The sequence below is a fragment of the Adelges cooleyi genome, unplaced genomic scaffold (genome assembly GCF_023614345.1).
Source record: "Adelges cooleyi isolate 19-005CV unplaced genomic scaffold, UGA_ACOO_1.1 ACOO_flye_CR_arks_rails_tigmint_CR_PRNA_247, whole genome shotgun sequence".
Classification (NCBI taxonomy): domain Eukaryota; kingdom Metazoa; phylum Arthropoda; class Insecta; order Hemiptera; family Adelgidae; genus Adelges; species Adelges cooleyi.
In genome coordinates this window covers 9,245,514-9,306,461 of record NW_026095912.1, presented here as the reverse complement: position 1 = coordinate 9,306,461, position 60,948 = coordinate 9,245,514, and the positions used below count along the sequence as shown (strand labels likewise).

The window sequence follows — 60,948 nt, the reverse complement described above, 5'->3', positions numbered from 1 at the left end:
AAAGCTTAACATTAACCTAATTTTTTTTTATTAAAAATATATGTAAGTATTTTATTTCTTGGCCGTTACTAATCAACAAAATGATGTAAAAATTAAGGTTTTACTTTTGGGGATTGCTAAACTTTTTACTGTAATTCGACAAAACAATATGCTAATCCCTACGTCTAAAAAATATAATAAATATTTTTTATTTTTTCTTATTTAATTGTACGGGCGAGTAATGTATCAGCTCTGCATATTATAAACCTTGGTAAATGGGTACCATAGTCCATATCTATTAATTTAACAAATTCCAAATCAGGCAGTGAGTCATCCGAATATTAGTCGATTGACTACCGTATGGGCCTTATATTATAAATGAACACTGTTTAAATTAGCGAGTGGGTAACAGGTTATCTGACAGGGTCACTTGAGGTGTAATTGCATTTAAATAAGCGTTCGAAATGTATTCGATAGTTCACTTAACCGGTTTTATGATAGCGTTGTAGTCAGCATTGTAGTAGTTAACCATATCGGCGATATGGTCAGGAAAAACAAGACTGGTACAATCAAATTTTAATACCTATATGAATTTCCTAAATTCACACCGGTCACCGGTTTTAACTACCGAATTTCCCGAATATTAATGTGACGTAAGGGGTATTTCTTTGTGCAAATTAATACTGTACGTATTTCCCGTAAATTATAGGCAAGGTCCTTGCCTGAACACAGAACACTGTGGCCGTATTAAGTAATTGCAATGCATTATTTAATATCTTTATTGCTGCGAGTCAATTACGACTGTTATACATTTAGTCGAAGTAGTTTTAAATTCGTTTAATGAGAAACGATTACATTTAAAAATTCTCAATTTAGTGGTGAAAACTGATAACGAATTCTGATAATGTCAAGCCCTCGAAAGCAATCATATGTGTGATAATGGATCGTTGCGCCGCCGATTAGTGATTACCTAACAGGCCAGCAGATACGACTGTCGGTCGTCCCATTTGTGGTGGTTCGACTTTCGTACGGGCCGTACCACAGATATCCTTGTACGAGCGACGGACAGGTACGCATAATATTAGGTTGTGAAATTTTTCGCTTGACACAACACCATTAGTTATTACTAACGTGACGTCAACGGTTGTGCGATTGTGTTACCGAAGAGCGGGAAACAGCACACGGCCGCCTACGCCACATCCCATTCTTGGGTGAAATCCGTTTGCCAGCCACACTTGGGTCCAAATCATTTAAATCAAACTGATTTAACTTGTAAGTCTGTCGTATCACTCATTGCACGCTAACATTATCGGCTTATGCGACTAATGCACAGGCTGCGAAAGTTGTCGATTTTGATTCCCTATTGACTTGTCCCAAGGTTTTTTTTAAAAAAAAATTGTATTTTAATTTTATTGTTATTTTAATCCTTATATTTTGATAGGATCCCATTCTCTCATTTTATATATTTACTCAAAGTGAATGTTATATTTTAATTTTTGTGACTAACTCGCGCTAGAAATCTAATTCTGTGAAAGGTGACCCAGTTAACCTTGTCCTCCGTTTATGTTGATGGTTACCTATTGAATTCAAATAAACATTTGACGTTATGTAAATCATGACCTAGTCTTTACCTTTTGGTTACAAAAAATATATTCAGTTGTGTTTCGTTCTCTCAGCTTGATAGACTGCCTATGAAAAGTAAGATTTATTTTACTTTTACATAAATCAAAATTTGTTTTAAAATAAAAAACTTCAATTGTGTTTTCACAAGAATATATTATTTTAGTCTTAAGTACAAACTATTAATATGATGTGTAATACAATAAATCTTGCATATTTTGATTTATTATTTTTGAATAGTGACATATATTTTATTTAATCACATGTTTTTTTTACTGTTTTGCGCAAATAAATGATATTAAATAATACTTAATTTCAGTGGCATACGTAAAATTTATACCTGTATTGCACATGACATTGAAATCATAATTTTTTTAAACAAATATTTATTCATAAGGTTTTTATTTATTTAAGATATTTATTCATAACTATTGTAATTTTTTTTACAAATTCAGTTTCATGAATAAAATTTTATTTTTTATTTTCACTTGAAAATTTCTTCTCAACTATAAAATGTTATTTAAAAATACTTCTTAATTACAATATTTAATTTGTTTTTCTAAGGTGGATCTAACATGTAAACAATTTTTTTTTAGTTTATGGCTAAAAAGTATTAACTTTTGCAATAATTTATAAGCTATGATCAGTGCATAGCTAATACTACTTCCTGAATTAGTATTAGCAATTACTTGAAGGTTTTATCTATTAATTATTGGTTCTTTTTTATTTTACCATAACATTTTTTTATGCTTTTGCATTTAATCATGTTCAACAGTTCAAAATAGTTTAACACTTATGTTTATCTTTTTTTTTTCAAGATATATTTAATTTTGTAATGGCTTCCCAATAGTAATTAACTTGACAACAGTTAAGCATATTAGTTATATAACATTTGATTATTGTGTTAATTATGTTAAATCTTTCCAATTTATTTGCAATTAAAAACCTATATTATAATAAACAGTAACAACTATAATAAGTAGTTTTTTTTCTAAAGGTCATGGCTTTTGTATAAATTATTAGTTGATAATAAATGACAAATGCATAATTTTAGCTATTATTTGTTTTAGAATATATTACATTACTTGTTTTAAGACTATCAATGAACTGATAAACGTTTGGTTCTTTTAAATGAAAATCTAATACTTTTAAAGTTCTGTGTTTTTGACTTTTGTAACTGTATTAATTTGTATATAATTGTTTAATACAATTAAGTAGGTGCATACATAATATATATATTTTTTGACTAATTCAGGTAACTTATTTTTAATTACTCTATATAATCCTATTTTAAACAACATGCATCTTGTATTGAGGTATTTTAAACAATATACACGTGTTTGTATTTAAGTTATTTCATTGTTGCGTAATACTCCCCACTATTAAATTAGAAATTTGTTTAAAAATATTATATTCGCATACTAATAGGTACTCTCTCTTTTCTAACCATTGCACTCTTCACATAGAACATTCTATTTGTATTATTCCAGACAATTGTGGCCGACCACTTTAATTCTATTTGTCTACCCTATAGTCATTGTTTCTTCAATCGGTTCAATTACCCCTCAGCAGTATAAAACTTAAGATTGATACTTAAAAATAAAATATTAATTTTATTCTATATTTTTTTTTTTGTTCTTTAGAAGTTATGGCGTGTCCATTTTTGTCAAAGTTACCAACAAATTTTGTCAAAAACTATGTTTCGGGGCTACTCAAAAACTACGGTCAATCTTGTCCTGTGGCATCCAGATTTTTAAATATAGGGTCTTCCGTTAATGTTGCTGAGGAAGCAAACCAAGTATCTGATGTCGCAACAAAATGTCCATTTTTAGAAGATGTAAATACAAAGGTGGTAAAGGAAGTTAGCAATGAAATGAAAGAAGATATTATAGAGCCCAAAAACGAAACAGGTAATTTTTTATTGCAAGGTAATTTTGTTGAACTAAATAGAAAAAGAGTTAAGTCAATTAGTTAGGTATTAATAATTTAATGCAATTGTGTTTAGGGAATGTGTATAACTATGAGAAATTTTTCCACGAACAAATCATGCGTAAAAAGATGGACCACTCATACAGGGTCTTCAAAAAAGTGAATAGGTCAGCACTGAATTTTCCTTTTGCCGTGGAATACACTGGGAAAGAGAAGCCAGTTACAGTTTGGTGTTCGAATGATTATTTAGGCATGTCATGTCATCCAAAAGTTAAAAAATCTGTGCAGTAAGTTCCAACAAATTTATAGTAAAATGAATTTTTTGTGTAGATTGATATTTATATATGTTTGTATTATATAGAGAAACTTTGGAAAAGTATGGTTCAGGGGCAGGAGGAACTCGTAATATTTCTGGCAATTCCATGTTCCATGAAAATTTAGAAAAAGATTTAGCGGCCTTGCATAAAAAAGATGCAGCGTTGTTATTCACTTCTTGTTTTGTTGCTAATGACTCAACGTTATTTACTTTAGGGAAAATGTTACCAGGTCATTATGGCTTTTGTCATCACAATATTTGTTAATTAACGATTAATGATTATAAAACTATAAGTCTACTTTTCACTGTAAACCAAATATAGGTGTTCATATATTTTCTGATTCCGGAAATCATGCGTCTATGATCCAAGGAATTCGCAATTGTGGGGCTCCAAAACATATATTCCGTCATAATGACCCGCAGCATTTGGAAGAACTTTTGAAATCGGTTGATCCATCTATACCCAAGATTGTCGCGTTTGAAACTGTTCATTCTATGACTGGTGCAATATGTCCTCTCAAAGAACTTTGTGAGGTAAGTACGGAAAACCAAATGTTGATTTATTTTTTAATAAACAACTATATGTATTTTGAAAATTTGTTAAAAAAAAATTGCTGTTATGTGATTATGTATTGTATGTCCTCTAGATATCGCATAAGTATGGAGCGTTAACATTTGTGGACGAAGTTCATGCAGTGGGCTTGTACGGAGATCATGGAGCCGGTATTGGTGAAATGCGTAATCTAATGCACGACATGGATATTATTTCTGGAACATTAGGTAAGAATAATAAAAATATTTTTTTATTAATACATAATAATATCTTTTACAATTTGTTTTTTAGGAAAGGCATTTGGTAATGTTGGCGGGTATGTTGCAAGTACAAGTAATTTCATTGATATGATACGTAGTTACGCTGCCGGTTTTATCTTTACCACGTCTTTACCACCAATGGTATTGGCTGGTGCTCGTGCAGCAATTGATGTATTGGGTTCGGAAGAAGGAAAATTACTTCGAAAAAAACACCAGGACAATGTCAATTACCTTAGACGAAAATTGTACTCTGTTGGCTTACCTGTAGAGTCTACGCCTTCTCATATTATTCCCATTAAAGTATGTAGGGAGATTTATATTGCACATTGGTATTTTTAGTATATAATAATTAAAACGTTAAATATTATTATCTATAGATCGGAAACGCCAGTTTGTGTTCAAAAATTTCTGATCTGTTAATTCAAGAAAAAGGACATTATGTACAAGCTATTAATTATCCGACTGTGCCGATCGGACAAGAAAAGCTTCGATTAGCGCCCACACCACACCACACTGTCGAGATGATTGATGTGCTTGTAAACGATATGCTTGAAGTCTGGATGAAATTGGGAATCCCAATTAAAGCTGTAAGATATATATTATATACTTATTTTTATATATTATTTTTTTGTATTATAACTAGTGATAAAAAATTAATAATTTTTGCGTTTTTAGACTTGCAACGTGTGCAAGAAAGAACCTATGTGTTCAAGGATTAGCAATAGCATACAAAACAACTGCCGAATTACCATCGATTCATGCTTGGTTCCTAATTGTTACCAGCTGATTAGTGCTTCAGCCTAATTATTATTTTAAACAAAGTATTCCTATCCATCAATCTTCTTTAAAATGTAACATATAATTTATAGTTATAATAATTCTTCATCAATATCTTTTCAAATGTGGTGATTGGGAAAAATGGATCTTAGGTCAGAAAAACTACTCTTTAATTAGCTATAAAAATACATTCTATTGTTATTATTTTCGACCATTATTATTTAATAATTAACAATTGTTATAAAATAGAGAAAAACATTTTTGTTTTCAAATTAAAGTTCATTACTATTTAATGTATAATTATGTTTTGTTCTTTCTAAAACAATAAGTTACCAGGGAATCGTTTTAAGCATAAATCTTGTTTGTTGAATTTTTTTTTACCATTTATTGTTTTTGACTTCTTTTCCATTATAATTTATATTACTTCAATAATCGAATTACTTAATGTATAAAAGATAGAAAATAGAAAATGGATTGTTAGTTAATTAAAAAATGTTTTTAAAAATATAATAGCTTACCTCAATAAAATATATATCATCATGAACCGTTAACTATTGTATTTTATTTTCTTTAAAAGTCAATTTCAAAGTTGACAGGTGACCTAACTTAGGAGGTCTAATATGCTTATGAAATTATAATATTAGCATATCTGTTGTCATAACTGCACTTTTTATACATCTTTCGGTAATAATAATATTAGGTAGCTTATAGAATTTAACTAAAATAACAAACCTGTATTAGCCTTCGAGTGCCAATTTTATTTATATTTATTTTCACTGTAGGTAAAGTGTAATGAATAGTTAATTTGTACGTATTTATATTGTATATACAAATACACTAAAAATATATTTTATTACAATATTGGTACAATTTTTTCTTTTTTTTTATAACCATTCAACCAAACGTCTAGGGGGCAAATTTTTTTTAAGGTAATTTTTGCACTTTAGGTCTACAAATTGACTATTTTAGATTTACTGTGAATAGTGTACCTTTTAAGTTATGACAACATTATACTTACAGTATTTTATTTACTTAGAGAAAAAACCCTTCAGCTCTAGCATACTGCTACAGTCGTGACACGTTTAAGTGGTCCGTGAGCACCGGACGTATGGGTTCACATTCACAAATTAATTATTGTCCTCTACGCCTATATTTTTTTAACATCATGATAATTACAGACATTTTTTTGTGTTAATAAGGTAAGGTTTTGTCTAGGTATAATCTTAACGCGGTAAAAAATGTACTACCTATATCGTGTCCTCAACATGGGGTAAATACTAAACTGAAACGAATTTTGTTGGACAGGTAATTTTGAAGTTCGGTAAAAAAAAAATATTAAAAAATAGAGTTCTGTACTTGGAACTAAAATAAATTGTAGTTTTGTTTTAAAAAATAGTCAAAATAGTTCCAAATTTGTATGGAATATCCTTTTGACATAGTAGGTACTAACGATAAACGTTTAAATATAAAATAAACCCTTTAATTTTAGAAGGGGTGGAAACTATTTAACTACTAGGTTTGTACTTTTACAACAAGTATTATAAAGTATAATTAGTAAATTGTTGCATTTTTATGCAAAGAATTATACAAAACAACTAGGTAATTGTTTTCTAGGTTGGTCGATAATATGTAACTATATCTTAAGGCTACATTGTTGGCAATTATATAAAAATACTAATTTAAATTTGTTTTGTTTATAACCAGTATAACTTCCTGGTGATATTAGAGTATAATTTGTTTTTATTAACAATATCACAAATTGAAATATTAGATAAAATATAATAAATAGATAATACTTGTCTGTGTCTTGACGGTTTTTTTAAATTTTAAGTTAAACTAAATATTTAGTTTGTAGATTATTATCCCAATAAGTATGACTTATTTCCCAAATAGTCACAGGACAAAATAAAAACAAAAATCGAATTTTATAACGATTCAATTTTTATTGTTTAGTTTATAATAAGTAATAACACATCGACTCGATTAAGTTGTGTATTTTCTACATGATTTAATAGTATTTATTATAATTTATATTATAAACTTTTATTCGTTTGTTTGGTTATAGGTAGATATAATATGTTTATTGTCTGTATGCTCAAACACAGTACATTGTACTAGCAAAAAAAGTGTAAGAATAGTATAACGAGTTATAAATTGAGGTCTAAAAACACGATATAATAATAAAACTTGTTAGGAGAGAAAACCTTATTGGTTACTAATATCCCTTACTTTATTGGTAAGGGATATTTTTATGTGCCATGAGCCGTTATACTATGCTAGTATAATACGGTAGCATGATTAAATAATAATATACCTATTAGGTACCTAAATATAACGTTAACAATAAAACATATCGGTAATATAATGCATTCAACGAGTTTTTTAAATTTAATTCTAACATAAATTATAATATTTATCTTTAGTCAACCGTAAAATCATTTTTTAGGTAACTTTTTTTTTTTTAAAACCAAAAAAAGCAAAAATAATTACCTGGTAGTAATTATTAATTAACAAATTATTATTATTTTTACGGTGGTATAGAACAATAGTGCCTGGGGTCGAATTTGATTATTGTTTGAACATCATTAAACATATTAGCTGATTATTTGCATATAAATGAAACATTGATACATTTAATTACTAAATACAATTTTAAAAATTGACAGATATTATAAAGGCGCGGTGACATAATATTATTTAGATACGACGGCTGTGTTTTTCAAAAGTAATTTACTAGAATTGTATTACAATTTGCGTGTTACACTTAAGTATATTTGTTTTATTCAAATACGCCAATCTCGAATTCAAAATATAAACACAAATGCTAATTTATTTATAATAATAGTAAATAGTTTTATTATAATTAAATAAATGCGTTAACGCGCCCGAGTTAATGAGTCGGTTTCCAAGTACAGATTTTGTTTTATTTTACATTTTCTGTCATAATATGCCTTTGATCTATTTCTATGTACTTTCATACTATGCATCTTCTCCTGAACATTTTTCTAGTTCTTAAAAAATAAATTTGACGATACCATACATACTACGGAATTTGTTTTTATATCATTAAAATGACTCTTTAACTCGCGCACATTATTCTTTTTTGCCAAAAAGCACGTAGACGCTCTCTTATGAAACGCGCCCACACGTTACGCATTTACTGACAGTGTAATATTACTTATTGGATAATAACGACAACATAATATGATAATAATAAAAAACATCTCCGTTTGACTAGAAAACACATGGTAATAAATCATAATGTCCTAGACACTACAGTGAAAGAGTAAACATAAAGATAGGTTGTGTCAACTCGCGCCGTGCAGATTCAATGGCGGGCAGATGATGTGAAAAACGGTTTTAGCAGTTTATAGTTGTTTCCTTAAGAGAACGGTCCAAAGGCTTTCGGACAGATTAATCTGTGTTTGTACCCAGAGGATACTTATATTTACTGTGTAATTGAAAAAGTCTTTGCTAACAATACCGTTGAATGCAAAACAAATCGTTGCCGTTTAGTCGAATTAAAAATGCACAAACTATTCGTTTTGACACATGACACCAGACCCCAGACCGTTCTCAGATTTCAAATATAAAACTATTAATGGATGACACCTTTTTTTGTAAGTACAAGAAGTTTAACAATTAATAATCCACCCAATCCTTTATGATGTTGTATAATTATATTTTCTACTGTATATTCATCAAGAATTGTGCGGTTTGGTCTGAGTTAAACTGTTATATGCCACTGAATGATTTAATGTTTTTTTATTTCGGAAAAACGGACTTCTACAGAATGTAAAAAAAAAAAAAATGTAATAAATATTTGATTATAATATGTAATAGTGCAATTGTGTAAGGGTGCAATAATGTAATAGTGCAATTGTGTAAAAGTGCAATAATGTAATAGTGCAATAGTGCAATAGTGTAGTAGTGCAATTGTTTAATAGTGCAGTTGTGCAAAAGTGCAATAGTGTAATAGTGCAAGATGTGCAATAGTGTAATAATAGTGCATTAGTGCAAGATGTAAAATAGTGTAATAATAGTGTAAGTGCAATAATATGTGTTCAACATAATGTGTTCGATTAATATTAATTTCTAGCTAATATTTATTTGATAACCTCTGGGCCGCACAAATTAATGCTAAACAATTAATATGCATTATTAGCGTTATGTATTGTAGACTTATCTTTGAAATGATACTGTATTCACTGTAGTGACAGGAAAACACATTGCGGCTTATATTTTCTACTTTTTGGTTATACCTGATATATTAAACATATATATATATTATTATATATTCATAAATCATAATCATAAATATTATACTTCATTCTGCCTTTTCCGCGTTATCGACGGTACATCAGTCGAAAATGGCGAACGATAACATTATAATAATCATATTATTACTAAAAAGAGTTAAACACTTTTCACTATATAAACTGGTATTCGAACAAATGCTAAACATAACTAACGATAATTGAGTTAATGGTAATCATAATAATAATAATAATTTTAGACCAGAGGGTAAACCGATGTTAGATATTATATCAACTAAACGGTGTACAGCGTACATGGTTTTATCTCACTGCGGTTTAACTTCTGTCTGGTAGTATAGGTATAGCAAATAGGTAAATATAGTATTCTACTTTTTTAACAATAATAACACCCGACAGGGGGTAATACATAGTAATAGTATAGCGCTACAAGTGTTACGAATTTTAGGTAATGTAGAGTTTAAAAAGTAATCTAAATGAGGCAAACGGATAGTGGGTGGACGACTGTCGAGTGGACTGGCAGCTTACAAGTCTTGTCCCAACCGGTCGAGTTCGGACAGCAAAAAGTCTATGTCACCCTTGGTGACTGCAGCGCTGGATATGATGTTCCTGAAGAAGTTGGGAAGCTCGTTAAGAGGCTGGTAACCAACCATCAGTGTGCCGGCTTCCATCATCTTGCCTTTCAACACTGGAGTGATCTGCAATCACAACGTGAACGATTGAGTATGACATCCCTTTAGATCACACGGTCCAAATAAACTAGCTAAGTCTTAAACAGATACCCAAAGTATACTGTTAAATATGAAAGATATAATTTAGATTGAAATAAAAATAGTGGGTTTGTTCCATGAGTTGATTGGTAGTATATAATAATTGACTGTACTTAAGATCAGAGATAACAATGTGGCACTTCAGACCAATTCGATCCTGGTTAGGACCAGAGAAGATTATGTGCTCATCAGTTACAAGAGCAACCTAAGATTTAAGTGTTTACATAGATAATTTATTTACTGATTTAGAATCTCTACCAGTAAATATAAAATACTAATAACTGTGTTTAATAATAATAAATACCTACTAAGCGTGCGGTATTTTATTGAAATAATTAATTTTAATTTTTAAATAATCCTGCGCCTCCCTAGCTATCTGTTGATGGCTGGGGTTGGATGATAATAATGTTAAGGGTGTGCAAGGGAACACAAAGGGACGAAAGGGAATCTCTGCGGGCGTTGTATGCATAATATTATAATAATAAAATATGTTTAAACTCGCTTATCCGAATCATTGTTTAAACAGTCTGTACAAACTAATAATAACAACAACCACGATGAAGGGAATGTGTGTTTTTGACCGACATAATGCGATTCCGGATGTTAATGCGATGTAGCGTCTTGCATCTGATGTTGTTTTAATCGGCCGACGTGAAAAAGCTAAACAGCTTTGCAGTTAAATCGCATTAAAGGAACACAAAAAATAACAAACGGCGGGACGTCTATTCGTGTACTTAGCACAGACTTTCGTGAGACTTCATCAGACTACCTCGAAATTGGTTTACGAACACCGTGCGCAGATTATATTGGGGAGAAAATTACTAAAGTGGGTACGAGCAGGTAAAATGACAAAAAAGTCGGCTTTTACTTTCCGAACCGCCCTAAACCTGTAAGACTCTTTGGCGACGAACACGGTAATAATAAAGCATTACCTGGCCGAGGATTTCCGCTCGTTTAGGCGAATGAGCCACGTTCCGCAAACGTTTGGGCACGTACCAAAAGCTAACGTTCACCATTTCGGGTTCCAGAATCAGATAGAATTTGTCCGGTGAAGCCTTGATCTTCTCCACCATGTACTCGCTGAGTTCCATCAAGTGGTTCATGTGATTTTCGAATCCTTCAGTTCCCTGGAAACACATACACACACGCAAAATGTATAAATCGGTATACAGAGGCGGTGACTTGACTTGGAAACGAGCCTATTCAAATCGACATGTATACCTTTGCACGCCATTGAAGCCAAAGTTTAAAAATATCGTTGTGGCGACCGCACTGTATCACCTTGTCGCCGGTGTCGTACCTGACGTCGTACAGTTTGTCCTGCATGAACAAGTACTCAGCGCTCATTTGATTGCAGCTGATCAACAGACCCTTAAAAACCAATAGAACAAATACTTTAGAATTATTCTCAGTAACGGTGAAAGTTTGGTGTAAGCGTTGGCTGGAACAACTGCGCTATTGAATAGCATTTGTTGAGTTCAGAAAAAATGCTGGGTGGGTTAGACAATTATTGCATTTAATCATGCAAAAATCTCTGTAAAACCTGACATGTTGTCACTTTAAAACCTCTGGGAACTTCTGAGACTTTCTGTGAACCTATTACCGAGTTTCAAATGACCTATACGCGGTCTATCTGCAAGAAAGTGTTTTGAACGCTGATCTTTATTTGCTAGTTTTACAATAACGATATTAATTCTATATTAAAAATTGTCACGATAAAAAACCTTGTACTTACGTTGTCTTTGAAGTGAATGGTAGAACATTGCAAAAGAGTGCCCATAAGTTTGTGCGGATTCCACGTGACTGAGTTTGCACTTTGGTATCGTATATGCAAATAAACAATTATATGTGTATTTATAATGGTTATAATAATTAATATGTAACTTAAAAAAAAAAAAAAATAATGGTTTTATGTGTACAAGATGTGGGGAAAAGTGTCATTACATGATCTAAGAACAGGTCCATATTTAGAGCTCAATACTACTATAAAGTTATTTATTATAAAATAAATATCGTGATTTATCGTGGAAATGTAACCAGTAGTAGCAAATTCGCAAAAAAGACTTATTTTAATTATGAGAACAAAGGGATTCTCATCTTATTATTGAAACATTTCAATTAAAGGGGGGAATTGTTGAATATATATTTTATACATTGAACAAGATCTATTTTAATAAGATCTATTTTATCAATAATATAATGCATGGGTTTTACGTTTGTCAGTACCGTACAATGAAAAATAACTATTGCTTCGGTACACGGTATGTTTTATCGGGTTCGCACTGCTGACTAATAGTCAAATAGGTTAAGCTTTTTCTTTTTTTTTCGTATTCTCTGTCAGAAGACTGAGAGAAGACTACTGTCGTTGTCGTCCTTGTATTTTCCTCGGCAGTTTCGGAAGAGACAGATCGCATTACTTAAGGGCTTATGCCGAATACGTTTAAAACCGAATATTAGCGGTGCTCCAGATAATCCTGGATTTGAGCCCCACGCTAATTCGGCTCCCCTTCGGAGGTCGACTAAACACATAGTGGTAATAATGCCTCGAGGATAAGGTAGTCGGCGTTCAGTGAAGGTTTATTTTGGATGGATTTAATAAAAGCAAATAAAAAAAAACCAAACCAATTTAAACAAGTGCAACGCCAACGCGAGGAATTTGGTTACGACTGGGGTGTAAATTAGTTTTTTCTTTTATTAAAAAACATTTCCTTTTAAAACAAAATACTTGTTTAAGGAATTCATTTCGAAGCCGTAAAGCGGCCCTCGACTTCAACCGAGAAGTGTGAGTGTATAATATGGCCTTTGGAAATTTATACCGTCGAAACCGCTGTAACGACAAATGTGTTGTAAATGAAATCAAACAGGATAATATTTTTCTTGTCATTTAAAAAGTTCCAAGACTTCAATGAGTTGGTTTTTATTTATAAAAAACAATGAAACGTTTTTTTTCTGTTTAAATAAACGTAATGTGTATTGGTTTAATCAACAGTGTAACAGTGACATATTTTATCTAAATAAACCATAATTCCTTTTTAATTTCGTTTGAATTTTTTTTCTATAGGGTTTTGTTTTTTAGCTGCAATGAGAAGCTCAGAAATAATGGTCTTACAGTGATTTAGGAATTTTCATTTTCGCTTACAGCTACAAGATATTTTTAAATCTTGTATAGTTATTTGAGTTTTAAAACAGTCGTTATCCTATTTTATTGAGGTTATTACCAAATACTGATAGTGAAACATTTAAAAGAGTTTTTGAATATCAAACAACTAAAATATTTAATGTTTTTACTAGGTCCTTATATATATGGCCAATTTACCGAAATTATTGAAAACCGATATTATTTGTATTTCATAAGATTATAAATTTCATTTGAAATATTTTTTAATAAAATGCATTATTTTGCAAAAAAAAAAAAAATGTAATTAACTTCTAGGTTTTATTTTACTTTAAAATTTATTTAAAATTGCAATCTAATTTATTGCAACATATTAAGCAAATTAATTCTATTCGATTCAAACACACTCGTATATTTTAATAGGTACCGTCGCATTATACTTTTAGAATTAAATCAAAACCCGGAATGCATCACAGTACACTAGCATTACCCTAGTACCTACTTCAATTTAAATCATTTGGAATTGACAGTGTGTGTGAACTTTAGAGAATTATAACAGCTGTAGCACTGCGAAGCCTAATAGGTATTATTTGTTTATGAGCTCATAGATGTTTCCTAGATTGAATTAATATTCACCCCGTTTAACGCAAATAGGAGTGGAATAGTGATTTTCAAAGTGCTATTAAATATTTTAAGCATCATAAAATATAAATTCAAGTACAATCGATCAAAATGTATAGTCGTAATAATAGGTCACGCAATTTCAACATTTCTAGAACTTTAGAATTTATCAAAAAAGATAATGAATTTAATATTGTTTTATTGTTTAAAATAACATTAACTAAAATATCTTAATGAAGAAAAATGACTAAAGTTTAATTTATTTTCATGGAAAATGAATGTTACCGTGTATAAACAACTGTTAATAATAGAGTATATTTATATATTTTTTGTTTTAAGCTTTTACCTCCAAAAGGTTTTAACTGTATACAATTTCTGATTTATGCGTTGATTTAGTAAATTGTCCTAGAGGTTCCAAAGTTACAGTGGACATAAAGAAACAAAAAACAAATCGAAGTAAGTAAAAAAGGTCATTTTGAAATTTATCCATTACAAAGAGCTGCTAAGTCAGCCCTAAATATATCATGGAAATTTGTATAAAACCAAATAATACGACCGAGCCTAAGTACAAACATGTAAGCGAGACAATGGATAATTACAGCGGCTTAATGTAAAATGTATTTTCTATAGAACAAATAGTGTAACGAGAACATTACAGAATACAAACTGGGCAGGGGCAAAGGGCATGTACAATTGGTATATTGCACTTTCAACTTAAACCCCCCCCCCAAAAAAAAAAAGGATCCGGATTTAAATATATTGCGGGTAAGAAGTGTCACGTGTATAAGACTTTTTATTTACAATATTGCACATTAAAAGGGTGCTTGGTATGGTGGACTAGGGGAGGGTAAAGCGTTTGATTAATGAACGAACATTAAAATTCAATTAGGAGCTGCTCGTTCATCTCACCCTGCCGAATTAGAAGGGTTGCGGTGGTTGTGTTAGAGTATAGCCACGTATGTTCACCGGAGTCCTCCCGGGAATGTTTATCGTGTCGCCTGCACTTGTGTTTACACACATACACCCTCGTTTCATTTATCGTTTGGATGCAAGAGATGATTTCAGAAACATCTGGAGACGACCCTCAACAACAGTAGCGGATAGTCCTGTACTACAATTTTGACAGAGACCGACAAATGAGAATGGACTTACTTACACGATCCCGGATGTATAATTGCTACCATATTACTTATATACACCCTAAAAAACAGAATCTGCAACTAAAATGTAATCATATGTAAGGTCCACCAAAAGAAATAGGCTACCGTATAACATATTATCTGGATGTAAATTTCCCTATACCAACAGCCACTCTTTTAGGACCAAAACTTTATAACTGTTAGAAGAGTGTGTACTTGTTTTCTCTTAAGTATACCTAAGCACTTGGTAACGTCTAAAACTAATATTATTTTTAGTCGTTACTCGGCAACTACCGGCTAGCTGGCCGTAATAATAAAACGTTAATTAAGTTTTTAATATTTTTGATCAGGTAAATAAAAATACATATTTTATTGTATAAGGGTCTATGGACCTTGAAAGTATACAGTGAAAAACCCGTATCCCATTTTCGGTGCGGTTTGAATGTAAATTTTTAACTGTACAGCTTACAAGCTAAAAAAAACATATTTAGGTAATATGAGTAGTTTGTTGATCTAAGGTTTAACTCAGAATAGATTATGACGAGTATATGAGATTATCTTATTATAGATAATTCCATTTTTCACAGCTTGTATAGGATATTTGCGAAATTAGGGCGCTAAAAATAGTTTTTTTTTTAAATTTGTTAATGGGCGTTGGTGTTTAAACATTCGAAAACCTATTAGTTCCTAGTGTTTTAACTCTAAGCATATATATATATATATATATATATATATATATATATAAAATATTATGAATTTACGTTTGAGATGTTATTTCAATGGGATACGACGTTTCATTTTTTTTTAAGAACGGGCAGTATAACGGGATTTCGTATTATATAAACTGGCGGAGTTATTGTGTTAATACAAACTAAGAAAAATAAAAGAGCTGGGTATGAGTAATATGAAAGTAAATATTGCACAACATGTATACCGATATTTGTTATTATTTTGTCAACTTTGAAAAAACTTTAGCGAGTATTAGGCAACAAAATATTAAATAGGATTAAAACGTTTTAGAAGGTGTATACACAGGTTTATAATGATTGCATCTCGCTGGCTTTTAGTTGAAAACAAAAAAACATAATTCCCTGGAAAACGAAAACAATTTCACGGAATTTGCACAAAATTCTAAAATTAATCATAAAACAAATTAATTATTTTTTAGTTATCTGCGCTACGTAGCCGGGATTTTGAAGTATAAAACTTGAATGAAAAAAAAAATAGTATAGGTTCTAAAAAATAAAAAAGTAATTATAAAAACGTTTTTTTATCGCGAAAACGTAGATGTACAACAGCAGTTCATTAAATTTTAATCGCGTTAGTTAATTGCATTACGATAAATGTACAAGTTAAAGCCATATAACGTTTTAATTAACTGAAAATTAATAGTAGTAGCATTACAGTGCGCTAAAACCATTGTTCTTATAACGCGTCACGTTAGACACGGATATTACGTCTTATTATGTGTAGTTCGATAAATATTTTATTATACCAAACATCAGACATGACCCAAAACAATAAGAATATGTTTCAAAATTATAATATTTTCGAATAATGTAAAATATTTCAAAACTTAATTTTGGCAGAAAATAAGGTACACATTAAGAATTCAAAGAGTTTTAAAATGCCGTCATATTTTTTTTTTTTTTTTTAATATATAACTTTGCCGTGTGAGAATGAGAGTGAGAAAAAGATCATCAGCAGAGAACGAAATTGAAACTAGGTGAAGACCTATTGAACTGCTAAGAGCAGTTCAATTTCTCTCGATCCTAGATTGGAATTCCAACCATTTGTGACAATTTTTTTTAGACGTGACACTTTTGAGTAGAAGACGTTTATTTTAGTTTTCTGAGTACGCTTACCGTTCGATGCCAGTCAACCGAGGGTGTCTGTACTTGCGCGACAAAAGCAAACCACCTCCCCAAGCAGCATCCACGTGCAACCACATTTTGTATTTTTCGCATATATCGGCGATTTCGTTGATGGGATCGAAGGCTCCCAGCACGGTTGTACCGGCCGTACAAGTGACGAAAAACGGTAGGTGGCCCTTGGATTTTCTTTCCAAAATAAGTCTCTCCAGTTCCGCGGGTATCATGCGGCCCCTACAACACAAACGCAATAGTAGATTTTGTCAAAAACTGTATTAATAAAACATATTAGTAATCATAGATAGACGATAGTTAAGTTTGATAATGCCTCTCGCGTATAAGACCTGTACGACCTGATCAACGACTAACAACGCTGTGAAACGCTTTGGATCAAAAAGTTTGCTAATTACTTTCACTATCGGAAAAATTACTGAGTGATGCTTTCGAATAGTAAGAGCTATTCGAGCTATATGCCAAATAGAAAAAGGGACTCGATTATATGCATCGTCTTTAATTTAAATTATATTTAACAATATTAAATTATACAAAAACGGATTTTTATCATGCTAAATTTTTTTAAAAATAGATTATTATCTTGGCATTCTTTACAATGTTATTTTCCCTATAATTGGGATAACCCAGGGAATAGCGGTTCTGTGCATTTTCACTGGTTCAATATTTTCCTATTATTATTTTTTCTTCACATAACGAATAAAACAATGATGGCGTGGACATTTCAAGAAACATCCACAATTTCACATTGAATATGTGTACTTTTTTTTATTAGTGTACAAGAATCAACATTACTTTTTCTGCGCACAAGAGCTCATTAGGCAACAGTAATAATGTTTTGTAACTGACTTATAATTATTGACTTTTACATATTTTATTACCTTTCATCTGACGGCACTTCAACGCAGTTATCAGTTCCCAGGCCGCAGACGGACGCACAGCTCTTCACCGAATAATGAGACTGTGAACAATAATTGCACACGGTTTTAGAGAGTTCCAGCAGATGTTTAATCTGTCAGTGTATCACCCCAAGGCTGGGCGTCGATTCGCTGAACGGGGTTCGACTTGCTAAGTGCAAAATTCGCAGAGCACAACATCTGTCGTTGTTCTCTCGGCAGATTTGCACTTTTTTATTCATACACATTTTATTATAGTCTAACAACTTTTCCCTTGGAGAAAGAAAGTCGCGCGAAACGCTGGTGTACAGCTCACTCAGCCTCGAGGCTAACAGACTTTTGAAATAAAAATAAATATATATATAGGTCACGACAAGGCATGGCATTAATAAAAGCTCAACCGGATGAGCGATTGTTACGCGCAAACATCTGGCTGTTGTACAAATATTAATTTCTACCCTCGTCTCTATCAATCTTCGCTTCTATGTGCATTACTGTTGATATTATTACTATATTCCGAAGTTGGTGCTGAACGTCTCGCATTTTAGATGCAAAATTAAAAAAATTCCCACTCATTGGCATAGCTCTGCAAAGAGGGTGGTGACGACGACGGTCATTGTTCGTTCGCAGTTCAATTTCTAGTTCGTTGCACACAAGCTAGTATTTTTATTTGTCCCTATATAGTCAGCACCAACGCCGATTGTCTGGTCTCTATATATATAATATTTATCCCCAAAACATGTGCGCGCAAACTTAGCGGACTCTTTTGTTTGGCACACTCGGTCGGTGTTTTTCTAAAGGTCTTTTGTGAACGCCCACAAGACTCTTGGATCATCGCCGAGGCGGTGGCAAAAACGCTAACCGATTCTGCATCATAAGTCACTACATAATTACTTTCTGATGATCAAAAAGCACAAAAGTTGTATAACAATAGGTTTTAGGTGATAAATGTATATATATTTTCAAGTTAATAGATTTTAGTCTGTCGTAAGTGCTGAAGATGACAACATGTATTATTTTATGGTTAAGAGGGCGGCATACTTGGTTACAACACTCAAAAAGGCTCTGCATAAAGTGAAAAAATGATCTTGTAAAAACTAGTCTTGGGCAGATATGAACTGGGTATTGGTTGTCTTAGGCGGAATTTAAAAAAAATATTGACTCTTTTAAACACACAAAGAATTTGAGATACACGGAGGCCGGAGCCTAATTCGGCTGGCCAATTCAGAAAGATTTATAGATGATGTTTACACGTAGGTTTCTATCAGCTTCGGTATGCAACTCAATGATTATTAGTGTAACCCCGTGATTATGGTTTCAATTATATTATTATTGAAGCTTCGTTGTTAGCATCGGTGATATTGAATTGAGTCCCAAATATTGAATTGAGTCCCACGAATATTTTTGGGTTGTCGGAATTGAGTCCAACAAATATTTTTTTGGTTGTATGAGTTGAGTCCCTTCAGCCTATTAGCGTTATTCAGGAGACACCACGGGAGGTTGGCTGGAGTCTCCCAAAAATGTATGTGCTTGCTTACACTGTTTATAAATGGTCATATAAAAACTTTCAATTTTAATCATTTTTTAAAATAAATAAAATAATGACGAAATTTAAATAGTCGCTGTTAAATATTTCAATGAAACTGATTTCAAATAGTCAAATCTGCGAATTTTTTATTTTGATATTTGATAATCTGCTCCCGTAAAAATTGTTCTTTTTCCAATGTTTTTTTACATGGTTTTGTTGCATTGCTTCGTATTTTTATGTAGGTATCTGACTGTATGCCCAGAAGAGTGTCAACAAGAATAAAAATATTCGGATGTCCTGAGTGAAACAATGTATTTAATTTTGCATGAAAACTTTCACAACTGTTAGTTGTCCGATTAGTGCTTGCTGAAAAATCACACCAAATTTTGGGGGGAAACTGTCCAACTTCATTGTCAATGTAAAATTGTCAATTATCTAAAATGTAATCTGTGAAACAGTCAATTTTATCATCATCACATGGTTCACCATCAAATCTTCCGTGAAACATTCAACTACGTCATTTTCGTTTAAAAATGGCAATCCGAAAAAGTACTTGAGATATCTACTTTTCTCAGAATTAGACTTATATTTCTTAGACAGACCAAACTTCTGAATTTTTCGCCGCCAGCTTTACTTTACCAACACCATTATTTGGGACTCGATTCAATATAGTCCGTCCAAATTCCCTGCTAATAATAGCAAAGGAGACTATGCTTACGTACGACAAAAACGCATACGTTTTTGCTTACGTACGACTATGCTTATCTACGTAATCAATTCAAACATATTTAGATAATAAACTGGATTCAATTCAAATAACTAAAAGTAGGATGGACTCAATTCGATGTTATCCGTTAGCATACGGCATTGACTAGATAATATTCTCATTACAATTCAATCATCTCTAAACAAGTTAACAGATTCTGTCACTCGTTTCGAGAAACCCGGGCGTGACTACTGACAAGATGTCGAGGCTTACTTGATTCGATGTGTACATGACCAGTTGTCCTTTGATGGAATGAAGCCCTTGCTCTTTGTAGCCGGGGAACATTTTGTGGCGGGCTGCCAGAAACGCGTACAAATTAGATATCGATCCACCTGAGAAAAAAAAAACATTTTAAGCAGAAGATGACCGACTAATATTTAGACGTTTCATTGACGGCGTGCTTCTCACCCGGAGCCAAAATCGAGTCACCACCTTTCCATCCGATGATCTCTCGCATCTTGGCCAATACCACGCTCTCCATCAAAATAAACACCGGTGCGATTTCATACGTGAACATGTTTGTATTGGCCGTGGCCGTCAACCATTCGCCTGCCATGGATACGATGTCCAGACCGCACGACAATTGGTTAAAGAACCTGGGATGTCCTAAAAAAAAAAAAATAAAAAAAGCATAAACATTTGTCTCTTTATTTCCCTAATGGAATCTTTGATTAGAATATACCATTTTGGCCAATTCTATCTATCCATCGGTTTGTAAATTACATTTGTAACGAAAATGAGCAATTAATAGAGAACAATTTATCGCGAGACAGTTTATAGTGGCCTACAGTTATAATTGATAAAAGTATTTAGATCTATGATTATCTATTATGATGATGGATTCAGATCAATGTTCTGTCGCTAGCCTCTATAAATATTGAAGCTAGTATTAATAGAGTATTACTCGGTTAGTTAATTGCATAAAATGAAATTCAAAATAACTATATTTTTGACATTATATAATTACAACATTGTAAAATTAAATATTACTATTTATGAGTTTCACGTTTCCCCAATAATAATATTTAATGTACATTAATATATACAATCAATAATGGATTAAAACAAAATATCCTAGAACCGGAAGGACAAATCAACCTTCAGTTTATACTTTATTTCTATCTACTTTGTCATATTTGAAGCACTCTAGAAATAACCACATAAGAGAAGAGAATACATTTAGTAACTTGCTGAATTGTGAGTCAATATAATTGAATTATTAAACAATGCTAGCCAAGTGGGCATGTAGACTTTTCGATTTTTAATTTTTACAATACTTTAAGATTTTTAAGGCCATTAATACTTAAATACCAAAGAAAAAAAACGACTTTTTAGTATTTATTTATAACATGGATTTTTTTTTAATTGTATAGCATTTGGAAATTTGTACAAAGTTATCTAATAATAATTAGGATTTACGCTTGTTCTTATATAGTATATACAACGTATTTGCGTTGTAGTTACTAGTTAGGTAAAGTGAAATACAACAAAGATAGGCAGTGATGGATTAAGCACGTCGAAAGTTAGGAAAAACATGAAATAGTATAAAGGGTAAAAAAAAAATTGTAGGTGTTAGAAGTAGAAATAGAATATAGACCGAATAAGTAGTATGTGGACATAATAAATAATAATTTGTATAGATATGTGTGGTGAGTGACTTTGTGACAGAGATATTTGGAGAGAGAGAAGACTTCTTTGTTGATTGCTACCTAGTTTTGATTCAGCTGTTTTTCATACATTTAGTTTAGTATACTTATTAAAGTACTTAATACGTCTTATAAATAAGCCCTTATAGTTGTCAATTTTTAAATTACTAATTTGTCTATCAATTGAAGTCGGATTATTGTTAGTGGTTTATTCGCTTAGCTATTAATTTTTTACTTATTTATGTATACTATAGTGCAATATAATTAGTAGATAGTCTGATAAATGTAATAGCCTACACGACGTGTACCTACGTACAAATATTTTGGCCAAAAAACATTAAATTAAAAATAGTATTAAATGGAATAACAAATATACGTTTATTATACAGAGCTTGACAGTAAAGAGTCTACATTTTTTTCCATAAAAAATTAATTTTAACCGATACATAGCCAAAATGTCAATATCGTCACGTTAAGTCGATATTAGTTAAAAATAAAGGGTTCAGTAAAGTTTTTAAGTAATTAGTTAATTTTTTGGTGGCCTGCAGTGATGAAATTAACTTTAAATTCTTTAGGGAAGGGATTTCTATCATAAAACAACATCTTAATTTGTTATAAGTAAATTAACAACACTTTTAAACTTTACGATTTTATAAAACATTTTGAGAGAACTTCCAATGATTCAGGAATATTAGAGAGGGATATTAATAAATATGAGAGTGTAATCATAGGTTGGCAGCAGGGTCCAAATAAAATAACGGAGAAAATTCACATTTTTTCTCTCTACATTTTTTTCAATATATCTAAACGGTGGTTGAAATTGGACTCATTACAAGTAAACAGCTACCAATTCGTGGGCACATGATTCCTTCAAAATTGAAGGATATTAATTTAACCATATCAAATACATTTTAAATTTCTAATGTAGTCTAATTAAATTTAACTTCACCTTGAAACAAACGAAATGTGCCCCAAAACGATGGCACAAAACAGGTACAGATAACCAGCGTACGGGGGTAGAATACACATTTCATGTGTGCTATTAAATATTTAATTATCACAAGAAAATAATAAGCGTGGAGTTCATTTTTCCACGATCTATTAATTGAAACCAGTACGTTAGTACCGGCACTATGAATTTATAGTGAATTAAAACTAAGAACACCGTCCCAATACTACCTTGGAGTAATATACTAATTATTAATACTGCTCGAGGGAAAGGGGAGAGGGTAATTCGGTACGTGCTATACACGCGAAAAATAATTTAATAACGTAAGATAGTAAAAAAAGCGTTTTAATTAAGTATTATCTAGTATTGAAATATACCGTTATTAAAAATCGAATGATATGTATTTAAGACGTCGACCAAATATTTTATCTTAGTTGTATGAAGTCAAACGTTCATTAAGGAGCTTTTTTTTTTTTTAAAAAAAAAGGTAATGTAATCATGCCATATTATCGTTTAACATATTGTGTTATATATATATGTATGTTATTTTTTTTGTTGAAAAATACATCTATTAGCTTCGGTGGGGAGCTGAGAGAGTAATGTTTTTAATATTTCTTTGAAATTACTGCGTACTATAACTTTTTTAAAAATAGTCGAAGTAGTTCCAAATTTGTATTGAACATCCTTTAGATGTAGTACTATCGATATACTCTGACAAAACAAAAAAAATATAATAAGTTTCGTCTCCACTTTGTCCCGACCTTACTGAGCTCGCTTCTTTTTACTTGTAAACGACAGCACAAATATTCTGTTTTAGCTAAAAATAAAATAGTTTTTTTTTGGTCTCATCTCATTCCAGTAAGAAAAGCCACCCTAATAATATCCGTCCAAACATTTTTACAATTTACCAATTTTTTACCTTCTTTACATAATCTTAATATCATTCGAATCTATCTCATCCGTTTGCTTATTTCATATACCTACCTCCGATAAACTGATGTTGTTACTTTGTTACAAATGTTGTAAGCATGTATTGTTCTGTGTAATCGTATCATTTTTATCTATTTATCTGATTATCATTATCCATAGTGTCGAAAATGAACGCGATTTCAATATTTATGAGTATGCTCATTGTCGCCGAGTCAATAGGACTTAACGATTCGTTTGATACAGATTATGGATCTGATGCCGATTTGATGTGTTACCTAAATACGATAACATGTAAAAAACAAGAATATGAAGATTGCATCTTCGAAACGTCCGGAGAATTACCGCCAAACTTCAATTTTATGAGCCAGGTAAATTTACGGTTTCTTTTAACTTTGTCTAATCACTAATACCTAACGGTAACCTAACATTATCTACCCGTCTAAACTTGACATGGTCCTAAGTCTTTCCTAATAGGCCGCATCGCTAATTACAGAATAATATTATAGTAAAAACATCAACCCAATATTATAATCTAAATATTATTATTATTAAGTACATAATTATAATATTTGGTAATATTTCCGATTTACTTAACATAGCCTAACTTACATTAACTTTACTTGAACATGATACAAAGTAGGTAGAATGAATAACAGGAATTTATTTTTATTTCAATGTTAATACCTAATAATTATTTTATTCGTTATTTTTTGTATGGTTAGAGATACGGTCACACCGAAAGTCGTATAAAAACATGACTGGGGCCATGCGGACTGTATATTATATTTTTAAGTTAAGAGAGTTAGAGCATTTTGACCTCTCAGCTCTACTTATATCTTCTGGGTTAACATCATTTTTAAAAAACCAAAATTTGCAAATATTTTCTGATACAAATTAAGAAGGCCAAACAAATACGAAATTTACATGGTAAAAATAGCAAATCCTGCATTGAGAAACTACACGTGATGCAGTGTCGCTAATTTTATTTATACTTAGCTTACACTGCGTGTACTAATTTTATTCTCTATCGTGAAATTCTCATTAAAGATATCGTTTAAAATTTGTTTATTAGAAAATCTAATGAGAAGTTAATTTTCATCGTCCATGTCATCTTACCTACATTTTTATACTTAACATAAGTGAAGAGTTGCTAAATATTATATTATGCATTCGCTTTATTTATATTCACTATTAGATGTTCAAGTGTATTTTTAATTTATTACATGACACATATGCGTGTTATCTACCATATTAGGTGCTGTACAATAACCCTAGCTGTATTCTCCTATACTATTTTATTGCTATTGTTATTTGTAATTTGTTTTTCAGGAAAATTTTGAGTCTCTTAGTCCCGGTGAAAAGGTACCCCAGGGCCTGGGTGGCTTGTGTAGAGACATAAACTCCAGGTTTATGTGTGTCTACGCTCAAAATGAAGATGATTTGGAGCTGATATGTGCACAGCCCTCATCCAACAATGAATCACCACCAGTTGAATCTATGTCGGATCCAGAACTAACACCTATTCAACCTGTGCCAGGTTCCGACCTACTGCCAATTGAATCTGTGACGGATTCTGAACTACAACTAAATCAGTCTGAAATGAATAGAGCTCAACTGCAAATTCAATCTGTGCCGGGTCCTGAACTATCACTAACTCAGTCTGAAATGGATAGAGCTCAACTACAAATTCAATCTGAGCCGGGTCCTGAACTACCACCAACTCAGTCAGAAATGAATAGAGCTCAACTACAAATTCAATCTGTGTCGGGTCCTGAACTACCACCAACTCAGTCTGAAATGGATAGACTACAACTACAAATTCAATCTGTGCCGGGTCTTGAACTACCACCAAGTCAGTCTGAAATGGATAGAGCTCAACTACAAATTCAATCTGTGCCGGGTCCTGAACTACCACCAACTCAGTCTGAAATGGATAGACTTCAACTACAAATTCAATCTTTGCCGGATCCTAATGAATCAAAAACTCCACTTTCTCTGCCACGTTTACTTAAACAACCAATTCAACCTATGCCGGATCTTGATCTATCACTAACTCAGTCTGTGCTGGATAGAGTTCCATTACAAAATCAATCTGGACCGGATACTGATGAATCAGAAACTCAACCTTCTCTGCCACATTTCCTTCCACTACCCACTCAATCTGTGCCGAATACTAAACTACCAATAACTCAGTCTCTACTGAATAGAGTTCCACTATCCATTCGACCTGTATCAAATGTTTTACAACGATCTCAATCTGCGGTGCGGCCTGTTTCACCACAAGATCAATCTAATCCAGCATCACAACTACCAAATCAATCTGAACAAGATCGTGTTATACAACGAATTCAATATGCGGTGCGTCCTGGTTCACCACAAAATCAATCCCATTCTTTGCCTCGTCCTGAAATAATATCTATTCTAAAACAAATCGCTCATTTTCCTGCTCCGTCAAGCGGTATACCAGCATCTCAACTACCAAATCAATCTGAACTAGATCGTGTTATACAACGAATTCAATATGCGGTGCGTCCTGGTTCACCACAAAATCAATCCCATTCTTTGCCTCGTCCTGAAATAATATCTATTCTAAAACAAATCGCTCATTTTCCGGCTCCGTCAAGCGGTATACCAGCATCTCAACTACCAAATCAATCTGAACTAGATCATGTTATACAACGAATTCAATATGCGGTGCGTCCTGGTTCACCACAAAATCAATCTAATCCTTTGGCGTATCCTGATATACTATCTATTCTAAAACAAATTTCACATCATCCTGCTCCGCCAAGCGGTATACCAGCATCTCAACTACCAAATCAATCTGAACTAGATCATGTTATACAACGAATTCAATATGCGGTGCGTCCTGGTTCACCACAAAATCAATCTAATCCTTTGGCGCATCCTGATATACTATCTATTCTAAAACAAATTTCACATTATCCTGCTCCGTCAAGCGGTATACCAGCATCTCAACTACCAAATCAATCTGAACTAGATCATGTTATACAACGAATTCAATATGCGGTGCGTCCTGGTTCACCACAAAATCAATCTGATTCTTTGCCTCGTCCTGAAATAATATCTATTCTAAAACAAATCGCTCATTTTCCTGCTCTATCCAGTAAAAATCCAGCGTCTTCACTACCAAATAAATCTGATTCTTTATCTCGTCCTGAGATAATATCTATTCTAAAACAAATTGCTCATTTTCCTGCTCAATCTAGTAGTAATCCAGCGTCTCCACTACCAAACCAATCTGTACTAGATCGTGTTGTACAACGAATTCCATCTGTGGTGCGTCCTGTTTCGCCACAAGATCAATCTGATTCTTTGCCTCGTCTTGATATATCTATTATAAAACAAATTGTTCATTTTCCTGCTGAATCCAGTAGTAATCCAGCGTCTTCACTACCAAATCAATCCGTACTAGATCGTGTTGTACAACGAATTCCATCTGTGGTGCGTCCTGTTTCGCCACAAGATCAATCTGATTCTTTATCTCGTCTTGATATAATATCTATTCTAAAACAAATCGCTCGTTTTCCTGCTCAATCCAGTAGTAATCCAGCGTTTTCACTACCAAATCAATCTGCACTAAATCGTGTTGTACAACGAATTCAATCTGTGAGGCGTCCTGTTTCACCACGAAATCAATCTAATCCTTTGGCGCATCCTGATATACTATCTATTCTAAAACAAATCGCTTATTTTGCTGCTCAATCCAGTAGTAATCCAGCGTCTTCACTACCAAATCAATCTATGCTAGATCATGGTGAACAACAAGATCAATCTCCGTTGGGTCCTGTTTCACCGCAAAATCAATTTGATCCTCGTCCTGATGTACTATCCATTTTAAAACAAATTACACATTCCCCTATTCCATCAAGAAGTGAACCAACGCCTCTTTCTAATACCCCCGGTTGTATACCTATAGCAAAGGCTGAATCTAACATTTTGCCGCTTCTTTCTTCTATTCTACCATCAGATGTGGACACCACCAATGAAAAGTCGTCAGAGCCAATGATACTGTTTGGAGCGTTTGTACCAGTTCAACTGAAAAAACCTTTACGTTCTTAGGTTATTCAGTTCTATGACGAAACATTCATCCAGCTTTAATTGATGCTTTCCTAACGAATACTGAATAAACTTTGAATTTCTTTGTTTAGTCAGTGCAATGCTATTTATTCAAACTATCGCAACCTTTTCAATAAAATAATAGAAGAAGAATATAGAACGCTTTAACATAAATAATCGATCATACTCCAATTAGTATACTTACTATTTATTTATATTCGTATAATAATAAATATAATATAAAGTATGAAAAACATGGCATTTATTCTACAGCTTATTTGTATTAATAATAACATGAAAAACGAATAATTATACATGTACCATATTGAATAACAATTACTAGTTAGTAATGACTCATTGTCAGTCTTACATGTTATTCACATTACATCTTTACATAATATGGATTGCATGTTAAACCCCAAGTGATGTACACTAGTGTTGTCCTTTATACAACAATTGCCCTTATTATATTTAATAATTTCAAGTAAAAAAACGGCAAGTGGGTTCGAGGAAATCTGGGGCCCTTAGAAATTTTTAATAAATACCTGTTAGTAATACATTTTTTTTCAATCTACGATTGGAAACTGTAATGTTAAAAAGTAAAAACCGTTTTATATATATTTATCAATTATTGTATAGGCTCTGTTTACCAATAGACCTTGTTTGTTTTTTACAATTATATAAAATGTCTAGATAATTACTTTTTTAGAGTCCTATAAATATTTAAAACTTAATTAGTAATGTACAAATTTCCTTTACTTTTTAAATTTTGAATTAACTATTAAACAGATTTATAATTTTATTTGGAAATTGTATAACATTGCAAAAATTAACAACAAAATTACTATTCATTTTGAAAAAAAGCGTGTCTGATGTACGTTAAATTGAACATCATGTGACCTGTATAACACGAAAAGAATATTAAATATCAAGAAAAAAAATTAATATTTCCTTAATAAAAAATTAGTTATACTGCATAGTTTCAAAAAAAAAACAAAATAATATGTAATAGGGTCACTATAATATCATTTTCTCTTAACGTTTCAGCATAGAATATTCTTTTTCGATAACTAGTTTGCCGAAAAGCAACACAAAATTAAAAACTTAGGTTAGTGTTAGATATTTTTTAGGTTAGCTTTAGATTAGATAAGCAAGGTTGAAGTTCTCTGAATAGGTGAATCATTTAGTCTGACAGAGTCCTAAGTAAGAGTAAAGCCTGACAGAAAATCGTGGTAGCTAGAATCAATAGGTCTAAAGGGGACTACCGTCTACCTAGTGCCTAACCGTAGATAGGTGAGCTCAATAACCGATTAAGCAGTCGCCAGTCGGCCCTACCCCACTCGGGTCGGACAAATACCGCTTTTTCTATGTTTTACTTATGTGATAGCCCTTTGCGAGACCCAAAACACCGAGTTTTTTTAGTTAATAATGTTAAAAATATCATATTCAACTAAAATGCTAAAACAATTATGAACAATAATGTGTAGAGTTTTATGATTGGAATGCGAGTAAGTTTCATTCAAGATACGTGTGATTAGATAACAGGTCGTAGACTTGTTAGGTTTAAGAAATAAAAATATACTTCATGAGAAATATTAAACTTATTATATTTTGTTTTGTTATGTTATTAAACATTTCAGCTAGAAAAATAAAATATTATTATGTTAAAAATCGCTGTTCAAAATATACAATGTACATAATAAAAAATTTGAAATTCTGTATCCAATTAGCCAACGTTTAACCATACACCCTTGACACTTTATATATTAGTTTACAGTTAGTAGTTAGTAAGTTCAGGTTAGTACCTAGTTAAGGATAAAAGGTTCGATTAAAAAGGCACTATTACAATATGCGTATAGACTCTGAGTCGAGTATTAGGAAATTAAACAAATAAATTGTAATGCCAATGAACGTGGCGTGTGTCGTGTGTCGTTATACAAAGTACAGGACTCTTCTACTCAACGAACATCGACCAGAAAGTACATTTTGTATCCAACTATTTTGTTTGTATAGTTAAAATAGTGAGAAAATATGAATATTTTGAATATATTTTTTCCTATACTTGTACATAAATTATTATATTTTTCTATACATTAAAATTGTTTATCTTCATCTTAATTCATTATACGTAAAACAAACATGGATCTCCTTTTTTTTAATGGGAACATATGTTTTTAATTCCTTTAATATGTAAACAACAAATTTAAAAAAATGTTAGCGTGTGAATTTTTAATTTTCATCAAACTGTTTGTTTGCTTTGACTTTTCAAAGATATTACATTTCCCCTTATAGTTATCACAAGTCATAGAAAACGAAGAGATTGATGAAAATTAAAAACTCAAACGCTAACTATTTTTTTAAATATTTTATCTACATATTTATGAAACTAAAAACATGTTCCCATTTGAAATACGAAGTCCATCTTTTAAGTAAAAGCGATCAAGGTGAACATTTTCTAAGTGTTGAAAATATAGTAAAATATGTAACTTAAAGTATAGAAAAAAAATAATTTTTAAAATATTCACATTTTTCGAAAAATGTAATGTATTAGATGCGCCCTGTAGTTTATATAGTGCGTTAGAAAATACTAAGTTGTTGAACAAGTCAGATATTTGGCGTTTTTGCAATATAACATAGATAAAAAAAGTTAAAACGTTTACTGGCTATAATTTCGAGAAAAAGAGTTGGATCTAGTTGTAATTTATAAGGAGTATTTATTTGGTATGCCCTCACACGTCAATAGTCTCAAATTTGAAAGTGATTTAATCGGAGAGGACTAGTATAGTAGGGTATAGGAATAATGGAATCAAAGCATAGAGGGGACGGAGAGGTCACAGGTCTACAGAAATTATTAAAAATAAAAGTGATAAAATTACTTTCAAATAAACGCTTTGATGCTTATTTGTAATACAGCACCTCAATTTTATACTTTCTAATTTTGCTGGTTACACTGTGCTTGGTTTGGACTGTACTGGCTTGAAAATACTAACTACTGATTTTCATTAAAGCCTTTATTCGAAAGTGATTTTATCACTTTCAGATTTAATAATTCCTCTAAACCTCCACGTCTCCTCTACACCCCAACCCCACCATGCTCAGTCACCGCTGTACTGGCTATTTTTTTAAGATTTAAGGTGTATATAATATGTTAAAATATACAAAATCTGCGAAAAACACAGTTTACTGAAAATTAAAAAAAAACTGTAGACTCGATTTTTTCTTCGTTTAATACAGGGTGGGGCAGTGGGTTCTCGCGTTTTAACTAATAAACTTCATAATAATTCATCAGAACCCACTGTCCCACCCTATATGTTATGGTTACATATGAGTTCTAACTATTGACAAATTTTTAACTTAAATGTCCTAAAATTACGGCTAAAAACCCAAAAATAAAAAAACTTGCACCCCTTTTAGGGGGATGGGAAATGTGTATAATTTAAATTTGAGACTATTGACGTGTGAGGTGATATCAAATAAATATTCCTTTTACATTTTAACTCATTTTGACTTTTTTTATTGAAATTATAGCAAGTAAACTTTTTCAACTTTTTCAACCTCCCTCAAAGTACGAACTACATGAAATTTGTTATTTATAGAGTTGCTATTTGAAGGAATTGGTCCAGTATTAAAAAAGTTTCAGTGTATACACACAAAAAAAAAACCCACATCATGGTAAAATCAATAGCACCTCTGCTTCGCATTGAAGCTAAAAGCCAGAACAATGGAGGCATAGTGAGGACGACGTATATAGATCGATGGAAGTCAAAAGTCTACAGAAATTATAATTACTAAAATAAAGTCTAATAACTAGTTATTTATAATTTTATAATATTGTAATTTTAAGAGTTCTTTAGTGTATTACGTTAAATGGATAACCCTGTAATGTTAGTGTAAATCGAAAATAAAAATGTACAAAGTAAATGTAATAAAAAAAAATTGGGTATAAACTATTATGAATTGTATTTTGAAACAAAGTTATAAAAAAATTGATAATGCTTCTTTTTTTTTTCTTATAATCTAATTATAGTTGTGGTCACAATGACAAATAATGTTAAACATATAAAATGTCATTAGCGAAGTAAATAGAGGCTGTAAAAAAGTACATTATAGTACCTAGTTATCGTAATAATAAAAACCTAACAATAAAAATTGTTTTTTTCAATTAAAGACAACTTTGCATATCGATTGCTAATAATAGTAATTAAAAATTAAATATTAACTATTTTCTATATAAGACGAATTGTCGATCAAGTTTATCCAATACGTGAATTCAACCCGTTTCCAGTAGCTTTACAGAAAAGGTAACGTACATGAAACATTTTTTGCATTTCGTTTGAATTAACTATTTTTTTTTAAATTTAAATAAGGTTTTATTTAAAACTCACCTTGTCAGCAGACAACTAGTGTGTAAGTACTCGGTAGCAATAGAGTTGATCACTCCCATCCATTTAATATCGCAAATGATTTTACATTATTTAAAAAGAAATCTAAAAAATATTCACTAAAACAAAGGTTATTTCATTCGTCAGGTCTTTGTGGGACACCTTGTATGTATATCACCACCCCTCTGAGGTGAACTCTAAAAATACGCAACTTAAAGTACTAAATGTTATTGTCTAGCCACTACGAGTTTATACCATTATACCAGTATAGCTATTCGATTATTGAGTAATTCGTATGCAGGAACATTTTAATGTGATTATAATTGATTTTAATTCTTACTTCTTATAACTAATTTTAATTCTAAACATTCGTAGTGAAAGAAAATGATTATGGCTCTTGGCAGATTGGAAACGCTTGTTGTTCTTGGAACAATGTTGGCTTTTAGTGCATCTATGTCATTAAATTCCCGACAAGTGCCAAATCAGAAGTACGTATGTTATTTGGATTTTGCTACGTGTCAACAACAGAATTACCAAAACTGTGTGTATCAGAAACAACAATTGACAAACACGGACCCATATATTAGCAAGGTAACCATTATGTTTTTCGGTTTAATTCCCAAATCGTGCTATGCTTATTCATAATTTATAAGTCATCCCTCATCTTTACTTTTCTCCCGTATATTCAATGACGTACCTCACCTTTATGTATCATCAGTCGTTACAAAAAGTTCTAGAAACTACCATTGAAAAGGGACTAATCTGAACTAAGTTAGGGAAAACTTCTATCCGATAGATCTAATACAATATTTTACGATCTTCTGTTTTAAGTACAATGGGAATTACACAATGGTATAACAAAGTTATAACTATAGTTCAGAGTAATCCTGTATGTTCGTAATTCATGGCTGTAAATATTAATTGGTTATTTTAGTGATTGGTCTCTTTATTTTATTCTAAACGTTACCTTTTCATCACACGGCAACGTAGCCTCTCTTCCCTCAACACTCTTTCAGTTCTTTGAGTTTCCACGTGGAGCTTCCTGTTATCAATTTAGACTCAACTATGTTTTAATTTACTAAGTAGCAAGCCCGAACGTTACACACAGCGAATAGTCAATTGGTTTCTATTATTTTGTAGGAAATGCTCAATGATCCTCGTATGTTCAGTCAACTAACGAGCTCAAATTTGGATGGTTTTTGCCGCGACGCGAACGTTCCATTTACATGTGAGTACGGCATATCAGAAGATAACACCGTAGGACTGCTTTGTACGCTTGAAACGATCATATCTGTTCGTCCTGAAAATGTCGCTAATAAGGCGCCCATGACTTCCGGTGCCATGTATTCCGAGCCTTTGGATCAGAGGACCTTACCTAATGGGCCCACTGTCGTACCGCCCAACGATGGACCAGAGTCGAACTACGTTTGGAAGGGAGGACTTGTGCCAATCAACCAGAGAATTCTAGAAATCCTCCAACAATTAATTAAGCATTTCCGACCGGAATTATTTACGAAAGAGCAAAATGGTGCACAAAATTAATTATACTTGGATCTAGCTTACTTAATATAAATATGTTCTGTATACAATAGCTGACTATAAAATGCACGTAACTGTCATACGTGCAGCAAATAACACAAATTGAGTTTAAATAAAAATTAATATCAATATCAATTTTGGCTGTACTTCGTCGTGTTTTGTTTAGTAGTTTATTTATTTTCTCATTTAATTTTGCTTTTAAAATCAAGGTGGCAATGATTGTAAAAATATCATGTCAATTTCCAACAGGATATCTACAACTAAAAAAATAATAAGACTTACAATAGTTTTGTAATTTAAGTCTTCCTATAAAAGTAATCAATCGTTAAATCTCAATAAATATATGAATGTGTAGGGCTTTTTATTTTTACTTATTTATTATTATGAGTACGGGCCATTACAATAATATAATTCATTGTATGTAAATTTAAAAAAAAATAAGACATATTAAAAAAAATTCTAAATTGACAATAATCCGCATTATTCTTGCAAGAAGTTCATTAGAAGTATAGTTAGGGGTAAATAAAGGAGTATTAGTAAATAAGGGATATTTTTATCGGGTAATACCCGTAACGTTAATGTATTTAAAATATTACTCAGAAATGCTCATTTGTGAATTATTATAGTTGTAAAATTCATCAATTTCGAAAAAAACGAAATAAATAAACAAATTCTACTACTTTTAATAAAAATAGATAATGATTTCTGTTTTCACAATATTTAACTGTCAGTAGTAGACTATATTATTTAAATAACACTAAAAAATAGTCGATTCAGATTCAAATTAATTTTAGAAATAATTTCCTAGATGTAATATTGCATCGATATTTATTTCTTTACTTCAATGTTTTTGGGTGTAAACTTTATACTTAGAATAAATATTGTAGATATTCCTTGTACTAGGTATATACAATTTTTTTTTAAAATGTATTGTCTACAAATTTAGTTTATATTCCTATTAATACCATTAAACAAATCGTTATTCAACCTTAATTAAATTATTAAATGTAGGGGTAACTTGATTTTGGGAAAATGCCCTACTCAAAAATAATGATGTATGATAAATACAAATAACATAAGAAAGCAAAAAAAAAGGAGTATAAATGAGTTTTTTTTTAATATAAAAGTATAAGTTAAGATTTTTTAATAAAATTTTCATAATAATTACGTATTTCTTTCTTCCATATTTTTGTCTTATCTCGTACAAATGAGGACGTTAAGTTTAATTATCTCTCTCCATAATTTTCTTTTCAACACCATTATTATATTGATATCATATTATTTCTCAATATATTTAATTAATTCACTAACCTACTTTTGTAACCATTACTAACCTTTCTCCTTTAGTCTTATGCTAAGATTTTATTTGCTTGCACTTTGATTGATTTGTACATGGAAGTCTTAAAGTCGTATCTTCTCTTGAATCAAAAAAGAAATGGTTCATGTGATTCCAAAGAAAGCAAGTGAAAAACGTTAAAAACTACAGAATAAGAAACACACCAGACTACAATATCATTGATCTTGATGTATTATATGAATATTTGAAATAGTTATGACTTTTTAAAAAGTTATATTTTATTTAAAAGTTTTTAAAACAGTGTTAAAATTAAATTAAAGTTTTACTGAAAACTTCCGTACAAAATAGTTTTTACTCGATATTGAGACCGATTTACTAAGTTTAATACACATAGTTAGTTAAAAACAAACTTTTTTTTATTGGATTATAATTTTAAAAGTAATAGTAACAAATAATAAAGACATTTAAACAAAGCTTTTCATTTCAAAAGTTCCCACATTATTTTTATAAAAAGGTTCAATTAATACACATACTTTTATATGTTTATATATATTTGATAATGAAAAATATATACAATAGAATGTTTTGATACTCATCTTTCAAATACTTTCCAACTGAAATTTTTAAACTACCTAGGGCGAGCGTTTTATATTTTAATACAGTTTAATGGCTAAAATACGGCCAAGTACTTTTTTGTTATCTAATTTAAATAAACTAAAACGTTTAAAATCGTTTTGGTTGTTCTATACAAACGTAGCAGCTAAATGTCATGAATTACGGAGCTAAGAAAATACTCAGTAGTGCCACTCACACTTACGTGGGGTCAGAGAAGTCCAGTTTCTTGTTAGTCGTCCAGGCGAGTGGAGAAAAAAAGGTATGATCTCTTACATTAGTGCGATTTGACTAACTGGTTTACAGCTTCCATTGTTAAGTCTTTGTAGAGATTGTCGTTAGCTTTATGAATGTGTAGTTCGATCCAGCAAAAAAAAAGAATGATCTTTTTTACAGACCTCCCGAACAAATGTGCATACATTTCCTGTTTCGTATCGAAGCTAAAAAATGTAATTGAATCTTTTCATCCGGTGCGCCCCATGGAAAGTGCGTCGACGACCCCTAGACCGACTTGTCATCCACGCTCCCCTTATACGTGTGTGTTGATAAGAGTCACGGCCAAAGTTTTTGAATAGCTGCTTGTTAGATATCATTAACGCCGTAGGCCGCCAGCAAGTCTCATCAATCATGCACCGGAGTGCGCCGGAAATTTTTAGATCTCCTGTTTTCGTAGACATCTACCCCAAAACCCAAGTTATCGTGCCTATGGCAACACTAAGGTGGAGAACGGAGCAACGGCAATCGTGTACGTGTTCTGAAACCATCCGAGAATGCGTTCGTTTTAAGACGTTTATTTTGTTGGCACCGCGTTTTTCTATTGTCACAAACACAACGCTATCCTACGTGACCGGAAAGTCAGATAATATTATGTCGCTCACTTGCTCCCGCTTAGTTTTGTATGTAATTATGTTTTAAGTTATTACATTTTTTTGTTGTAGGGAAAAAAACCACCGCCGCGACAAGCCCCTTTTGTTGTGTAAGTACTCGAATAAAACCTACTGTTTGTTTGATTTTAAAATGGTAACCTTTTCCGTCGACATTTATTTTTTAACATTTTATTTAAACTTAATTATTTTTTTTAAATTAAAAATGTAATCAATAATTTACATTTTTTATTCAGGCTCTGCCGTTCAATAAAATATTATTTACAATTATTTTTTTCTTGTCTCGTTTAAAAAATAAATCATCAAATTTACACGTTTAAAACTATTAAAATTATAAATAATTTGAATAAATTATATTGTAATCAAATTTGCGAAATATTAGATGAGATGATTATTTTTTCCGTGAATTTTAAATAAGTGACACAGAACTCCTTATTAGTAAAAAGAAAATATTAAGTTAACCTAACGCACATTGGCATTATACTTTATTAAATGAAGTGAGGCTTAAATACTATAAAACAGTCGATAGAAGATTAGTAATAGCGTTTTTTTTCAGTGTTTACAATTGATTATTCACAAAGTTAAACCCTGTCACATATGCAAAAAATAAGCCACTCGACTGTATTTGTAGTACGCACGAGTGTAATGTATAATTCAAGTCAATGGGGGTTTCTAAACGCGTTGGGGATTCGCCGTAATAACATTATACTTTATAGGGTTTACTTTTGGAACGTGGTTGAAGCACTATTGGACTTCTCTAACGCCGGCACACGCACTTGATATTAGATTAAGTGAATATAATATATTGTGTGTGTGTGTTAATACATACACACAAACATACAAGAAGGGTGTTGGTTGGTGTTCGGTTTGCCTGTGGCCACAAACACGTGCCAAATAACAATGTGACTTTATTGAAGTCGTTTTCACTTGCAGATTTTGATTACGATACCGAAAACAGCATAGGACTTCCGGTGGGTCGCGGACGCAAACAAATACACACACAGGATGTGTTTCCGGGTCGACAGCGGCCGATAGAGTTAACCGATAGCGTGTACGACATGTGTAGGAAATGTACCGGTGTCCTGTCGAAGATGTTCTATTTTTGTAATGAATTTAAAGAGTGGATCGCGCACGAATGAAGTATAAAATATATTGAAAAGATATAACCGGAAATTTGACGCTTCGTTCTACCGTGTAACGAGTTTACAGCAGCTGACGTCGACTGACTATATTGGCCCAACACAATAACGCAAATCTCTTTGAGCTACCAAAAAAAACGAATTTTGAAATAACACATATAATGGGAGTTTCTTTGTGTATACTGTATACAATTTCCGTTTTCAAAAGATGCAAAACCAAAATAACGCGCACCTTGACAATAAGAAAACATATAAATAGGCAAAATTTATCATTATTCGCCTACTTAATTAATTTAACGATTATAATTAATAAATCATATTTAACACATCATGATGTTTAATCGACACAATAATTTCTTCAGCAAACCCAATTATATCGAGGGTTAGTTTTTCAGGATTTTTTATAAAAATTTAATTATCTCCCTAAAAAACACAAAATTTCAATTTCAATTTCTAAATTTTGATAAATAAAAAATTATTTATTTTCCCTCCCAAAAGACCAAAATACAGTTAAAAAATATAATATTTTATTATAATCGTTACATTATTTTTTAATACCATATTTTGACAGGAAATCAAATATTAAAAACACAAATGTTTCAAAAATAATTCCTAAAAAATATTTGCATGACATTTGTGTAACTAATATTTGATTTTTTTGCCATTATATGATTTAAAAATACGTTTATACTTTATAGTACTAAACAAATATTGTGAAATTTTTTGAAAAAAGTATATTTTTGTCGTGTGGGCTAGTATAAATATTATATAAATGTACATCATTTTGTTTACCCTAATATGTTTTTTTTTACTACCTGTGAAATTAAAGCTAAATCATGTTTCATCTTTTAATTTTACCATCTAAGTTTTTAATATATATAAAAAATGTCAAACAATTAAAAAACGAAAATTTCATGTTTTAGTTTATTTACTATTACTTAAATAACTTAGTTGATTTATTTAACGGATTAAAATTTTAGTTCAGATCAACGTTTCCTAACATGTACCACATTTCTATTTTCTACATAGATAAATAATTATACTTTTAAGATTTTATCACTATTATTTAAATTCCTTTTTTAGATTCAATATATTTGTTTTTATACAGAACCAATAAGGGAACTGTTGATCACGTGACTTCCCCTCAATAGTTTTTTTCATTTTTAGATTTAATGTCTAGTTCACTCTATGACGTTTTTTGTCTCTGGCGATTTTCTTTTATCGTTTTTCATGACATCATTGCCGCGTATTTAGACATGAGATCGTTATTCGCTGGGAAATGATTACGTTGTTTCGGCTTAGCCTTATGATCGACAGCTCGACGATAAGCCTTTAAGTACGTTGTGCTCCTCGTCTCTCTCTCTCTATTCCCCAACTCCCACCGAACGCACCGCGTGTAGATTAGGTGTACACGTTCTTTAACGTCTTCTTAAAACACTACAGCGTTTTGGGAAATCCGGTCGAGTGTGTATACAGTACACACACACACATAGCCCGTATCTGTAGGTACGGCGGGTGTGGAAGACTTATATTATAAGGGTCGGAAAACGCGTTGCGGCGGGAACGGGAGCGGTTTTTGATGGGACCCGTCTGTTGCAGGGGCTGGGAAATCCCTTGTATTTTTCCGAGCCAGTTGGCTAATGCCCCGCATTTCGGGCGGATCGACCTACCTTCCCCTAAAGGCGTAAGTTGTGTTTTTCCGGTACTGGCGAGGGGACGCGCCGCACCGTGGGCGTCTCTCGCCGTATACGCACAATGCGCCGACGTGCTTGCAATGCGGGTCAAATGCGTACAATCATATGGCACATTGCATCCCTTCACCCCGCAGATATATCACTGCACGTCCACTTTTACGTGTAACAATCGAAGTTTGTATTTGCACCAGCCGGTCCGACTCCCGTTTTTTATATATAAAATCGTTTTTTTTGTTATCTCTTTGTATTTCTCTCTCTCTCGTTTTTTATTTTTACTACCCTATATACACCGAATTAGTATTTTGTTTAACAGTTTCATCCGGCCGTTTAACCACGCGCCCATCGTAAACCCTTAGCTTACCGAACGACAGACCGTGCGGAGTGTATTATATTTTATCAAATAGCTCGAGTAATAATAATTCGATTAATAATTCCTATCACGAACCGGAGTCGGGTCGAGTTTTGTCGGAGTAGGTCCCAAAGAGCCGTGCGCCGAACATGAAAGATTATATTGGTAGTTATTTAATTTTCCATATTCTCAACAATAGCGGTAGCGAAATATTTACTTTCGACGGGTTATCTGAATAAAAACGGACGGTTCGCATGGTTTGTACGGTAAAAATAATATGATGAATAGGGTTAAATCTCGGGCTAGAATACATTTGCATACGACTTACACGCACCGGGTTTGTTTATTTCCAAGTCGCGGTCCAAAAGGAAAACATCACACCGTTTCCCCTTGTAAAGTGAGCCCATAGCAATTCGCAAAAAGCGTTTGCGCGTGTATAATATTTTATGAATACTGTGGTTCTGGTCGTGGCATGGAGTATATTACGTAAGTCACCAGCAAAAACAGGTCAAGTGTGGAATAGGCTGTCGTGCAGTGAACGCTTGGATTTGGTAAAAAACAGTACAATAGAATAATTTAAATTATATAATTAAGTTTTATGTAGATTGCGAAAAAAACGGGAAGAGGTTATTTTTTTCAACGAAATTTATTCGGGAAAAAACATTAAAGTATATAATATATAATTTATTCTAATAAACAAGTGTTATACATGAAGATAATTTAGATAACTGACGGTAGATTTCAGGTACCCAATAGCGTTAGTACACATCACTAGCGCAACCAGAAATGTCCCTGGGGGGGGGGGGGGTCCAATGTCCGGTGTTTAGGTATAAGGTCTATGTGTATTATATGAAAATGACAGTATGTGATAACGATTTGTTATCTGCCGCAAAGCAGGCCAAAACAAAATTATTATATTGCCAAAATGAATAAATATTGTTTACTGTAATATATAATTAGACAATAACTAAGATTACCTTTGCCAATTTTTCACTATAAAAAAACTCAAGGTGGGGGGGTCTAGACACGAGGACCCCCCCTTGGTTGCGCCACTGGTACACATCTTAACATTTGTTAACAGTTAACATTTCTAAACATCCCGGAGTTTATACGATAATGGAACATTTAAAACAAATTCAAAACGAAACCAGAAACAGCATAAGCCATAAAGCTCGGTCTCAGTCTGTCATGAGCGCTGATGTATTTTTGCGGTGAAGGGTTTCATTAAATATTTCATAACATAGCACCAAGCAAATTTTATCCACGACACGACCAACGAAAAATGTGAATAATCTCAAAATGACCGGCGGGTACACAGATCAAAAAAACTTATACTTATGTTATGTCAAGAATGAAAAATTAAAACTCGTGTACGTACACACGGCTTGTCGACGGGTTTCCGTAATTATACAATTTAGCATTGTTAAAGACGAACCTGAGAGAGTTGGGGGGGGGGGGTGAAATGAAAGCAAGGGGTGTATAGTCGGGAAAGTAATCCGATTCACTATTGTGTGCGATTATGTTGTAATGAAAAAAAAAAGAACACGACGGATTCCATTGATGAACCCCTCGGCCTGGCGCTGCAATCTCTTGGGCTATTGAAAATCGCCCCACTCGCGAGTAGATCCACAATAAACGACACGCGGTGCATACGTTTAGCCGTCCGGCGATTGCGAACCACACATTCGGGTTTTAGCTTAGGGTCGGACTCGACAATAGTAATTTACCCTTATTGCGTTTTAGTTGTTGTTATTATTATTATTTTTGCATCCCAATCTCCCCTACCCACACGTAAATAGCATCGCGACCCGTATTATCTGATTGTTAACAATAATATTTCAATATTTTTGTTACACAACAGCTAACACCACCGCCACCAAGGCCACCGGAGTAGAATAATACAGAGTTTTTTTAAGTGAAAAAATTAAAAATGGTTTAAAAAAAATAAAACATTTGGTTCAACGCTATACCTGTCAGAGTGATCGTAACGATACATGGAGTGTAGTGTTATATTTATATCCGTACATGACTCAATAATTCACAACTGCACTACACCTACAGTGCTTTAAGATCTGAAGTTCTAAATTACTGAACTCTTTATTAAAAACGTACCTACGACAAAAGTTGGTTTTTTTAAACAAAAAACTAAAGTAAGTATAAATTTGGTTTGGATTTGTTCTAATCCGATTCTGGCTTTTACACTATCTATAGCGCGTCTAATTATTTTTTAAATCGTCTCCAACATAGTAATAAAAAATACGGTTCTGTAATATTTTTACTGGGTTTTACGTTTAAATATAATGTAAAATGTATTTAAAATAGTTTTTGTTCAATTTTCTTTGCTGAATTCAGAACTCATCTCAAAACTTTAGTAAAATTTGTAGTTTTTTTTCAAAATCGGTTTTTTTTTTTTATAAATAGCTTACAACTTTCGAGGGGATTTAAAGTTAATTGATGTACTCTGATGAAAATCTGAATTCGGATTAAAAAAAAATATGTACAAGTTTGCATGAACTATATAGAAATTGTGTAGTTCGATATTTTGTAAAAAAAGGTCCTGACAGGAACAATAATAATAAATAATATTGCAGTTTCAGAAATAATTTTCTGGCTTTTGAGACTTATGTTAACATCTTCGGTCTTGTGTCTTATACTATTCGGCTCCTTAAGGTTCTCATCAATTTAGTTTGTCGGACGACTCAAGGTTGCAAATGTTTTTTTATATTAATAGCAATCTTTTTAAATATAAATAATAATAATATTATAAATAGATTTTCAGCCATTTCCGAAGTACTGGTCTTGTACTCATCAGTGCCTCAACTTTTCTGGGGCTGACAGGGGGAAACACTTAACTTTGAACACATTAAATTGAATAGAATTTCTTCACGTTAAAACGATCACAATATATACACAAATTAAACCAAATTTCAATCAAAAATACCGTTCTAGTCAGCGAAAAACAATGTAGTCATCTTAGTTAGCATACGACTAACTCCTTATTAGCATTACTAAATTAATAAATTTACAATAGGAAAATAAATCAGAATTTTTATGCGGGCGAGAAGTGTGTTTTATTTGCTATATTAAAGCCTTCGTGATCCGCAATTGTTATTTTTCCATCACAGTGGTTGGAAGGGGATGGGGAAGGTGTTTGCCACACTACTCAGACCTCTCACCAGCCAAAATATACCTATCTACATTTGGCAAATATATTATTATCAATTTGGCAACACATTCGTTTCAGGAGTTGTGAACAAGAGTTACAAGGGTGTTTCGAAGCGGATTGCTCATTCGTGCGATATAACGGCAGCTGTCATGCACAACAGTGACAACATGATGTGTAGTGAACCACTTGTCCCGCATACACTAATACGCCGTTATATACACGCCAGTGGCATAGGTTCTCAATCACTCATCATTTGAACATGAAAAGAAGCGTTTTTAAAACGTCGATAAAACGTATGCACTGTTTATAGAGTGGTATGTTAAGCTAGCAGATTATTGACATTGACTCATCGTGACGGACGGAACACGGCGAAAACTGTCTCTTTGTCAAATTTGTTAAATGGTTCAAAAGCTTATAATATACAGCAGTAACGCTTACCCGTTTTGACCTGATGCTTCAGGGTAGTTCCGCAAGCATCGATGAGATCTTGCAACGGCACTCCTTTGTCGGGCAATTCCAGGTTCAAGAGTTTGAACATTTCTTCAGGATGTTTAAAGTGCAACACTTTCTCGTCCCGGTCGTTGGTGTCCTTGATGTAGTCCATTAGTATATCGACGATCTTCAACAGGAACTCTTTGGTTGGAGCTTGTCCTGACAGATTGTGCGGCAGCAAATCTGCAAAACACAATGACAACGAATCAAACGGATGTCGATAAAGTAAATTTTTCGTAGGCAACCTAATCCTTGTAGAATACTCAATTTAACATCTGAAAGAGCGATTCCGGCGTAGTTCATTTCGTTTTAGATTGAAATTGATCCTTTACATCTACGTTACACACGGAACTAACTTGCCGGTAATTTGACTTTTGTTTTATGTTGCAATTTGCTATTGGGATCAAGAACCGCACGAGGGCTGCTGCGCTCAGACCGGGTGCGGATCGCGTCGAGCTGTCGTTGATAATAAAAATAACAATAGAGTTTGGGGCGCACGAATAAGATAGGACTTGCGGGTTCTAAATCCAATAATCCATGTCATATTTTACCCGGTATTGAATGGAGCAAAAATCAACGATGTACCACGCCGGATATTAAAATGTGAGGCCAGCCGTGAAATAAGACTCTTTCATCCTCCATTTGTTATGGGATACGTGTGACAAGTTTTTCTCTACCCCTCTGTATACAGCTCACCCACAACCCTAATTCTATTCTACTTTATCTTTATATATAATATAATGTACACATATAAGTAAACATATAATGTACACTGAGAGCGTATGGATTTAATTCTCATTACGGACAAATACGTCTATAATACTTTTCCTTCTATCAATAATATGATGATGATTTCTATTTAAGATACACGTGTGCCCCTGAACTATTAGCTCCAAAGAACAGTTTTATAACTTTGAATATTTTTATAGGGTTTCGTTATTTGTAAAATATTCGCAATAATGGTAAAAACCGAATGAGTATAAACTATAAGTCGTCTGTATACATTTGAATAGCAAGTTAAATATTATCAGTAAGTATTAGTAAGTGAAATAATTATATTTACATGAGTTCTGACGAATGATGTTGATGGAAACCTTTTAGATAATTTTTATAAATAAGTTGGGGCTAAAGCAGTTTGAAATTTTGAATTGAACAAGCTAACGCGTTAAACCATACACACTTTGTTTGTTTATCGCTTTTTATATGTATACTATATATTTCGAATAATATAAATGAAAAGCAGCCGCCATAGTATACAGTAGGTTAGTTAAGGATAAAAGGTTCTATAATGGTTATTAAACACACGCATGCACTATAATATGCTTATAAGTTATATAGAATGTGAATCGAGGGCATTTTAGGATATTAAACGGGTAAATGCTAATGCTAATGGGCGTGACGTACGCCGTTTATATTTGCATAAAATTCAGATCTAACTCGACGAACATTTTTGACTAGCAAGTGAAAACACCTTAAGATATTTCGTATCCTAACTTTTCTTATACACCTAATGCCATATACTGCTAATTGTGAAACCTTTTACCAGGTGATCTATTTAAGGCATAAAGTTGATATAATGTGGGGCTATAGAATTCACAATTTTCTAAAAAAAATTGTATTTAAACCGTTTTTATTAAGGAAACCCAACAGTCAACGGTATCTGCAAAATAGTATCATTTTATTGTTAATTATTATAATGTAGGTATATTTTCCGAAAAAATGAGTAAATAGATTACTATACTATTCGACAGGGGATTGAAGCTATTATACGCACACAAAGTCTAGTTTTTTCTCCCAAATAAAATGGGTTAAACTAATAGACGTAAATTCTCCCTTATCGTTTGAACTTTAAAATTAACGTGTATTTCAATTATCCTTATGAAACGTTAATAATTAGCCTCGAGACTCGAGAGTTGTGAGATCTTGAAACTGAAAAGGAGCAATATCATCGAACGTCCATTATTCATCGCCGGGGAAACTCAAAAATAAAAGTTCTGAAGCGCCGACAGCTCGTGGAGTTTTGGTACGAAACAATTATAATTATTATTGCCATTGAACGTTCCAAAAACAAAAGCGTTGGAAAATCTTCCGCAATAATGGACACCCGTCAATCTCATCCTAAGTTTAACCATAATCCGTAAACAATAAGCCCGCAGTCAACCCATCCCGCCCTCTCTCCACTAGCCACCTGAGCCAAAAGGCAGAATTAATTAGTCCTGACGGGGGTGGCGAGATTTTATTAATGACCGGGCTCTGTTTGTAACGTCAGCTGCAACCAATGGGCTCTTTATGGTAACTACCGCCCGTAAATGCCACTTCTGCGACACGCGCACACCCTCCTCGTTCGACCGTCATCTCCCTCGGCCGCTGCATCCGTTGTCCTCTCCGTCACTTCGGTGTGTGTTATAAATCACAAGCCGATTGTTTTGTACGGCCTAAGTTCCCCCCAAGTCCGGCCGCACGCAAAATTAAGCACTTAAATCGTCCACACGTCTGGCAAGGTCGACTACGAGCAAAAACAAAAAATAAAAAAAAACACTGCCAAATCATTGGTACAGGACTTGCTCAATATGTTTGCATTTTCGTTTTTGAAATTACAATACTGTTATTATTTGCTTATAATAAATTATTGTGTTAATTAAATGTCATCAGAACATAATGAAAATATATGTTCTTTGTACGTTCCTTTGGAATGAGTCAATTTAAAGTAGTAGAGAATAATTTTTAATTTTGAACATTTTTAGATACAAAATATTCCGTGTGGGCCGTCTTTAATGTGAAATCAAGTAATGTCTTGATGTGTTTAAGTTCTAAAAGCTCCTAGTAAAAACAAGTCTTCATTACCAAATTTTTGTCAGATTTTAAGCTCTTGACACTTAGAGTACTACAGTAATTTTTAGTAAAATATTAAATTTTGAAGATAAATTAATAAAAAACAAAAAAATTGTCCAAAAAAGTTATGAATCAAAAAAGTGTAATATGATGTAACAGAATAAAAACATATTTTTTTAACTTTGTCCTTGATTTTGTGTACATAGTAATTACAATTTTGTAAAATGTTGATTTTGTTTTTCATTTTTTAACTACCTACAATTTTAAAATGACGGGGCATGGCTTCCCCTTCCTTAAGTTATGCCTATGCTAACAATATTTTTTTATTAGTTGTAATATTATCAAAAGAAAACAAACAGAAGATCTCAAAATACTTTTTTTTTTATATACATTTATGAAACGCATTGTTGTAAGCCCGAAAACGATGCTAAAATTGTACGTATATTTATGCAGGGCTTTAAAAACAGGGATTTAGCTTTAATAAAACGGGTCGTGTATTATTATTACTATTATCCTGCTAAACGGCGCTGCCGACCATAAACGGCGACATTTAAAAATTACATTTTTAAACGGTAATGGCTAGTTTTTTTCGGATTTAAAAACGCATTACACTATGGAATTTCATTATAAAATGTCTTTTACAAAAATTTGTTGTCGCATGAATTGTTTTTTTTATTTTATTTTAATTTATGATTGTATTTTATGTTATCATTTTTTTTTTTTGCTGGAAAAATAATAGGAAAACCGCAGCACGCAAAAATGTTGTTTCATAAAACAAAAAAGGAATTCCGATTGTCGGCCGAAAACAATAGTATTTGCCGTTTTGGCAGAATACTATTAACACTCACCGTGATAATTTATTGGTTGGCCAACTTTTACCGAATGACAAATAGCATATTTAATGTTATGTTGACGACAAGGGCAACGGCGGGCCTTTTAAACATAAAAATAACTGCAGTGTAAAAACAACTGGCAATAGCTGCTGATATATTTTTTTACAGAATTTATATTTTGCATTTGGGTATTTCGTAGTGAATACAAACAATTGTTATCGAATGCGGATGTCCTTTGTTCTTCGGAAGCGTCGTTACGGTTTTAATGGGCCATTTCGATTTATCTCGGTGCACCCCGTTTCGGAAACTGTTATGTCCAAAATACACACAGGCGCGTATTTTACAGGAGATTAAATCCCGCGGACGGCGACGGGCAGCCGACCGTTTATTATTAATTTTCTATAATATGTATATGTATATTTTATGTACCACCGAAGGCTGGTGCCCAGTAAACGGGTGTATACTGCCACGGGATGTTGCCGATATTGGGCCGGCGGACGCGGGATGACAGCGGCAAAGGGCGATCGGTCCAGGAATGGCAGGCATTTTAATTAAAGCTTAGTGTACATGTCGAGGAATTCGCAATAACCCCGACAGGCATAACAAAAGGGATTTTTTCCGCCCGCCAAAACAACTGTGGTCCGGAATGCGACGGCAAAGGGGTGCGCTTTGCTCGCGTGTGCCCCCGATGCGAAACATCTGTTGCTGAACAGTGAAAAGTAATTTTTCACCCTCTCTTGTCCGCTTATGCACACATACACACACCCCCGCACGCCATCGTTGAGCAGCTATACACCGCATTATGCCCCTGTTCGCAGCTATATGCACACGTATTACATACGCCTGTGTACTGCAGCAGTAGTGAATGTGTGTGTTTTATTGCTATTTCTTATTTTTTTTTTCTGTCACTCGGCACACTGCGTTGTTATATGTATATGCAAAAAATAAAAGGTTACGGAACCAATATGGGAAATAAGAAAAATAATGATAAAAACTCGTGACAGATGTGTTTTGCATGGCGCACTATCCGCACGGCGATCTCGATCGAAGGTTTTCATCAAGAAAAATATCCCTACTCGTCCGTAGAAAATAGCGTATACACAAATTAAATTTCAAACGACAGTATGATTATTTTCGTTACCCAACCAAGTCAAAAACGTCAGAAGTATAGGACCTAATTGAAAATACTAATAATTACCAGTGCGATTAGCTCAACAAAATGTATGTTAATCAAACGGGCCAAGCATAGGACTGTGTTCGATGTATAGAGTTTTTAATCTTTTTATATTTATGCTCTTGAAAAATTAAATATTACAGTATTACACACATTTCCCGCATACATTATTTTACTGTTAGCAAAGCCTACAAATTTAATGGTATATTTAATACATGTTGTTAGGAAATAACATTTTCTTTTGGGTCAGATTCATATATTTAGGTACTGCATTAAGTGATCTATAAGGTTTATCTGAAAATAATTGCAATTTTATAGATTTTCAGAGTTTTGGGGTTTGGAAAACTTTTTAGTTTATGCTATCATACAACATTGTGTAATTTCAAATTATTTACGTTTTTTAGTATCATTTTTTTTTATAAACATGGCTATTGTGCGAGCATAATTTGTTTAACTATGAGTAAAACGCATTAGCCTTAATTTTTGATACTATTTACCGATTGGGGTTAACAATTCTGAAATTCTATTTATACATCAATTTGTATTAGATTGTACAAGCTGCTAAATGTTTTCAAAACTAGTCGCACTTTGTTATCAGAACAAAGCAACCAACAAATAATATGTTTGCTGATATTTTCGAGAAAATATAAGTGGACCCTAATGGATTATCATTCTGAACGAAGCTTTTTCCAAAGAGCTCAAGTACTTTTTTGAGTACTTCAAGCAATTTATTTTGTTTAGCAAATAAACACTTATCCAAGACGTACAGTTATTGTAAAACGCTATTTGAGATTAAACTATTTGACGGGTATAAGTGAGCCTCATTGTCAGTTTTAACAATTAATATAATAGTTGGCATTTTCATTTTACTGCAATGACAGCAGTAACAATGAAAGCATAACCAAACATTTGGTCACCAGTGAATATTTAATTGGAGTTAAAGATAAGCAATTTTATAGATTATTATAGCTGAAATTGTGCAAAGTTAATATTATTATTATTTAAAATAGCTAAAAAAAGAAATGATTAGTTATTATGTACAACTGACAAAAAAACTGACCGTTTTTCAACATTGATAAATTTCTCGACAAGAGTATTAGTCTTTAGAAATATTCTACGCTTATTAAAATTATAATGTTGTGAATGTATTTTAATTTTTATATAGAAAAACTTTTAAGGAATTGCAGTATCGATGGAGGAAAACCAGAAAAAAAATATCAGACGATAGTTTCGTCGACATCGCTTGTCAACGTCAAGAATCTAATATGAGAGATCTTGTAATAAATTATTTTTATTAAAGTTGTCGGGTGGATAAAAAATGATTTGACATTATACATACTATAATAACAATATCAACAGCTTCTGATCCCTTCTTTATATCCCTTAAGTTGAAGCGGGGGCTGGTAAAAGAGCCAATAATAATAAAAAAAAATTAAATTAAAAGCAAAAAAATATACAGTTCCGTCCAAAAAAAAAAAAAATATTAATCTTTTTAATTTATCGTAATAAATTGAATTAATAATAAAAGGAAAATCGAGATTTTATTCATTCTATAAGTTTGTTCAAAAGGGTTTAGCGAGTGGCGCACTGAACAAAATCGTACTTTTATTTTCATCTCATATTCTGTGCGATACTCTTGTGGTAACAGCTGGCTGCCGCAAATTACAAAATAATGGAATGACTTACTACCGAGGTCACTTTATAAAACTTTATCTTAACTAATCGGTGGTCGCTGAACGATTTTTGGTGAGTTATCAAAATCCATGCAACACATAACGCTAAAATAAACCACCCAAAAACGGACGATATAAAAACTGAAAACTCCACCTTTTTTCCCGTCATAAAGTTTAAACTTAAATAATTTAAAAAATTCTTATTTAAATTTATGTACAATTGTATCGCACATCTGTTGGAATCAAACTCACAAACGTACTTTGTCGTTTATTTCAACTAATTGAAGGAATAATAAAATCGATCATAATTTTCTCGGTTTATATTGGTATACGTTTTTGACTACTTGTATGCTATATTATTCAATGCAAAAGGGTTTTCACGAGGTTCATTAGGTTTAAGGAAGCAAAATATTTAGTACTACCGATAGTTAATATTCGTAAACGTGACCCGCATTATTTTACACAAAGTTTCTAAGTTAATAAATACAAAAATATGTTAACTTGCGTTCGACATAGACCAAAACTGAAACCAGAGTGTAGTCGGGTTATACCTCTATTATCAAGATTTTATTAACAAACAATTATGTTTGGTTACTAGGTAAGCGCTGTTATGATTTTCATGTACCTACTTAACTCATTTCGATCTGCTAACATAACAGTTTGTTTCAACACCAGTCGAATTTCCCTGGGAGATTTTGGTGCGCAGTTGCTGATTCAAATTACTGGTATTATGACTGATTGTGAATTTCGGTCTGCGAAATTTTATTTGAATCTCAATGGAAATCACATTAAATGAATAGTTTATTTACCTCGGGTTTCTAGGAGTGTGATGTATGTGTATGCTAAGTGAAAATGTTTTTTGAACGGCCGGACCCATTTGGTAATCCCCCATTGGGCCGGGGACGAGGGTAACCTGCGAGGACACAGATAAAGCGCCGTCAATCAAAAAAGCTGAAGTGTTTGCCGTTGTGCATATGGTAATTTCCATATGGGCGACTGAATAATCAGCGGTTATGCGATTTGAATCGACGGTCACGTGCTGGTCGGCTCACACGATCCGCTTATGGTGATTTTATCCATTAAGAGGGCTGCTAGTGATTTGTTATTGCAAAAAGCATATCCCTCGTCCGCCACCGACACTCGCACAGAAGTCTGCGACGGATTTTCATCGGCTCGTTGGACGCTGCCCGGAAATGACTCGAATTATTGTTAGGTATATACACATACACTCTTCTCTAACCATTGTCGTGTTATTCTATTGTGTAGTTTTTTTCATCCATTTTTCATTTATATACGAGTAAGTACCCCTTAACCGCTCTTAATAATATAATATATTTTTTTTAGTTGGCCCAAAAAGCGATATCACAAAAATATATTATATATGTTTTTTGTCCAAATCCAATTATCTTACTGAATAGAGAATATGTAATCTGTAAACGAACCCATTTTTACACAAAACGGTCGCGAACAAAAAGAAATGATAACAAGGAAACTGTTCGAAATAAAATAAATTCAATTTGAACACAATAAACGTATAGAAATACAGCTTCATTGAATTTGAATTATTTTCTACTTGCGTGTCTTTCTTCAATTAAGTACAACTTTTTTAGCTTTATTTATATTTTACCTTGCTAAGTTCTCTCCAAAACTAATCATAATGTTGACTTTGTCTGAAAAGCAGTTTTTTATCAGTAAAAACGTGGTAATATGGTAAATTCGTGGGTGTGGTTTTTAATCCCCTCAATCACAAGTCACGTCACCTAAGTTATTTTATCCAAAATTTACATTGAAATAACTGTCAGCGAACATTAAAGTTGTATTAATAAGTTCCAAACTTAATGTGTAATGTACCCTAACTGTCGGCTGACAACGAAGGAATCGGGACTTTTTTTTTTTTAAATAAAAAATGAATGTTTCCGATATTAAAAAAGAAACCTCGAAACCGTGCGAGAGAAACATTTTTTAAACGTGTTCGAAGGGCGTTTAGTACGGAAAATGTCCTGCCTTTAACGGTTTCGGGAACGAGTTTTGTGTTTTATTTAAAAAAAATTGTTTTTAAGAAAGTCGGCCGCGCGTTATGCTTATACCTATATACGTGTCATTTGTTATTCACGGTACGTGTCGATAGCGGTGAAAAAAATCAATTAATCATGACGTGTAAATAAAAGACACATTAAGCCGGGCAGTAAGCAGCGGTATTAATATAAAAGAGGGGTTGTGCGGCTAGACCTGACAATAATCCGGGCGTGGGGAGGACGGACCAAAACCATATACACTACCGCACCGCCGCCGGCGACTTCGGGATACGCGCGAGTACTTTGGGTGCTATAAAAGAGGTTTTGGTTTTGATAGTCTAATAAATTACTCTCCTCCCCGGCGGCGTTAACCCTCGCGGACGAGGATTTGTGCAAGATTGATGGGAAAAGATAAATACGAAAAAAATAAAATAAAATAACAGACACCAAACGAGATAGCGAAAAAGAAAATAAATTTATACACACACACACTTTGCACAGCCTTTTTTTCCTCTAGCCCATAAACATTTCACTTACCGGTACCGTTCTTTTATCTGATACGCTGTTTAGTAAATCATATATATATATATATATATACATTTAAAAAAAGGTCTCATACGCGGGCGCACATATTGGCATAGACCGGATTTGCAGACTCCAGTGCGACCCTTGTAAGCCAAGCACCCCAGCCGCCGCTGTTATTACCAGGATATGTTTTGATAAACAGGACAATCTGGTCATTGCTACTATCAGCGTCTCTTCGACTTGTCCCTACGGAGCTAAAGGAGGGAAATGGAATACAAATAAAAAAACCACACACACGTGTGACAGCATAATATAAAATATTTGAGGCAATAAATAGATATTGTTTTATCAATTTACTCGTTCATCGTCGACAAAACCATAGCCCTGTGAAATTATGGACATTGGGTCGAGAAAGAAGTTGATGTCAACGAATTTCGAGTACGTGGAAATGAATCATATAGGAAATTTTAGCCATTAGGAGAACACGGGGAAACGACACGCACTTAAGGGGAACGGAAAGCACTATTTATAAAGGGGCAAAGAATAGGCAATACTGGAAAAAATTCATCTAATAGACATTTTTAATATGCATACTAAGTTCAAGATGGAGGAGTTGTAGCGAAAAATCGATACAAAATTACTTTCGTAGAAGTCAATTTTTGGGGTATTTAATGAACGGATTAAAATTTTTTTTTTATGTGAAGTTTTCTATTTTTTCTATAGGGGCTAATAGGCCGATTTTTGATTTGGCGATTAAAGAAGTAGTTAGATGTATTAGAAAACAAAAATTGGTCTTTTAGCCCCGTAGAGGAAATATTAAACTATATAACAAAAAAAAATGTGGAAATCGGTCCTGTAGACACTTCAAAAAGTGACTCCTCGTTTTAGACTTTATTTTTAAAAAATCGACGTTTTCCGTTCCCCTTAAGACGACAATCATCCCGTGGGCACCAATTATGTCACATTGATTTGAAATATTTTCCATATTCTTCATTGACATCGAAGCTATGATTTTTTGTAATTCCCAAAGCTTAACTCTTATTAACCCACAGTGCATTTTCGCGAAAATTTCTTTTTCCATTTTACTTTCTCTGTACATTTTTTTGAACGTTTTTATACCTATTTTGTTCTCACCTCTTCAATTAAACAGGTAAATTTTGTTGCATAAAAATAATATTTAACAATAAAAAGTATTATTAACTACAAAAATTCCAAGCGTGTCTTCAACCGTTACATTGTAATATAAAATATAAGCAGTAATAAGTAAATCAGTAAACAAGTAACATGACGGAACTTGAAACGAATGTATATTTTATTAAATATCTGCATAACTATTGTCTGTATAGTGTGACGGATGACATTTGTAAGGTGGTGTCGGAGGAGTCATATGAAGAAATTTTTTGAATGTCTTGAAAAGAATTTCTTTATCGCAATTATAATAACCCGAAGATTATTTCGTATAAATACTGTACTATATAAACATACATATTTTGAATGTTTTACTTTGTAATTTTTTAATAAAATCACTCTTATTTCAACCCAGGCAGCAAAGTATGAAATAAATATTTTAAAATTATAGTAAAAATGTTTTTATACTGAAAGGGAATTGGTTCGGACTGATAAATAAACAATGATTTTTAAGAATTGAACGAAAAAGTACCTAATTTAAATGTTTTGTGTAAACTTTGGCTCAAAGAAAAATATATTGGAAATCTTCAAATTTGGAAGAACTTTGTTAAGAGTCAGTCTTAAATAAAGATTGTCGTTTTTATTCAAATTACTTCGAAGAAAACTATTAAACTTATTTCGATCGATTATAAACATTCTCGTGACCTTATTATTCAAAGAGTTGATGATATTATCAGTATTAACATTATAAATTAAACTTAAGTTCTTTTTTTTATTAAATCTTTAAAATATATGAATAACTTATAAATATACTTTATGAAAAACGATAATATATTCATTAATGGAGAAAACTGATAATTTGATTTCGTGCAGTTTATACTAATTGTAATATTTCTTACTTTAACTTTTTAGTAATATTATTTCATTATATATTAAGAAGGACATACAAGAAACAATATAATAAATGTTTAACTGATGAGTACCATTTTTTTTATCATAATCATTTTATTTTAATTTACTTTTACTGTATAGGTTAATTTCTAAAATTTGTTCCCCTTTACGAACTAAACCTTTTTTTTAGAAAAGTTAAACAAGTAATACAGTTTTGATCTAATTTTCCAAAACTTAAATCCACAAAAATGTATTTTTTAAAAACTCTATTCACATGTTATTTTGTAAATTTTGAACTCATAAACACATAAACACATGTACTTTATACTTTCGTACCTTAAATTCAAGTCAAAATAAACGACTACCTGATTTATTTATTTAAAATACTCATTTTTACAATAACTAAAATAATTTGCAAATTTGTTTCGGTAAGCCATACGTTTTTTTTTTCAGTAATGTACAAATGTATTACAAAAGCACCATTATGTAGGAAATGTGGAGAAGAAGATGAAACGTCACATCATATCATGTGTGATTGTAACTCCCTAGCTACCCTAAAACAAATTACCTTTAGAAAATCTTTTCCTGGAAAGGATAAAATCAAAGAATTTGGAACAAAACAGATACTTAAATTTGCTAGAGACTCGGGACTATTCAACACACAGAGTTATTAAACTGAAAAGGACATAGGCGAGATACACTACGTGAAATAGGACTTCAGTGAGAGGGTGCGCACAATGGACCTACGCATGGGAACTTCCTGGGCCTACCCACTAACCAACTAAGTTTTAGAAATGTAATAAATAATCTAAGATAATATTTAAGAAGTCGTGAATTTACTTGACATTTAAAATTTAACTATAAAGACATTATGCTCTATTCTAAGCATAAACCAAAAGTAATAATGAATAATTGTTTTAACTAAACATTGAAGTTAAAACTTAGAAGTAAAAAGGATCCTTTCACTGGTAGACATGAAAACTAGGTCAGTAGAGCAACTGGGAGGGGACGAACACGCCCTCTTTTAATACAACCCCTCACACAGTGATGAATTCTATTGAGTACATAACTATAATTTAAAACTTTGTTCAATATTTGTTATTAAATTATCTTTTTGCATAGTATACAATTTTAACTATTTATATTAGCAAATTCAATAATAGTTTCTGACATAGTAACTTAACTACTGTAAGTATTTGCTAGGAGAAGTAATAACTATTACAAGCGTACGATTATTTTAGGCGATTAGTCACAGCAAATATTTACTGAATATTGCTAGGCCTTAACAACATAAATTGTTTTTTTTTTTGGATTTTAGTAATTCAACGATTGCCATAACTTGGCGCACATGTTATTAAGTACAATAACCTACAGATTATTACAATATATTTAACAACGCATGGAAGACATAATAATCAACGTAGAAATTATATTTAGAAACTCATAGCTCACAGGTTTAGTAACATTTCTACAAAAAAACTCCATTCATATACTTTAAAAGTACTTGTTTTAGTATTACATATATACTTTAAGATTTGAAAAAAAAAACAAAATTGAAAACAATTTAACACCTATCAAATTATATTATGTGAGATCTTTCGTCACAAAATAGCAATTTAACCGAAGTGAAACACTTCTAATGTTACTTTATTGTACATAGAATATGCTGGTAATAGGATACTTTAAGACAATTATTTATATCATAGAGGCATGCCGCATGTAACGTTCTATATTACAATTAAACCTAGATGGAAGTATATGTATTAAGCAATCTAAATATAGTACGAATGTAGTACGTCAGTCCCTGAAGTCTGTGTCATAATATTAGTATAGTCTACTCATGATTACGCAAATTATTATCTTAGCAAGTTCAAGCAAAATTAAATAACCATACGATTGATGATAACATATCTGTAGTTCAAAAAGTTCATTTAGTAAATTTAAAAAATAGAGGCCTTGTGGGTAGAACGGTTACGGATGTTCTCTCTTCAGAAGAAAGAGACTATTATTCTCCTCTTAAACGACTGAGCTAAACCTTAAAACATACTCCCGGTCAATAATAGCCATACGCCATAAAATAATAATTTAAAAAATTGTTGTGCATTGTTATTGCCATAAATACCCATGTATTTATACTAACTGTTAATAATACAAACAAATATATACATTTTTTAATAACAAACATGCAAGATAAACAATGTAATCAAAGTACAGAAATAAAGTTGTTTCCACGTTGAAATAAATATTAAAAGGTATCTATTGTAGTTTATATATTTTTTACTATGTGGTATTAATATACTTTTAGCAGAATAATAAAAATATGTGCCTAGATGGGACACAGTTTTAACTAGAATGTTTAAGCTAGAACTGGGTTACCGTGTATGCTTTATCGTTGGAGGAAGGATCAGCTCGAAGTGATTAATGAATTTTTTAGTAAATCATTATTAAAAAAAAAAACCAATTTGGATTTTTTAAATTATATAGTGGTGATAATAAGTATGCTTACCAGTGTAGTGGAGTGGGGCCACATCTTTGGACAACTTGTACTTGGACTGTTCTTCGGGTTTCGAGTTCATGGTGACGGCCGTCTGTGAACATAAAAAACAAAAACCCAAAACGAAAACGTTTTTAAAAAATATATCGAGCCGATGTGTGCTGGGATAATGGCGGGTCTTTAGAGGGTGGGAGGGTGGGAGTGTTGAAGTTAAGAAAGCACCTTCTGGTATGTGAGGAAAACAGGTTAATATATTGAAATAGTGAACTGTCGTGTATACGCGTGTGCCTTTAGTAATTTTTTCGTACACGTGCGTGTTCGACCATCTGGATTGTCAAAAAAAAAAAAAATTAATACTCGGTGGGATAATGCCGAGGTTGGATTTTTCGATTTTTGGTCGGAACAATTTTACGAATTTTTATACGGTTTAACACGCAGGGGACTTGCCGGTTGGATATTTTATTTTCTACTTTAATATTATACTTGATCATTTACCAGAGATGTCGAAGCGGAGAGACCACAGACTTGGCAGCGGGTTCGCCGTTGGAGTTGTACAACGCTATGGCGGTACGGTCGGACCAAGTTTGCTTGGGCAAAGGGATACCCGCGTAGGCGACCGATGCGAAGTTCCCCCGCAACCCCCTACCCTCCCCCCCGGGGCCGCCCCGGCAGTTTCGAGAGACCGCCCCAAAAAGCTTGCCCTGCTCTCCGGCGCTTGCTTTGCCCGCGTATGCATTATCACCGTCCTTCACGTCCATATTGATCAGTCGCGGAGGCTCACCTGTGTGTATACAGGGATGAGATATATTATTGTTATTAAAATTCCGTCGACGTCAATCTGTCGCCCACGTGGACCGATGGGATTTTCTGAGGACACCGTGGACTAGAAGGGGGGGGGGTGCCGTTTTCGGAATCCAACAAAGGTCTATTACCAAACGGCCGGAACAGCGAGAGGGGGTGGGGAGAGAGAGCAGCTTTGACTGGGGAAATTGTGACCCAAATATTCAAATGACGTCTCCCGGATACCGGGGGAGGGTGAAACGACACTGATAACGTATTGCATTACATAATGCATTGCATTATATTACAATATTGTATACGTTAGCTTGCTGCGGTGCTCCAACGATGCCCGTCCAAACGGTAGCTGTTAAATTACGTGCAAGCGGTGTCCATATTGAAGACTCGTCTCAAGTTAAACGAGCAGCTATAGATATATATATATATAACGAATGTATCTACAAACAATCAACGGTTTTGCAGATAAACCCTTTTAATCGTCCGAACGCAAGTATAATTTATTATACTCCGCACGAAACAGCCTCAACTTAGCGGTTTCGCAGAAAATTGATGGCACTATCGCACCATTATGAATCAAGAGGCGTTAAACGCGATTAAACAGAGTTTAATTCAAAATTTAATCTCAAGTTTAAGTATTTCACAAAGTTATGAGCTGAGAATACCGTCGAGTAGACGAGTATATGCAGCATAATTTTGTTGACATAGGAGCTTACTAAAACCACACCAAGTCAACGCATTAAATGTTTTACTCCATCAAAATCTAACAACTTTCCAGTTCTTGCGCTACTCTTTGGGTTGTCATGAGGATATATTTCTTCCATAACAAAATAAAAACAGTGTTTATTTGTTTATTTTTATGAGTCTATTTGTATTTTTATAATTTATATTAAATACTGAAGATAAACTCAAACGTTACAAACAATTTTTGTTGTACGTTTTTCACTGTTTTCTGGTAGTAGAGGAGTAGAAAGGATGACGTCTTTTTTATGGGGTGAAACGAAGATAATTAATTTTATCGTTAAACTATGCAAAATGATAAAATAATTTTCAAATTCGTTTACCTAAAAGAAAAATTCTAACTTCGAAAAAAATTTGGATACGATGACAATACTCATTTTCAGTCTTATTAATATGCACATAGCTCTACATTGCTCTGCAGAGTAGAGCAAAATGTAATTATAAATCGAATAATAACTAAAACTTATCAAATAACGTAGAGTAAAATGATCATGTATTATTCTAAAATGTTCACAAAACGTTATTCTAACAAATTACAAATATAATATATAATAAGTCGAATAAAAAAATAAATTTTTAACAACAGATAACATCATTATTTAACTTAAAACTGATAACTTGCAAATAATCATCACATGTAAGCGTATAATATAGTGAATTATTTTCTATAACAAAAAAAGTGACACTAATAATTTTTTTTTCTCTTTTTATTTACAATACGATCTATACAATTTTAGTATAATAAGTATGTATGATGACACAAGTAAATAACAGACATTGAAAGCATGAAAAGATAAGTCGTCCACTGGCGACACTCTTATTAACTTCGTTTTTAACTAATTGTTAGTTGGATTGTCCTGGATTTACCTTTGTTCTGGTGGTTAAGTGGGACTCAGATGTAAGAGCTATGTTGACTCTTTTTTTCGTGCAGTACCGCGGTTAGTTTATTTGTGTGATTCGGGATTCCGTTAGGATTCTAGAGGAGGATTACAATGGAATTTGATGTATTATTTGGCATTATTGTTTTCAATAAGGCGTGTGAGAACTGTTGTAAAGAGAGTTATAAGAGGATTTATTATAGATTTGAAGTTTGATCTAAAGTTGTTCAATGTTAAGGAGAAGTCTATTGGTTGTTTTTCATTGAGAGGGAGAAGGTTTTGATTTGTGCCGGAAGTGGCCTGAACGTACGAGTATTTGGGCTGGTTATTTGAATATTGGGGCGTTTCAGTTGTCGTCAGTGGATCGGCTTGGAATTAAGATGAGTTTACAAATAAAGGGGGTTGTGTTGAAGATGACTGATGGTTCCGTTGTAGCTGCTTGTGAATTTGGCAGCCTCTATAGTTGGCAGGATGTTGACCTTGGCACAGTGCACATATTAGTGGTGTATTGATTGATTTAGTGCAAGATTTTGAATGATGGTTTTGACCACAGTGGATGCAGCGTCGGGCATAGTGGCAGTAAGAGTGAGTATGGCCGTATTCCTGACAGTTTTGACACTTTAGTAAGTCGCGGCGTTTGTGTGGTTCTTCGACTTTTATTTTAGTGTAGAGTATAAATGAGATGTCGAAAATCGATTGATAATTATCAACTTTTTCCAAGTTGACAAAGAAGAGAGGTAAAGGTGTTTTTGTTTGTCGTCGAAGTACGTTAACAACTTGTAGAACAGAAAAAATGTCAAAAATTAAAATTTTCTAACTCAGATTTTATTTTGTTACACGGAGTTGTATGATGAAGACTGCGTATTACAACTCTAAATGGCTTTTTAGTTTTCATTTGGTACGTGTGGTACTCGGCGCCTTCGCTTTTTAGGAGTGAAATAATTTTTCGATATGAATCGGGAGTTTTGGTTTGAAGTTTTAAACTATTAATGGAAGATTTACACGAGTAATTTTCGGGGACAATTTGCGCATTGAACTCATTAATAAGGTCCAAGTAGTTAAGTACACCTTTGATGAAGATTGGCGGTGGAAGAGGTATCGGGTTATCATTGTTGTTTATATTATTTTGCGTATCATTTGATAACGTAGTTAGAACGGCGACAGTTTTTAATTAAAATATATATATTATGCTCACCAGTTGACGCACAATACCCGCAGGTTGATTTTGACTACATTGTTATTTTGCCTGTAGGAAGATCTTTGAAATGGTATCAAATTCTTTAGAAATTGAGTGAAATTACATGTTGTTAAATACTTTTAACCCGAGAGAAATAATAACGCGTGGTTGCAGTCGGACTGTCCACGCAGAACTCACACTAATAAT

At 32.6% G+C, this 60,948-nt stretch overlaps 2 protein-coding genes across 4 annotated transcripts; one reads left to right on the top strand and one right to left on the bottom strand.

The window, feature by feature from the left end:
• The first annotated feature begins 937 nt into the window (after positions 1-937).
• Positions 938-5,937, top strand: LOC126836850 (5-aminolevulinate synthase, erythroid-specific, mitochondrial). Of its 3 annotated transcripts, none has more exons than XM_050570507.1 (9): positions 938-1,048; positions 3,243-3,509; positions 3,605-3,815; positions 3,890-4,074; positions 4,167-4,378; positions 4,492-4,624; positions 4,689-4,957; positions 5,035-5,244; positions 5,333-5,937. In XM_050570507.1, the coding sequence occupies exons 2-9, from the start codon at positions 3,248-3,250 to the stop codon at positions 5,459-5,461; spliced, it is 1,611 nt and encodes a 536-aa protein (XP_050426464.1). In that variant the 5' UTR covers positions 938-1,048; positions 3,243-3,247; the 3' UTR covers positions 5,462-5,937. The 3 variants fall into 3 exon arrangements, with proteins under 3 accessions (XP_050426464.1, XP_050426463.1, XP_050426462.1); XM_050570506.1 differs by having other exon boundaries at positions 946-1,251; positions 5,333-5,936; XM_050570505.1 differs by lacking the exon at positions 938-1,048 and adding an exon at positions 1,555-1,677 and having other exon boundaries at positions 5,333-5,936.
• Positions 5,938-7,419: 1,482 nt separating this feature from the next.
• On the bottom strand, positions 7,420-57,908 carry LOC126837033 (glutamate decarboxylase). Its single transcript, XM_050570753.1, has 12 exons — positions 57,834-57,908; positions 57,646-57,792; positions 57,163-57,244; positions 43,532-43,768; positions 20,835-21,032; positions 20,640-20,758; positions 18,118-18,197; positions 17,219-17,458; positions 12,214-12,292; positions 11,700-11,849; positions 11,411-11,605; positions 7,420-10,406 (listed from the first exon to the last, which is right to left on the bottom strand). The coding sequence occupies exons 1-12, from the start codon at positions 57,906-57,908 to the stop codon at positions 10,233-10,235; spliced, it is 1,776 nt and encodes a 591-aa protein (XP_050426710.1). The 3' UTR covers positions 7,420-10,232.
• Between the last annotated feature and the right edge of the window lie 3,040 nt (positions 57,909-60,948).

Bases quoted from the DNA above. Each gene is read 5' to 3' on its own strand.
- LOC126836850 (XM_050570505.1), top strand. The intron at 3,816-3,889 runs GTAAGTTCCAAC...TGTATTATATAG, and splicing joins AAAGTTAAAAAATCTGTGCA to AGAAACTTTGGAAAAGTATG. The intron at 4,075-4,166 runs GTCATTATGGCT...AACCAAATATAG, and splicing joins TTTAGGGAAAATGTTACCAG to GTGTTCATATATTTTCTGAT.
- LOC126837033 (XM_050570753.1), bottom strand. From the start codon at position 57,908: ATGGACGTGAAGGACGGTGATAATGCATACGCGGGCAAAGCAAGCGCC. The intron at 11,606-11,699 runs GTATACATGTCG...ATGTGTTTCCAG, and splicing joins GGCTTCAATGGCGTGCAAAG to GGAACTGAAGGATTCGAAAA. The intron at 10,407-11,410 runs GTAATGCTTTAT...TTGTGATTGCAG, and splicing joins GAGCGGAAATCCTCGGCCAG to ATCACTCCAGTGTTGAAAGG.